The sequence below is a fragment of the Oncorhynchus nerka genome, linkage group LG11 (genome assembly GCF_034236695.1).
Source record: "Oncorhynchus nerka isolate Pitt River linkage group LG11, Oner_Uvic_2.0, whole genome shotgun sequence".
Classification (NCBI taxonomy): Eukaryota; Metazoa; Chordata; class Actinopteri; order Salmoniformes; family Salmonidae; genus Oncorhynchus; species Oncorhynchus nerka.
In genome coordinates this window covers 60,982,123-61,042,854 of record NC_088406.1, presented here as the reverse complement: position 1 = coordinate 61,042,854, position 60,732 = coordinate 60,982,123, and the positions used below count along the sequence as shown (strand labels likewise).

The 60,732-nt window shown below is 43.0% G+C and overlaps 2 protein-coding genes across 2 annotated transcripts; both read left to right on the top strand.

Moving 5' to 3' along the window:
* The first annotated feature begins 2,812 nt into the window (after window positions 1–2,812).
* On the top strand, window positions 2,813–39,330 carry si:dkey-37g12.1 (atrial natriuretic peptide receptor 1). The gene is made up of 27 exons (XM_029673473.2): window positions 2,813–3,102; window positions 3,545–3,735; window positions 3,909–4,030; window positions 4,144–4,233; window positions 4,357–4,502; window positions 4,639–4,769; window positions 4,897–5,043; window positions 5,165–5,319; window positions 5,829–5,964; window positions 6,471–6,568; window positions 7,984–8,122; window positions 11,506–11,584; window positions 12,973–13,069; window positions 14,324–14,422; window positions 16,348–16,425; window positions 16,582–16,686; window positions 16,855–16,926; window positions 17,100–17,268; window positions 17,554–17,706; window positions 17,796–17,985; window positions 22,344–22,487; window positions 22,849–22,972; window positions 34,924–34,992; window positions 35,550–35,724; window positions 35,971–36,069; window positions 36,583–36,674; window positions 37,357–39,330. Exons 2-27 carry the CDS (start codon window positions 3,549–3,551, stop codon window positions 37,402–37,404), a joined length of 3,144 nt encoding a protein of 1,047 aa, XP_029529333.2. The 5' UTR covers window positions 2,813–3,102; window positions 3,545–3,548; the 3' UTR covers window positions 37,405–39,330.
* Window positions 39,331–52,022: 12,692 nt separating this feature from the next.
* Window positions 52,023–53,215, top strand: LOC115137527 (5-hydroxytryptamine receptor 4-like). The gene has a single exon (XM_065024138.1). It carries the CDS (start codon window positions 52,056–52,058, stop codon window positions 53,148–53,150), a length of 1,095 nt encoding a protein of 364 aa, XP_064880210.1. The 5' UTR covers window positions 52,023–52,055; the 3' UTR covers window positions 53,151–53,215.
* The last annotated feature ends 7,517 nt before the right edge of the window (window positions 53,216–60,732 follow it).

Below are 60,732 nucleotides of genomic sequence, written 5' to 3'. Positions count from 1 at the left end.
ACGTAGAGCTGGCACAATGCGTCCTGGCTGGATGCCCATTCGCCAAATGCGAGGAGCTGGAATGTAGCGCACCGGGCTATACTAGCGCTTTGGAGACACCAGTGTGCTCCACCGCATAACACGGTACCTGACCAGTAACCCGCTCCCCACGGTAAGCACGAGGAGTTGGCTCAGGTCTCCAACCTGATTCAGCCAATCTCCACGTGTGCCCCCCGAAAAAAAATATTGGGGCTGCCTCTCAATGCTAGCCGTGTCCATGTTGCAAACTCCATTCTCCGGTATCCCTCCTCGCACTGTTCAATTGAATCCCAGGCGGCCTCTGGCACTCTCCCTGGGTCGACCGACCACCTCTCTACCTCCTCCCAGGTTGTCTCCCACTCATCTTTCTCTCGGGTCCAGGATGTCCACTCCTTTTTAGCATGCTGCTTGGTCCTTTTACGGTGGGTTCTTCTCTCACGGGTGTTGTATGGAGGAGACCAAGGCGCAGCGTGTTAAGCGTACATTCTTCTTTAATAAAGAAAGAACGCTGAACAAACTAACAAAAACAACAAAACGAACCGTGACACAAAATATGAGTAGTGCAGACAGGCAACTAAACATAGAATAAGAACCCACAAATACCCTAGACAAAATGGCTACCTAAATATGGTCCCCAATCAGAGACAACGATAAACAGCTGCCTCTGATTGGGAACCAATTCAGGCCACCATAAACATACAAATACCTAGACTTACAAAAACCACTAAATATTCAAAAAACCCTAGACAATACAAAAACTATCATACCCACCCTAGTCACACCCTGACCTAACCAAAATAATAAAGAAAACAAAGATAACTAAGGTCAGGGCGTGACAGGGAGATGTTCAGACCCAGAGTCCTAAGCTTGGTGACGAGGATAGGGCTGCTGATTTAGGATCAGTTTTGCCTTTAAGATCACAAACAATATTACACAGACAGACCGACCTGATCCTTGATCAGCACTCCTACTGAGACACTTTATGAATACAGGCCCAGTGTTTGATTATATTTGTCTAGAGTTTACAAAGGATATGACTGCCATCTACAGGATAATAGGATGTACTATATATGGGACTCAAGTGTATGGTGGTCCCAGTAGTTTTTCCATCTGTTGTCTCTAGTTACTTGATATACTCCATGTAACAGTTCATCACCAGCCTAGACTATGACCAATGGTAGAAATGGGAAAGGGAACCCCCAAATGTAAAATCCTTGAATTCACATTTTCCATGTCAAAACGATTACAATCCAGGAACCAGGTCCCCCCTGGAATGCCGAATATGAACCGAACATGTTAGGACATGTTATGTCATGCTATGCTATGACATTGGTAAAAAAAAAATCAATCCATCTCCACCATTTAGCTCAGCAGCAACCAGCACTAATGCGTGTCATCGTCTTGTTGACAATAAATCACTGCAGCAAAGCAACAGTTCATGACCTGATAGTAATGGAAGGTCACCTAGAACCACATCAACATCTCTCTATGGCAGGCCTGCTGACACATGACTCTCGCTCTATCTCGGTTAAACTGACCCAGATTGTGTGCTCAGTGCTTTTTGGATCCAGGAGTAGGTTTAATCCGGGACAGGGACTCTGACCCTTATACTTTAATCTTACCTGCTCAATGTGACAGTTCAATATTTTGACGTTTATTAATCCCCCGTTTCTCACTGGAACATCGCCACCATGAATTACGTGCACAAAGTCAGAAAGTGCTATCCCGTGTTTCAACATTGACTTCTGAATAATTGCTACGACACTGACTTGGGTCCAGTCCTCAATATAAACATAACTGTTTTTCCTAAGAGGAAGCTACTCTTTTCTTAAACCATCCATCTTCGGGCTGAGCAGATATCATTTGTCTTTATTTGTCATACAGACTGGTGGTGTTGAGTCTATTTGCAGTAGTGATTGGCCTCCTTTGGCTTTCAGCCTGGTTGGAGCTTCAAGCCATTTCCCACGATCCTGTTTTCTCATAGTTCATAGATAAGGGGACTTTTGTCAATTTGAATCCAATTAAAAAATGACGTTGTTGTTTTATATAAACCTTCTGGCTATTTTACTTCCCCAATCCCCTGTAAAATAAGACAAATGAAAACAACCATTCCTAAAAAGGGAATTGTTTGGAACTGCACTTGGAGAAATCTATTACATTCAATTTAAAATCCCAGTTGGGACTGCTACACAGTAGCCCCAAGGAGGAAGTGAACCTGAACAACATCATTTATTAAACATTTAACAATCTCAGGGTTGGGTAGGTAACTTTCTAAATGTAATCCATTACAGTTACTAGTTACCTGGCCAAAATTGTAATCAATTACGTAACCTTTGGATTACCTGAAATTCTGTTACATAATTAGATTACATTCTGTTACTTTTGGATTGCATTCCACTTAAAAGGAATTAGAAGAAAACAAAGATGATCTATTGAACACATTTGGTGTGTCATCATAGTGGTCTCTTGATTTATAGTCAGACTCACTCAGGTGGAACAAACTTAAACTTGCACCTTTTTTTCAATTCTGAATTGAATGTCATTGAGAAAACAGAAAAGTGTCAAATGTATCATGTAGTTTTTGTAATCAGATTACATGTAACTAATTACTCCCCAATCCTAATTATCATTGACAATGGATATCTACTGAATTCCCATGTATTCGTTCCATGACAACAGGAAGTATTACTACCAGTATAAACAGGCCAGCACTCAAGTGCTTCCATAATTGTCCATGTCAACTGTTTACTTGTGCAGTCGTTAAGTTAAACAAATTCGGGGTGGGTTGTATCTTCCCAGGGTTTAGCGAACATGTTGTAAGATTAATTTGAGAACCACAAGATGTATCATAGGCAATTAGGGAGCATGCTTGTATTCTCTGTCCAGTAGTTGATGCAGTTGCGAGGGATATCTATTTGACTATGTTTCACGGTTGGCATGCTCATCACAACGGAGGCTTTGATATACTAACTAGGCTAACTGATGGACAACAGGTGTTGCTAAATTGTAATTTGCTGTAGTGGGGCCTCGGAGAACATCATTTCGAAATATGCCACGTCTTTATAATATTTGACTGAATGCCTGGTAAGTGAATTTCATATTGAAATGTATATTGAACCGTTACAAACCACGTTTGTACTCTCTATGTTTGCATTTTTTGTGTGAATAGGCCTATATTACTTTATGTTGTGTAAGGTGTCATGTCGAGATTTTTCTAAACAATGTTGAATGTTACACATTCAACCCCGGGCCATTCACATCGCTACACTCAAACAGTCTACATTCAACAGCATTTCTTTTAACGTTTTCCCAAATCTTACACATTTTGGATTCTGAGTAAAACAAAGTGAGTTTGGGAAACATATTACTGTATAATGAGCCTATCATATGCCTTAGCTAACGCATTATCAGAGCACATCCCAGACACAAACCGTATAGGCTTCACTGAAGGCTTTGTCCTTTTATGGAGCCTCCTCCACAGTGAGTTATTAACCAGGGTCCATACTTCCATTCCTTTATCTCCCAGAGTGATGGCGTTCCTGCTTAGGGCTCTAGTGCTACCTGTCTTCCTGTCCTCGGTGCCCTGGGTGGCAGGGTCAACGTTCACCCTGCTGCTGTCCTTGCCCAACACCTCCATGCCCTTCAGTGTTGGCAGGATCGGGGCGGGCGCCCTCATCGCCATCGACGCCGTGAACCGGAGTCCCGATCTGTTGGCAGGTCAGTACACAGAGACATTGTATAGTACATATGTGATACATAATATACATAACGCAGATCCGTTGTTTGCTATAACAAATGGACAAGGAAGTTGTATTGTATTGCATGCAACCGCTGTGAGGGGCTGAAGCACACTGAGAAACACTGTAAGCTACTGTGTTGTATGTCCTCAGGTCATTGGCTGGAGCATGAATACGTGGATGATGAGTGCAGCGACGTGAACGGCCCGGGGAAGATAGTGGAGCTACTGTACAGACGGAACTACAGCGCTTTCATCGGCCCCGCCTGCTCCGACGTAAGGCCCCCCCCCCACCTTCACCGGCACGAATAAACAAATCACACATCACATTGCACTAACTACATTATCTGCATTTTTACAATCCAATGACGATAGAACACCCTCTTTAGGTGTGTGCGATCACTGCCAAGCTGGCAGCTTTCTGGAACATTCCCGTGGTCAGTCCCACCTGCGCAGACCAGCAGTTTCTCATCAAAAAGGTCCAATATCACTTTTTAATATAACTCATATGCCAGTAACTATCTGTAGCTAACTTACATCCCGCAGAATCTGGAGTACACAGTTGCAACATTATCACATGCCATGTTCTGTGGCGGTGACAGGCTTACCCCACTCTTACCAGAGTGTTTGGCCCCTTCACCAAGATGGGCTCGTTCTTTGTGAAGATCTGTGAGAAGTTTGGCTGGAGACGTATAAGCATTATCTACGACCACAGACCTGCCTGGATCATCCCTGCTGAGGGAATCAGGTACGATACGACGCAGCACGATACAATACATTAGGATATAATACAATAAATACACTTCAAATAGACACTGGAATGTGATGTACTTCTACATAGGGAGGAACCCGATGAAATGAGCTAGCATTTCTATTTCTATAAGGTACCAAGCTGAAGTCAGTAACATCACTGTGGCTAAATACCTGGCATTTCAAACACCTCTCGGGCAAGACAACACTCACACAGCCCTCACACAAGCACGCATGCTACAGGAGGTTGCCGAGGTGTCTCGCAGTAAGTTTTCCGTGTTCCAATGTCCACACCAGCTTACTATTTACATTGAAGTAATTGGCCATGCGTGCTAACTGGTATGCTAATAGGGTTATTTTAATGTAGCCTATGTTTGTGTCTTGCCCTGTAGTCATAGTGATCTCAGCGCGTGGGGAGGTGGTCAGGGACTTCCTGGTCGAGGCCCACAGGAGAGGCCTCACCACAGGGGACTACGTCTTCTTCTGCTTCGAGCCCTACAGGCTGGAGGAGATGTTTGGCAACTTTGACTGGAAAAGAGGTAGGGCGTGTCCCAATTGGCACCCTACGACACAATACAATACTATATGGGGACTTTTGGGAATGCTACTGGGATTTTATAACATCAGGACGAATCAATGAATGGTGTTGATGTGCTGCAGGAGATGTGGATGACTCCGTGGCTAAGCAGGCCTACCAGGCTCTGTTTCTACTGTCTCTGTACAAACCCAACGACCAGAGGTACTGGAACTTCTCCAATGACGTCATCCGCAGATCCAGAGAGGACTTTGGCTATGCCTACGCACCCAATGAAAAGGTGTGCTATGAAACACACACATACCTGTCGATTGACCCTGTCTGGAGTGCCAGATGGGGTGGGCTTTGTGCTTTTGGGACTATTTCATTGGTTCCGTTGCGCCAGGCAAGCTCAATTGAGCGCAGCTAAAATATTTGACCGATTTCCAAATATTATTTTGAACCCGGGTCTGGTACTTAGCTACTATGTTTAACTGTATATATACTGTACACTCTTAGAAAAAAAGGGGCAATCTAGAACTTAAGAGTTTGAATAACCTAGAACCTTTCCCTTTGAATAACCTTTTTTTGGTTCCAGGTAGAACCCTTTTGGTTCCAGTTAGAATTATTTTGGGTTCCATGTAGAACCCTTTCTACAGAGCGGTCTACCTGGAACCTGAAAGGTTTCTACCTGGAACCAACATGGGTTTCTCCTATTGGGACAGCAGAAGAATCTTTGGAACCCTTTTTTCTAAGAGTGTATATACAGGATATGTAACTCTCTATTTCTGACTGTTTGTCCAATGGCAGGTGTCGGTGCTGGCAGCCATAGCCCATGACTCTGTATGGCTGTATGCTCAGGCTCTGAATGAAACCCTGGCGGAACGCGGGGACCCATACGACGGCTTCACCATAACCCACAAGATGTGGAACCGAACCATCACAGGTCAGCCCTTTTGGATGATTCATTTCACCTGTATGTTATCAGTTGAAGGTCATTAATACTATTTACAGATGTTATTTACAAGAGTGATTATATTTCATTTATATAATACAATTATTTAATTTGATGTTTTATGTTTTGCACAGCAGGCCCATTGAGGTCAAAATTCCTATTTTTCAAGGGAGACCTGGCCAAGAAGGCAGCTTCATTGCCTCACAGAGAGATGTACAGGTAACTGCAAAAACAAAGAGTAAATGAGGAATACAAAGTATATTGAAAGCAGGTTCTTCAACACAGGAGTTAATTAAGCAGTTTTACATCCTATCATGCTTTGGGCCTTGTATAAAAATAAACAGCAGCCCATTAATTTGGCCCAATGCCTTACTAAGACACTATGTTGGTGTTTCCTTTATTTTGGCAGTTACCTGTATATGACGGTGTTTCAAACATGACGACACGTGAGGTGTGGATAGCCCATATGTTTGTTTTCTGGACTCTGTCCGTTAAAGGTATCCAGGGTGACGTTACCATGGACGCCAATGGAGACAGGGAGTCTGCCTATATGATGAAGCACATCCAGGGCGCAGAGAACGACGGGGAGTTCAAAGTCAGACGCTAATACCCTAATCACACTTTCTCTTTATCTCTGTCACTCGCTCTGTTTTCTTTCTATCACTCGAACACTTCCTTTCTGTCTATTTCTATCACTTTGTCACTCTCTATCTTTCAGTCCTTCTATCTCCTACATCGCACTCTCTGTCTCTCGGTCTCTCTGTCACTCTCTATTTCTCCATCTTTATCTTGCCATACCACTGTCTCACTGTCTGCCTATTTCCGTATTGAAAAAATAATATAAAACCTCTCTCTCTTGCGCTCTCTCTCTTGCACTCTCTCTCTCTCTCTTTTTGTTGTTGTTGCTCTCTCTCCCTCCCTCCCTCCTTTCCAACCCTCTGTTTTCCCCTTATTTTCTGCTAACGTCTACAGTGTTCACATCTGAAGCCACTGTTATCGCAGCCTGTCAAAAAGTTTAACACCCATGTTGACACTCTTCTGAACAATTACAGTGCTGATTTAATTCTTTGCCACTGAATTTATTGTCGTTTTGCTTTTCAACCTGAATCTTATCTCTTCGGCCCACATTTCAGTTGTCTGACTTCAGTGTATTTCTGATCCTGAACACCCAACCAGTGGAATACAGAGTGCAACACACACACACACACACACACACACACACACACACACACACACACACACACACACACACACACACACACACTTCTCTACTCTTCTATCAAGTACCTACCTAGGACCAGCTTGGTCATCAGGGCTACTACTAAAAGCTCTGGAGAGTGCAGTCTCTTAATTATCACCTTGAAATGGCTTTTAATATTGGACCTTAAAGTTATTTCAAATGACAGTTATTTATTATAAATGTATTTTGTTGCAACATTCTGTTGGCCCCTCTCTTGTTGGCCCCTCTCTGTTGGCCCCTCGCTGCTGGTTTCAAAACAAAACCAAATGTTATTTTGGTTTCTGTCAACGTGGCTTCATCCGACCATGCATCTCATCACCTTTCAAGTCTCATGTCTTCTCAGCAAATGAGTGATGTGGCAACAAAATGAGTACATTTAAAAAAGATCTAAGGGAAATGTAAACCGATCAGCCAGGAGGTTTTGAGCTTCACAATAGTGAGAGAATGCCTACCGGGAAAACAATAATGATAATTTGCATGCAAAGCCTATTGACATACTGACATTCAGTATTACAGTAGATCTGACTTGTATTTTGGATAGCATGTGGATGCTATATTGATTACTATGGCAAGTTAAGATCATGCCAGCATCTACTGGTATGTGACATCCATAGATCATTTCTAAAAGGAAAATGACTCGTGAACTTGAACTTCCTGTCCCTCCTTCCTGTGATTGACATCCTTGAAATGGGCTGCATTCAACACACAGCCTTTTAATATGCCAAAAAATGTTAAGTAATCATAGGTCATGCTATCTTCTCCCCTGGTAGGTAATCGCCAATTACTTTGGTACGAATAAGGCTTATGAGCCAGTGGAGGGGGTCCAAGTCTACTGGCCAGGAGGGAGGAAGACTCCACCGAAGGACACACCCCACTTTGGCTTCAAAGATGAGCTCTTCATCAATATCGGTACTGTGTGTTTGTTACACCAATGGACCTTCCCTAGTCTTCTCTAGTCTCTGCAGTACTCACATGATCATTTTGTGTTGAGTTGATAGCTGACCCGTATCAGACCTGCTTGGGTTAGGTATATACAGTGGGGCAAAAAAGTATTTAGTCAGCCACCAATTGTGCAAGTTCTCCCACTTAAAAAGATGAGAGAGGCCTGTAATTTTCCTCATAGGTATACTTAAACTATGACAGACAAAATGAGAAAAAGAAATCTCATTGTAGGATTTTTAATGAATTTATTTGCAAATTATGGTGGAAAATAAGTTTTGGTCAATAACAAAAGTTTATCTCAATACTTTGTTATATACCCTTTGTTGGCAATGACAGACGTCAAACGTTTTCTGTAAGTCTTAACAAGGTTTTCACACACTGTTGCTGGTATTTTGGCCCACTCCTCCATGCAGATCTCATCTAGAACAGTGATGTTGCTGGGCAACACGGACTTTCAACTCCCTCCAAAGATTTTCTATGGGGTTGAGATCTGGAGACTGGCTAGGCCACTCCAGGAACTTGAAATGCTTCTTACGAAGCCACTCCTTCGTTGCCCGGGCGGTGTGTTTGGGATCATTGTCATGCTGAAAGACCCAGCCACGTTTCATCTTCAATGCCCTTGCTGATGGTAGGCTTTGTTACTTTGGTCCCAGCTCTCTGCAGGTCATTCACTAGGTCCCCCCGTGTGGTTCTGGGATTTTTGCTCACCGTTCTTGTGATCATTTTGACCCCACGGGGTGAGATCTTGCGTAGAGCCCCAGATCGAGGGAGATTATCAGTTGTCTTGTATGTCTTCCATTTCCTAATAATTGCTACCACAGTTGATTTCTTCAAACCAAGCTGCTTACCTATTGCAGATTCAGTCTTCCCAGCCTGGTGCAGGTCTACAATTTTGTTTCTGGTGTCCTTTGACAGCTCTTTGGTCTTGGCCATAGTGGAGTTTGGAGTGTGACTGTTTGAGGTTGTGGACAGGTGTCTTTTATACTGATAGCAAGTTCAAACAGGTGCCATTAATACAGGTAACAAGTGGAGGACAGAGTAGCCTCTTAAAGAAGCAGTTACAGGTCTGTGAGAGCCAGAAATCTTGCTTGTTTGTAGGTGACCAAATACTTATTTTCCACCATAATTTGCAAATAAATTCATTAAAAATTCTACAATGTGATTTTCTGGATTTTTTTTCTCATTATGTCTGTCATAGTTGAAGTGTACCTATGATGAAAATTACAGGCCTCTCTCATCTTTTTAATTGGGAGAACTTGCACAATTGGTGGCTGACTAAATACTTTTTTTGCCCCACTGTATGACCAAAAATGCAGCTGCTGGTTAAATGTTGTCCCATGCTTTCTGGTAATACTCATTATCAGTCTAATGCAATGATGTAGATATACCCGGAATTGCTGATGATTTGCGAGGCTTTGAAGCCATCGGTCGGCCATATTGGCACGCCCCAGTAGGTACAGTCATCCATAGGAATGAATGGATTTCTACAGTATTTTAATTAAATGTTTCAAGGACAAAATGTATATTAGTATTTTGATGTTGAAGTGGGGAAAGTACCATTAGTAATCAAAAAAGAAAACTTGAAATAAGGAAAATGTTGTATATATGTTTCTATTTTTATGTTTAGCTCACATAATATAATTTAAAAGTATTCATTAAGTTGTCTGTAATATAATACATTTGGCAAAAACGAATGCAGACATAAATGCATTTCTATAGCTTCCAGAAATATTTGGTGCCAAAATGTGCCAAAATGGAGGCAAAGTGACTTTGGTCTCATGATATAAATGTATAATTTATTTAGTCATAATTTATTCCCGATCTTAATTAATTTATCAAAGTACATTCGTTTGATTAGTTCATTTGTTTACTTGATGAAAAACAGCAGGCAGCTGGCATGGTGGTCTGTCCTCTCCAGGCTTGTATGTCCTTATATGTCATGTAAGTATTGTCACTTGACAGCACTTGCAGTGTGTTACCACACCAAATGGGGGGGCCAGAGTCCCATATATCCTCTAAAGAACCAGAGAGAATGAGAATTGACTCCCAAAAATAATGACACATTGAATTATTCACTTATGCCTGCTGGACGAAAGGAAATCTTTATTTTATTTTCCACTGAAATATGGACTTCTTTTAATACCGTTTTATGAAAGTCCCCTCAGCTACCTAGGTAGACCTCAGTCTACCTCATAATGGTCTAGCCAGGGTTATGTAACGGGTTGCGTTACAAATGACACCCTATTCCCTACACAGTCCTGGTCCAAAGTAGAACACTGTGAATGGGAATAGGATGCTATTTGAGAAGTAACCCGGGTTTTATTCTTCGTTATCAATTGTGTTCTATCTGGAATTCTCTATCTGGATTTGATATGGTCCGAAAATGTTTTCTTTGCCGTTGCTTCCAGCTTGCTTTGGCAGACAGGGACTTGTACATATGGCTCCTAGAAGAATGTGTGGAACTTATTGATGTTTGGGCTTTATATATATATATATATATATATATATATATATATATAATTAGTGTTAAGAAGGGATTAATGTGGGAGAGACGCAAGAATGCAAATGAGAAAGTTTTATTTGACCACTTTTGCGCATTTATTGATAAATTAATCCCCTTAAAACGATGATAAAGATTCAAATTTTAATCTAATACATTAGATACACTACACATTGATTTATTTCCCTACACATTATTGATTTATTTCCCCTTTATTTATTCAGGCGTTTATATTGAGAAAATCTATTTTCCACATGAGTCATGATGTAACGGTTCTCTTCTTCCTCCTCCTCTGAAGAGGAGGTGTAGCAAGGATCGGACCAAAATGCGGCGTAGTTGGTGTTCATGTTCTTTAATAAAGAAAAAACTCAAACATTAACATAATACAAAACAATAAACGTGAAAAACCGAAACAGTCCTCTCTGGTGCAACAAACACAAAGACAGGAACAGGAACAATCACCCACAAGAGACCTAAAGAATATGGCTGCCTAAATATGGTTCCCAATCAGAGACAACGATAAACACCTGCCTCTGATTGAGAACCAATCTAGGCAACCATAGACTTACCTAGAGTACTACTCTAAACACAATCCCATTACTACAAACAACCCCAGACAAAAAAAGCCACATAAATCCCCATGTCACACCCTGGCCTAACCAAAATAATAACGAAAACACAGAATACTAGGGCCAGGGCGTGACACATGAAAAGCAATAAAAATCCTTGTTTAATAAAAGGTTTGTTTGAGAACAGTCTATGCTACCACGTATTTCGGGCGTGACCGTTTGGCATTGTTGACCTGTCATCAAAGCTTATGCTACAGTGTACATGTGTATTTGTGTTGCAGAGAAGAGGTTTGCGATAGCTGTGGGGACCATTGCTGTTTTCCTGGCCACCGGGACACTTATCATATGTCTTCTCTACAGGTACACACACACACACACACACACACAGTATTGTCCTTTTTCCATCTAGCGGTAGTCCAGCCGTTGCAAATGTACAACGTGCAACGCTGTTCCGGTAAGTCATGTGTATAGTCCATAGTGTGGAGCTCTCTCTCGCTTTATCGCTCTCTGTCTCCCATGTAATTAGAGGAGTTTGGCAGCCAACGTAGGGATTCATTTTTGAATATCCCAGCATTATTCAAGAAAGTGGGGAGAGGGCATCATAAGTCTCTCACACAAAAGATGGATTAATGCAGAATGAATCTGTACCCACTTGCTTATCTTTTTCTCGTCATGAACTCACCCAAAGCCCCATGTGTGTGCGTGCATGTAATTTTTTGTGTGTGTGTGTGTGTGTGTGTGTGTGTGTGTGTGTTTGATCCCACTCCAACCTGTGTGTGAGTGAGCATGCAGGAAACTATCATCCTTAGGAATAAGACATTCGCTCCAATGTCTCGGTGGCTCAGCCTCTAGTTTAGCCCACATGACCCTTTCATGTGATACATTTTCCTTTCCAAACGATTACTTTTAAATTAGCGGCGGCAGGGTAGCCTGGTGGTTAGAGCGTTGGACTAGTAACCAAAAGTGTTGCTAGATCGAATCCCCGAGCTGACAAGGTACAAATCTGTCGATCTGCCCATGAAAAAGGCAGTTAACCCACTGTTCCTAGGCCATCATTGTAAATAACAATTTGTTCTTAACTGACTTGCCTAAATGGGAACATTTATGCAATAATATGAACGGCGTGGTGATTGCTAGTCCTGGGAGGAGACCTTGATGCCCACGAGCATTAAGAACGATGGTTCAATAACAGTTAATAATGGAGAGAGGAAGTAGAGAGAGAGAGAATGGTACACTGTACTACTGTGAAGGCCCTATCTGCAGCCGACGTGTAGGCAATGTGTTCACGAAACATGTTATGCCATTGTTTATTATGTAGAGCAAGTTAGTAGATTTTAAATTGTGTGCAAGTCCCATATAATAGGTCTGCAGTATTCTTGCAGACACTAAAATGATCTAAATGCATGAAACAAGAATTGACAATTGTGTTCCCCTACCTGTAAATGAAGGAGATTAAATATATTTGACATTGTGTATAAAAATCCTGTTGAACAGGTGCCAGTGTTGTGACCCAGGCACAAACACATGCATGTGTGACAGAGTGGAAATTCCAACAGTTGCATATGCACTGCACCCCCATGGAACAGGCTTTGACGTTGCTTGGCACTGTTATATGGGGTTTGCATACAATAGAAAACCTGCACAGTTTCTCAGGAGAAACACAATTCGATGTCGTTGCCCATATAGTGTTAAGTGCAGTAGGTCATCATGATGTTTTTGACCCAGGAAGTACTTCTCCTGTGACACAGGGAACACATCATCCGGAAGAAGGTGTCTGTGGTCCTATGGAGGGTTAGCCCCGGTGATGTCACCATGATGGGGAACAGCTCGTCCTCGGCAGGAAAGGTGAGGCATCGGAGGAGGGGTTTGAGTCACTGGCAACGTTCCAGGCTGACTACACAGCAGACACTTGCCAGATCTCTCACGTCTGGATAGGTGTTTAACGTATCAGCTAGCATCTGACTACACAGCAGACACTTGCCAGATCTCTCACGTCTGGATAGGTGTTTAACGTATCAGCTAGCATCTGACTACACAGCAGATACTTGCCAGATCTCTCACGTCTGGATAGGTGTTTAACGTATCAGCTAGCATCTGACTACACAGCAGACACTTGCCAGATCTCTCACGTCTGGATAGGTGTTTAACGTATCAGCTAACAGCTGATGCCTGACTGCACAGCAGACACTTGCCAGATCTCTCACGTCTGGATAGGTGTTTAACGTATCAGCTAGCATCTGACTACACAGCAGACACTTGCCAGATCTCTCACGTCTGGATAGGTGTTTAACGTATCAGCTAACAGCTGATGCCTGACTGCACAGCAGACACTTGCCAGATCTCTCACGTCTGGATAGGTGTTTAACGTATCAGCTAGCATCTGACTACACAGCAGACACTTGCCAGATCTCTCACGTCTGGATAGGTGTTTAACGTATCAGCTAACATCTGATGCCTGACTGCACAGTTGATGACGTTGCATATTATCTTTGGTTGATGCCAAACCCCCCAAAGCCTATATTCCCTACAGTACCACCTTACTCTCCTTTCCCATAAACTGCAGTGTTACTGAAGCAAGCACTTTTTCTATTCCTCTGCTAAATTTTATCGCATCATTTCATCATTATACATTTTTCAATGACCATACTACAGTACCTTTACTATTATGAATTGGTACTCAACTTTGTGCACCCACTCCTCTCAGTTACTGTGCCCTGTTTTGTTGTTTAATGAAAACCACAACTAAGGAGAAATAACAAATGATTCAGTGTAATGACTTTGAGGATCAACTAATTAATGCAGGTTTTCCACTAACATATGTCATTTAGCAGATACTTTTATCCAAAGGAACTTACAGCCTTGGATGCATACATTTTAAGTATGGGTGGTCCCAGGAGTTAAACCAGCTGTCCTGGAATTGCAAGCACCATGCTCTACCAACTAACTAAGCTACAGTGGACCACAGAGAAACTCTCTCACACACACACACACACACACACACACACACACACACACACACACACACACACACACACACACACACACACACACACGCTCATAATAAAGTGCATGATAATGTGGATTGTTGTGTGTTTACAGGTACCGTACCTCAACTCCAAGTCCATCGATGCTTCTCTGGAGTCCATCCTGGGAAATATGAAGGACAAACCATCCTCCCACAGAACGGCCGTCTATAAAGTGAGAATTGCTTGTCCTCATTGCTCACTTTTACAATGTTGCATTTAGGGCCTTGAGTTTTTCCTATAAGTGCGAATCAATTGCTTGTCCATATTGGCAACACTTTACTTATACAATGTTGAAATTAGGGCCTTGAATTTTTCTAAAAACTTACTTGACTGGAGGAGGAGTGAGAGGTGAGAGGGGGAATATCATTTGGGCCCAGAGTTTTTCAGGGCTAGACGTTATTTATATTCCATCCCCACCATGCCTCAGAAGTGGAATAACTACACTACCGGTCAAAAGTTTTAGAACACTTACTCATTCAAGGGTTTTTCTTTATTTTTTACTATTTTCTGCATTGTAGAATAACAGTGAAGACACAAACTATGAAATAACAGATATGGAATCATGTAGTAACCAGAAAAGTGTTAAACAAATCAAAATATATTTTACATTTGAGATTCTTCAAATAGCCTCCCTTTGCCTTGATGACAGCTTTGCACACGCTAGGCATTCTCTCAACCAGCTTCATGAGGTAGTCACCTGGAATGCATTTAAATTCACAGGTGTGCCTTCTTAAAAGTAAATTTTTAGAATTTATTTTCTTCTTAATGCGTTTGAGCCAATCAGTTTTGTTGTGACAAAGTAGGGAGGTATACAGAATATAGCCCTATTTGGTAAAATACCAAGTCTATATTATGGCAAGAACAGCTCAAATAAGCAAAGAGAAATGATGGTCCATCATTAGTTTAAGACATGAAGGTTAGTCAATATGGAAAATGTCAAGAACTTTGAAGGTTTCTTTGAGTGCAGTCACAAAAACCATCAAGTGCTATGATGAAACTGGCTCTCATGAGGACCACCACAGGAATGGAAGACCCAGAGTTACCTCTGCTGCAGAGGATAAGTTCATTAGAGTTACCAGCCTCAGAATTTGCAGCCCAAATAAACGCTTCACAGAGTTCAAGTAACAGACACATCTAAACATCAACTGTTCAGGCCTTCGTGGTCGAATTACTGCCAAGAAACCACTTGGTTTGGCATCCAAAACTGAGATTTTTGGCTCCAACCGCCATGTCTTTGTGAGATGCGGTGTGGGTGAATTGATGATAGCTGAATGTGTATTTCCCACCGTAAAGAATGGAGGAGGATGTGTTATGGTGTGGGGGTGTTTTGCTGGTGACACTGTCTGTGATTTATTTTGAATTTGAGGCACACTTAACCAACATGGCTAACACAGCAATCTGCAGTGATAGTCCCAAACCATATGGGATGGCGTATCATTTGTTTTTCAAAAGGACAATGACCCAACACACCTCCAGTCTGTGTAAGGGCTATTTTACCAAGAAGGAGAGTGATGGGGTGCTTCATCAGATGACCTGGCCTCCACTATCTCCCAACCTCAACCAAACTGAGATGGTTTGGAATGAGTTGGGCCGCAGAGTGAAGAAAAGCAGCATATGTGTGAACTCCTTCAAGACTGTTGGAAAAGCATTCCAGGTGAAGCTGGTTGAGAGAATGCCAAGAGTGTGCAAAGCTGTCATCAAGGCAAAGGGTGGTTACTTTGAAGAATTTCAAATATAAAATATGTGTTGCTTTGTTTAACACTTTTTTGGTTACAACATGATTCCATCCATATGTGTTATTTCATCGTTTTGATGTCTTCACTATTATTCTACACTGTAGAAAATAGTAAAAATAAAGAAAAACCATTGAATGGGTAAGTGTTCTAAAATCTTTGACCGGTAGTGTATACTTTGAGACTTTCTATGCAGGTGTCCCAAACTCTGACACCTGGTCCTGTGAACTGACATCTAATGAAATGATCATGCCGATTAGAAGCCAGGCTGTGCCATTATGTATTTTTCATCATCATCAACATGGGGATTTGGGTTATTTTTAGTCTGCCATTTTGGCTCTGTCGTTCCCCCTGGTGCTTTCAGGAGAACATCTGTTCAGTGCGACTGCTGAATGTGAAGAGTGTGTGTCTGAACAGAGAGCTGCTCACTGAACTGAAGCAGGTGAGGCCCTCCTCGTTGTGGTGTTTGTGTCTGTTATCGAGTGTTAGTAGAGAGTGGAGTGCTTAATGTACATGTTATAAATTCTGTAAGTTTATTATTTTGTCATATCTGTTTTATATGGACTCCTCTCTCTCTCTCACACACACACGTGTGCAGTGTAGAGATTTGAGCCACCCAAACATCTGCAGCGTCATTGGTGCTTGTCTGGAACCTCCACAGTTCTTTCTGCTGACTGAGTACTGTCCTAAAGGGAGCCTGCAGGTAACACACGCATACACACACACACACACACACACACACACACACACACACACACACACACACACACACACACACACACACCACTGCTTTAAATGCACATAACCCTCCCTTCACTGCATCTTCAATACATCACGAGCATAAAGTCCAATTGCATCCCCCAAACTCCAGGACATTTTGAAGAATGCTTCCATTAAGCTTCACTGGAGCTTCAAGTTCTCCCTGATGCTGGACATTGTCAAGGTACATTTTCTCAAAACTCTCGATTTTTCATGCCGTATGAGTTACATAATGTCTATGGCTGTCTCTATGGGCGTGATACAAGGCAAACAAAACTGAAGTGGAAGTTGATATCAGTGTAATTCCAGTCTGTGGGGGAATTGGTCCTAATAAACTGAAAGGTGTGTCTGCTTCAGGGGATGGACTACCTGCACCGCAGCCCCCTGCGCTCCCATGGTCACCTGTCGTCATCTAACTGTGTGGTGGATAGTCGCTTCGTCCTAAAGGTGACCGACCATGGCCTCAGTCTCCTCAGAAGACCCCCCGGCCAGGACGAGGAGGGCTGGTCTAAAAAACACTGGACATGTGAGTGTAGGGTCGCAACATTCTGGGTAACATTCCCCAAATTCTCAGGTTTCCCAGAAATCCCAGTTTCTCTGAATCAGGAGAGAATAAGCAGCATATCCAGAATATTCCAACCAGGATTTCTGGAAAACCTTGGAATTTTGTAAAGTTACAATAAAGTGAAAGGGGCGAGAAAGAAGAAAGGAGAAGAGGGAGAAAGAGAGACAGAGATTACAGATACACAGTTGTAAACAGTATAACTAACAACATGAGCTTCTCATACATTAAGCCCCTCTCTCTTCCCAGCCTTGCTGTGGAGGGCCCCGGAACTGCTGAGGGACAGCATGCCCTCCTCTGGCACCCAGAAGGGGGATGTCTACAGTTTTGGCATTATTGTTCAGGAGGTGGTGTACCGCAGGGGCCCTTTCCATATCCCCAACAACAACCTCGAGGCAAGAGGTATGTAGAGAGAGACCCCCATACCTCGCTGCTCTGGGGTGTGTTCTCTCCTCCTCACTGTCTTATTCAACAGTCTCTCTCCCCCCCAGACATAGTGGAGAGGGTCAAGGCCGGGGTGTGTGTGGGGGGCGGAGGTAGCCCCCTCAGGCCCCACACGGACAGGGCAGAGTGTCCAGAGGGTGTGGAGGCTCTGATGGGGGCGTGCTGGAGTGAGAGGCCCAGTGACCGACCAGACTTCTCCTCCCTCAGAGTGACCGTAAAGAGACTCTGCCCCAGCTGGTGAGACACTGCAGTGCACAATCACATATACACTGAGTGTACAGAACATAACGAACATCTTCCTAATATTGAGTTGCACCCCCCTTTGCCCTCAGAAAAGCCTCAATTTGTTGAGGCATGGACTCTACAAAGTGTGGAAAGCGTTCCACAGGGATGCAGGCCAATGTTGACTCCAATGCTTCAAATCAAATCAAATGTTATTTGTCACATGTGCCGAATACAACAGGTGTAGACCTTACAGTGAAATGCTAACTTACCAGCCCTTAAGCAACGATGCGGTTTTAAGAAAATACCTAAAAAATTGAAAGTAGAAAAAGTAAGAGATACAAAAAAATCAATAATTAACCTTTCTAGCGCAGCGGAACTCCTCGACAACATTCCGCTGAAAAGGCAGCGCGTGAAATTCCAAAATATTTTTTAGAAGTATGTAACTTTCACACATTAACAAGTCCAATATAGCAAATGAAAGATAAACATCTTGGTAATCTACCCATCATGTCAGATTTCAAAAATGCTTTACAGCTAAAGCACAACATATGATTATGTTAGTTCAGAGCCAAGTCGAAAAAACACAGCCATTTTCCACCCAAAGATAGGAGTCACAAAAAGCAGAAATATAGATAAAATGAATCACTAACCTTTGATGATCTTCATCAGATGACACTCATAGGACATCATGTTACACAATACATGTATGTTTTGTTCGATAATGTGCATATTTATATCCAAAAATCTCAGTTTACATTGGCGCGTTACGTGCAGTAATGTTTTGATTCCAAAACATCTGGTGATTTTGCAGAAATATTCATAATAAACATTGATAAAAGACACAAGTGGTATTCACAGAATTAAAGATAGACTTCTCCTTAATGCAACTGCTGTGTCAGATTTTTTAAAAACTTTACGGAAAAAGCATTATCTGAGAACAGAACCCAAAACAACTATTTCTGCATAGTGCATCTTTAAATCTTTTGTCTTGCCCATTCACCCTCTTAATGGCACACATACACAATCCATGTATCAATTGTCTCAAGGCTTAAAAATCCTGTCTCCTCCCTTTCATCTGCACTGCTTGAAGTGAATTTAACAAGTGGATTCACCTGGTGAGTCTAAGTCATGGAATGAGCAGGTGTTCCTAATGTTTTGTACACTGTGTATATCACAGATGTCAGAACAAGAACACAGTGATACAGTATTGTAACAAGATGTTTGAAGATCTTGTCGGTTCAACCCCATCACTCCTAAGATGGGAAGTTTTTTTATTTATTGTTGCAGTTCAGTTTGACAACCTGTGTGTTTAGTACCCTGTGCTCTAAATGTTGTAGTGTCAAGGGCAATAAAAGCCCTGTTGGGACTAAAGATCTCTGAGAGGGCAGTTGGCCACGTTACACACAGACTGGGTTCAAATCATATTTGTTTTCTTTCAGACACTTTATCCGTGCATGCCTGGCACAATAGAACCAATAAAATTGTCCCAAAATGTTCAACCATGCCCAACTGGCACTGCAGGCAGGCTGAAGCAAACGCTCAACGTATTTGAATAGCAAACCAATACTACTTGAACCCAGGTGATGTACTAGGAAAGAACAATAGAGAGTTGCAGAGTGGCGGAGGCTCCATTATACAGGTTAGGGATAAAACAGGGCAGACTCCTGGGAAAGAGAGAGAGAGAGGGAGATGGACATGCAGTGCAGCACACACACAACACACACACACACACACACACACACACACACACACACACACACACACACACACACACACACACACACACACACACGTCTCTAGGGACAGGCACTGTCAACATGCATCATGACATTAATCCTGCTCAGAGATAGAGAGGGAGGGAGAGAAAAGGAAAGGAGGAGAAGGTAGCATGGGGAGCAACAGATAAGGAAAGGCGAGGTACAGAGGAAATACACACGCATATCCATGTGACAACCAACCAAACTTCCTTTGAGCATCCAACTAATACCCTTTCCTGTAGTGTGTGTGTGTGTGTGCCTGTGCCTATGAGCGCACCTTTATGTGTGCATGTGCCATTGTCTGTGTTTGTTTGTGTGTGTGTTTCTGAGTTCATACTGTATGTGTGTATGTTTTTGTGTGTGCATGCATGTACAGTGCATTATCCTCTCTAGGGTATGTGGGACGCTAGCGTCCGCATCTGGCCAACATCCAGTGAGGTTGCAGAACGCCAAATTCAATTATAGAAATGCTCATTATAAAAATTCAGAAAACAAAACATATTTTACATAGGTTTAAAGATTAACTTCTTGTTAAACTAACCACAGTGTCATGTTTATAAAATGCTTTTCGGCGAAAGCATACCTAGCCCAGAACATACCTAGCCCAGAACATAGCCCAGTTGACAAATTATTACAAACAGTAACCAGCCAAGCAGAAGCGTTACAAAACTCAGAAATAGAGATGAAATGAATCCCTTACCTTTGATCTTCATATGGTGGCAATCTGAAGACATTCATTTACTCAATAAATGTTCCTTTTGTTCGATGAAGTCTCTTTATATCCAAAAACCTCAGTTTTGTTAGCGAGTTTTCTTCAGTAATCCATAGGCTCAAACTCAAATCCAAATTGTATCTGTAAAGTTCATAGAAACATGTCAACCGATGTTTATATTCAATCCTCGGGTTGTTTTTTTAGCTTAAATTATCTATAATATTTCAACCGGACAATAACGTTGTCAATACAAAAGGTAAACAAGAAATGCACATACGCCTGAAAAAACTCTGCGTCACGTTAGGGTCCACTCGTTCAGACTGGTCTTACTCTCTCATTTATAAGAATACAAGCCTGAAACGATTTCTAAAGACTGTTGACATCTAGTGCAAGGCATAGGAACTGCAAATGGAGTCCTAAGTCAATGGATACTGTAATGGCATTGAATAGAAAACTACAAAAACAAAAACAAAACTACTTCCTGAATGGATTTTTTCTCAGGTTTTCACCTGCTAAATCAGTTATGTTATACTCACAGACACTATTTTAGCAGTTTTGGAAACTTTAGAGTTTTCTATCCAACTCTACCAGTTATATGCATATAATATCTTCTGGGCCCGAGTAGCAGGCCGTTTAATTTGGGCATGCTTTTCATCCAAAATTCCGAATGCTGCCCCCTACCCTAGAGAGGTTAAGAAAGTATTCAGACCCGTTCCCTTTTCCTACATTTTGTTACGTTACAGCCTTATTCTAAAATTGATAAAATAAATACAAAATCTTATCAATCTACAAACAATAACCCATAATGACAAAGTGAACACAGATTTTTAGATTTTTGTTGCAAATGTATTAAACATGGAAATAAGGTATCTGTTTTTTACAAGTATTAAAACCCTTTGCTATGAGATTCGAAATTGAACTCAGGTGCATCCTGTTTCCATTGATCATCGTTGAGATGTTTCTAAAACTTGATTTGGAGTCCACCTGTGGTAAATTCAATTGATTGTACATGATTTGGAAAGGCACACACCTGTCTATAAGGTCCCACAGTTGACTGCATGTCAGAGCAAAAACCAAGCCATGAAGTCAATGGAATTGTCCATAAAGCTCCGAGACAGGATTGTGTCGAGGCACAGATCTGGAGAAGGGTACCACAAAAATTATACAGCATTGAAGGTCCCCAAGAACACAGCGGCCTCCATCATTCTTAAATGAAAGAAGTTTTAACCACCAAGACTCTTCCTAGAGCTGGTCACCCGGCCAAACTGAGCAATCGGTGGAAACAAGACTCTATTGTCTGATGGAACCAAGATTGAACTCTTTGGCCTGAATGCCAAGCGTCACGTTTGGAGGAAACCTTGGTGGTGACAGAATCATGCTGTGGGGATGGTTTTCAAAGGCAGGGACTGGGAGACTAGTCAGGACCGGGGGAAAGATTAACGGAGCAAAGTACAGAGAGATCCTTGATGAAAACCTGCTCCAGAGCACTCACACCTCAGACTGGGGTGAAAGACACCTTCCAACAGGACAATGGCCCTATGTACACAGCCAAGACAACACAGGAGTGGCTTCATGATGAGTCTCTGAATGCCCCTGAGTTGCCTAGCCAGAACCCGGACTTGAAACCGATCTAACATCTTTGGAGAGACCTGAAAATAGCTGTTCAGAGACGTTCCCCATCCAACCTATTCTTTATAAATTAGCAAAAATGTCTACAAACCTGTTTTTGCTTTGTCATTATGAGATATTGTGTGTAGATTGGGGGGGGGGGGATAGGGCTGTAATGTAACAAAATGTGGCAAAAGTCAAGGGGTCTGAATACTTTCCGAATGCACTGTATACGTTTGTGCTGTACAAGTGTGTGTTATTTTCTCATGTAATTGTGTGTCACCACCCACCAGCGTGGGCGAGAACATTCTGGATGACCTGCTGTCCCGCATGGAGCAGTATGCCACCAACCTGGAGGAGGTGGTCAGCGAGCGCACCGCCCAGCTCCTGGAGGAGAAGAGGAGGGCCGAGGGCCTCCTCACCCAGATGTTGCCACGGTAACACACTCCCACACACACTTGTCTCCTTTCGGTTTCGATGCAGATGAGGAAAGAAGGTTTGCTGATTGTAAACGAGCAACCTTTTAAAAAAAAAAAATATTCTGTCTTTATTTCTCTCTTTGTGTCTGTCTTTCTTTTTTGCTGTGTTCATGTCTGCCTCTCCTTTGGCTAGCGGCCTGTCTTGTGGACACCTGGGTGGGGGTGGATGACAACATAATCTGGTGTATATGAAACACCAGAGTATCATTGTCCACTTTTAGAAGCGGTGCGAAGTTCATGCGATTCCCTCCATGTTTGTGTGCGAGTGCTTCTGTCTGTCTGTGTGTGTCTGTTTTAGATTTGGTTTCTGTATTTATAGATCGGTGGCTGTCCAGCTGATTGCTGGGAAGACGGTGCGGGCGGAAACCTACGACTCTGTCACCATCTATTTCAGTGACATCGAAGGATTCACCGCCATGTCGGCCAGTCTCACGCCAATGCAGGTAGTCAGATGACCTTGAACTTCCTGTCTCCGCATACTGAAAGGGGAACTAGATCTCGAGGGTGCATGTGTCTAAAATGGGGTTATAGGGCTCTGGTCAATGTACTGCACTTTATAGGGCAGTGGTATTCAAACTATTTGAACAGCGGAGACCTGGGGACTCAGATCTCATTACACAACCTTAAAATTGATACATTTAGATTTTTACATCAACAAATAACCTTCAAATCAATGCATTCTTAAACATTTTTGTATATTGCCTCATACAATAATATGTACTCTTGTTTTTTTTCTCCCTAAATTATATATGTTTTTATTTGGCGACTGCAGGTCGACCCCATGAGGGGACCCCGACTTTGAATATATAGGGAATAAGGTGCCATTTGGGACACAGACTTTAATTCATTAATATAGAAAGATGAGAAGAGCTACAATGCCTTCAGAAAGTATTCACACCCCTTGACTTTTTCCATACTTAGTTGTTTTACAACCTGAATTTAAAATGGATTCAATTGAGATTTTGATTGAGATTTTGTGTCACACAGTACCCCATCGTTACTAAGTAGAATTATGTTTTTAGAAATGTTTACAAATAAATTCAAAATTAAAAGCTGAAATGTCTTAAGTGTCAGTAAGTGTTCAACCCAAAGTCCAAGTACTCAAAAGTGGAGCTGCAGTTTTTGTGGTAGGCGTGTGTCTTTCGCATTGGAGAGAGGTCTGGGAGGGAGCACTTGTACTGAAACGGACATCAGAACACAACTTAAGACATTATACATTAAATGCAGTAAATACTACATTAAAAACACATGCATAATGCATTTATAGCACATCGTAAGCCATTCATAACATTAAAATGCATTCGTAACACATTTACAAGACATCAAAAGACATTCGTAACACATTTACAAGACATCAAAAGACATTCGTAACACATTTATAAGACATCAAAAGACATTCGTAACACATTTACAAGACATCAAAAGACATTCGTAACACATTTACAAGACATCAAAAGACATTCGTAACACATTTACAAGACATCAAAAGACATTCGTAACACATTTACAAGACATCAAAAGACATTCGTAACACATTTACAAGACATCAAAAGACATTCGTAACACATTTACAAGACATCAAAAGACATTCGTAACACATTTATAAGACATCAAAAGACATTCGTAACACATTTATAAGACATTCGTAACACATCGAAGACATTGCAGAAACGCTGTTCTCTTTTATTTGAACAGCAGCTGAAACAGGATACATCCTTCCTCACATTAAGCTGGTTTTTCTGTAGCTTTCTGCATGAAAGATTTAGTACCCTTTTCACACTATTGACGGACCCGAATGGTACTGTGCTGGCTGGGACATTTTCTTTTCACAATGTCCTTTTCCCACACAGTTCCGAATCCAGTATCTATGCTTTGCTCTTCTCAGTAGTGTCTGTATAGATGCACATACTGTGCATCTCAAACATCCCATCTATTGCCATACTTTTGACCAGAACCCTATGGACACTAAATAGAGAATCCGGTGCCATTTGGAACGCAGGCATTGGCTGTAGTTAAACGATACTGTAGCATACTATGGTAAAAGGGATACAGACAGACAGTGTATTGATATTTCCCCTGGGGGCTGGTGCTATTACTGGGTCAGTCACTTGTAACCTAAGGTGTCAGACTCAAACAAAGAGTGGAACTGACGCATAGACGCCTGATATTTCTGGATGTAAACACACACAGCTGCATCTCAGCGGAAAATGTTTGTCACCTCCATGTATATTTCTGTGTGTATGTGCATTAGCGGTGCTTAGGTCAAATCTATGGGGATGCCAAGCCAGTAAAAAAAGCCATATTACAACCTATGTTGTGGTGTTTGTGCCGTTTGCTCTATAACCCATTAGTTCATATGCCACCGTGATATACAATGAGGCCGTGGCAACAAAAAGAGAACAGTCACACAGTGGAGGAACAAATTCAACTTCAGATACGTCACAAAACTGGAGAGCAACATCTGTCCGGTGAAGTCCACCAAGCAAATATTGCATTTAACGAACAGTTATATGACCTGTAACATGGTCAAGCAAGTTCATGTTTTCGACAGTTTACTTCAAAGTATTCAGACCCCGTGACTTTTTCCACGTTTTGTTATGTTACAGACGTAATTCTAAAATGTATTAAAAAATATATATACACTGCTCAGAAAAATAAAGGGAACACTTAAACAACATAATGTAACTCCAAGTCAATCACACTTCTGTGAAATCAAACTGTCCACTTAGGAAGCAGCACTGATTGACAATAAATTTCACATGCTGTTGTGCAAATGGAATAGACAACAGGTGGAAATTACAGGCAATTAGCAAGACACCCCCATTAAAGGAGTGGTTCTGCAGGTGGTGACCACAGACCACTTCTCAGCTCCTATGCTTCCTGGCTGATGTTTTGGTCACTTTTGAATGCTGGCGGTGCTTTCACTCTAGTGATAGCATGAGACGGAGTCTACAACCCACACAAGCTCATCCAAGATAGCACATCAATGCGAGCTGTGGCAAGAAGGTTTGCTGTGTCTGTCAGCGTAGTGTCCAGAGCATGGAGGCGCTACCAGGAGACATGCCAGTACATCAGGAGACGTGGAGGAGGCCGTAGGAGGGCAACAACCCAGCAGCAGAACTGCTACCTCCGCCTTTGTGCAAGGAGGAGCAGGAGGAGCACTGCAAGAGCCCTGCAAAATAACCTCTAGCAGGCCACAAATGTGCATGTGTCTGCTCAAACGGTCAGAAACAGACTCCATGAGGGTGGTATGAGGGCCTGACGACCACAGGTGGGGGTTGTGCTTACAGCCCAACACCGTGCAGGACGTTTTTGCATTTGCCAGAGAACACCAAGATTGGCAAATTCGCCACTGGCGCCCTGTGCTCTTCACAGATGAAAGCAGGTTCAGACTGAGCACATGTGACAGACGTGACAGAGTTTGGAGACGCCGTGGAGAACGTTCTGCTGCCTGCAACATCCTCCAGCATGACTGGTTTGGCGGTGGGTCAGTCATGGTGTGGGGTGGCATTTTTTTGGGGGGGCCACACAGTCCTCCATGTGCTCGCCAGTGGTAGCCCGACTGCCATTAGGTACCGAGATGAGATCCTCAGACCCCTTGTGAGACCATATGCTGGTACGGTTGGCCCTGGGTTCCTCCTAATGCAAGACAATGCTAGACCTCATGTGGCTGCAGTGTGTCAGCAGTTCCTGCAAGAGGAAGGCATTGATGCTATGGACTGGCCCGCCCGTTCCCCAGACCTGAATCCAATTGAGCACATCTGGGACATCATGTCTCGCTCCATCCACCAACGCCACGTTGCACCACAGACTGTCCAGGAGTTGGCAGATGCTTTAGTCCAGGTCTGGGAGGAGATCCCTCAGGAGACCATCTGCTACCTCATCAGGAGCATGCCCAGGCGTTGTAGGGGGGTCATACAGGCACGTGGAGGCCACACACACTACTGAGCCTCATTTTGACTTGTTTTAAGGACATTACATCAAAGTTGGATCAGCCTGTAGTGTGGCTTTCCACTTTAATTTTGAGTGTGACTCCAAATCCAGACCTCCATGGGTTGATACATTTGATTTCCATTGATCATTTTTGTGTGATTTTGTTGTCAGCACATTCAACTATGTAAAGAAAAAAGTATTTAATAAGAATATTTCATTCATTCAGATCTAGGATGTGTTATTTTAGTGTTCCCTTTATTTTTTTGAGCAGTGTATATGTCAGCAATCTACACACCATACCCCATAATGACAAATCAAAAACGTTTAACATTTTTTTTTGCAAATTTATGATTAAAAAAAAACCCAGAAATACATTATTTACATAAATATTAAGACCCTTTGCTATGCGGCTAGAGATTGAGCTCAGGTGCAACCTGTTTCCATCGATCATCCTTGAGATGTTCCTACAAGTTGATTGGAGTCCACCTGTGTTAAATTCAAGTGATTAGACATGATTTGGAAAGGAGCACAACTGTCTACAAAAGGTACCACAGTTGACAGTGCATATCACAGCAAAAACCAAGCCATGAAGTCGAAGGAATTGTCCGTAGAGCTCCGAGACAGGAGTGGCGAGACAGGAGCTTTCCTATGAACAATCGGGGAAGAGGGTTTGGTCAGGGAGGTGACCAAGAACCCAAATGGTCACTCTGACAGAGCTCCAGAGTTCCTCTGTGGAGATGGGAAAACCTTCCAGAAGGGCAACCATTTCTGCACCACTTCACCAATCAGGCCTTTATGGTAGAGTGACCAGACGGAAGCCACTCCTCAGTAAAAGGCACCTAAAAACATGATTCTCTGGTCTGATGAAACCAAGATTGAACTCTTTGGCCTGAATGACAAGCATCACTTCTGGAGGAAACCTGGCACCATTACTACAGTGAAGCATGGTGGTGGCAGCATCATGCTATGTAGATATTTTGCAGCGACAGGGACTGGGAGACTGGTCAGTATCGAGGGAAAGATGTATGGAGCAAAGTACAGAGAGATCATTGATAAAAAACTGCTCCAGAGTGCTCAGGACCTCATACTGGGTCGAAGGTTCACCTTCCAACAGGAAAACGACCCTAAGCACACAGCCAAGACAACGCAGGAGTGGCTTCGGGACAAGACTCTGAATGTCCTTGAGTGGCCCAGCCAGAGCCCAGACTTGAGAGCCCATAACATCTCTGGAGAGACCTGGAAATAGCTGTGCAGCAACTCTCCCAATCCAACGTGACAGAGCTTGAGAGGATCCACAGAGAAGAATGGGAGAAACTCCACAAATACAGATGTGCCAAGCTTGTAGCATCATACCCAAGAAGACTCGAGGCTGTAGTCGCTGCCAAAGGTTCTTCAAAGTACTGGGGAAAGAGTTTGAATGATAAATGAGCAAACATTTCTAAAAACCTGTTTTTGCTTTGTCATAATGGGGTGTTCTGTGTAGATTGATGGGGGAAAAAACTATTCAATCTATTTTAGAATAAGGCTGTAACGTAACAAAATGTAGAAGTCTAGGGGCCTGAATACTTTCTGAAAGGCACTGTATTAACTACTGGAGTTACTGTAAGTCATCGCAAAGACAACAGGAGCACTGCCTCTGCTATTCCAGCACTATTTACACTTAAACATTTAAACATCATCAAATCTACAAGGCTGTATATGCTCAGTTAAATACATAGAAAGCAAACTTTAATGATTCCAAAAACAATTTAGTCCAATCAGTGTTGCTAAATATCACTTGGCTGTCCATGGTACTGATTTCTCTCTCTGTGTGTGTGTGTGTGTGTGTGTGTGTGCGCGCGCGCGCAAGAAAAAAAAAATTCTTTGACTCACCTACTTGTAGACTAGTTGAACGCCAATGCCATCCTCCATGTTGGCAAGACGGTCTATGGTTCTGTCATACAGTATGATTTTACTTTTAGTTTTCATAGGCTACCTAGCTAAAATGCCTGCTAGCCTAACTTACTCGCGTGGGCAACAATCAACCGGCTAAGTTAAGTAGTCGGTTAACTAGCCGAGTGCAGAGCGAGCGGTCGCATCTGCACTCGGTCCGCAGGTAGTATTACATTTCATTATAGTACAACGGTTTGATTTGTCTAATCTTAGCAATTTCTACTTAGCTAGCTACATAGCCGTCTTTGTATCATAGATAATTGCGTAATTATCGTATTTCGTCGTCCTAACGCAGTCTACACTGCCCTGCAGCTAGCCAGCTAGCTAACGTCCACCGTTAGCTAGTCCACCGTCTACCGATTAGCAACGGTTTGATTTGTCTAATCTTAGCAATTTCTTCTTAGCTAGCTACATAGCCGTCTTTGTATCATAGATAATTGCGTAATTATCGTATTTCGTCGTCCTAACGCAGTCTACACACTGCCCTGCACTAGCCAGCTAGCTAACGTCCACCGTTAGCTAGTCCACCGTCTACCGATTAGCAGCACAACTATTACACTCAACTGAACGACTTGATTAGTGTAGTGTTAGCTAGCAACATAGTTGTCTTTGCTGTCTTCGTATCCAAGATAATTGTGTAGTTTAGAGTGTGTAGTTTTAGAGTGATTATCTTAATTTACCGAGGTTAGCTAGCCAGCTATTTGTCGTCCTTAACGTAGGAGACACTGCTAGCTAGCCAACAGCTAGCCAACGTCTTCCGAACAGAACTTCCGCACTCAACAATCCGGTCGCATTTCGCTTCGCTCCACAGGTAGTATCACATTTTTCATTTCATTTCATTACAGTACAACGGCTTGATTTGTTTGATCGTAGCTAGCTACATAGCTAGCTACATAGCCGTCTTTGTATCAAAGTTAATTGTGTAGTCTTGAGCGATTTCCTAGGTTAGCTAGCCAGCTATTGTCGTTCTTTTAACGCAACGTAACGTAATCAACACTGCTAGCTAGCCAGCTAGCCCCGAATAGCAGCACAGTAGCACAGTAGAAACTATTACACTCAACGGAACGACTTGATTAGTGTAGTGTCAACAACGCAGACACTGCCAGCTAGCCTACATAGTCAACAACGCAGCCTCTGCCAGCTAGCCTACTTCAGCAGTACTGTATCATTTTAATCATTTTAGTCAATAAGATTCTTGCTACGTAAGCTTAACCTTCTGAACACTCGAGACGTGTAGTCCACTTGTCATTCCAATCTCCTTTGCATTAGCGTAGCCTCTTGTGTAGCCTGTCAACTATGTGTCTGTCTATCCCTGTTCTCTCCTCTCTGCACAGACCATACAAACGTTCCACACCGCGTGGCCGCGCCACCCTAATCTGGTGGTCCCAGCGCACGACCCACGTGGAGTTCCAGGTCTCCGGTAGCCTCTGGAACTGCCGATCTGCGGCCAACAAGGCAGAGTTCATCTCAGCCTATGCCGCCCTCCAGTCCCTCGACTTCTTGGCACTGACGGAAACATGGATCACCACAGACAACACTGCTACTCCTACTGCTCTCTCTTCGTCTGCCCACGTGTTCTCGCACACCCCGAGAGCTTTGGTCAGCGGGGTGGTGGCACCGGGATCCTCATCTCTCCCAAGTGGTCATTCTCTCTTTCTCCCCTTACCCATCTGTCTATCGCCTCCTTTGAATTCCATGCTGTCACAGTTACCAGCCCTTTGCTTAACATCCTTATCATTTATCGCCTCCAGGTTCCCTCGGAGAGTTCATCAATGAGCTTGATGCCTTGATAAGCTCCTTTCCTGAGGACGGCTCACCTCTCACAGTTCTGGGCGACTTTAACCTCCCCACGTCTACCTTTGACTCATTCCTCTCTGCCTCCTTCTTTCCACTCCTCTCCTCTTTTGACCTCACCCTCTCACCTTCCCCCTACTCACAAGGCAGGAAATACGCTCGACCTCATCTTTACTAGATGCTGTTCTTCCAGTAACCTCATTGCAACTCCCCTCCAAGTCTCCGACCACTACTTTGTATCCTTTTCCCTCTCGCTCTCATCCAACACTCGGATGGTATCGCGCCGTCCCAACCTTCGCTCTCTCTCCCCCGCTACTCTCTCCTCTTCCATCCTATCATCTCTTCCCTCTGCTCAAACCTTCTCCAACCTATCTCCTGATTCTGCCTCCTCAACCTCCTCTCCTCCCTTTCTGCATCCTTTGACTCTATGTCCCCTATCCTCCAGGCCGGCTCGGTCCTCCCTCCTGCTCCGTGGCTCGACGACTCTACATTTTCCTCTCTCTCTCTGCTGCTAAAGCCACTTTCTACCACTCTAAATTCCAAGCATCTGCCTCTAACCCTAGGAAGCTCTTTGCAACCTTCTCCTCCCTCCTGAATCCTCCTCCCCCTCCTCCCTCTCTGCAGATGACTTCGTCAACCATTTTGAAAAGAAGGTCGACGACATCCGATCCTCGTTTGCTAAGTCAAACGACACCGCTGGTTCTGCTCACACTGCCCTACCCTGTGCTCTGACCTCTTTCTCCCCTCTCTCTCCAGATGAAATCTCGCGTCTTGTGACGGCCGGCCGCCCAACAACCTGCCCGCTTGACCCTATCCCCTCTCTTCTCCAGACCATTTCCGGAGACCTTCTCCTTACCTCACCTCGCTCATCAACTCATCCCTGACCGCTGGCTACGTCCCTTCCGTCTTCAAGAGAGCGAGAGTTGCACCCTTCTGAAAAAACCTACACTCGATCCCTCCGATGTCAACAACTACAGACCAGTATCCCTTCTTTCTTTTCTCTCCAAAACTCTTGAACGTGCCGTCCTTGGCCAGCTCTCCCGCTATCTCTCTCAGAATGACCTTCTTGATCCTAATCAGTCAGGTTTCAAGACTAGTCATTCAACTGAGACTGCTCTTCTCTGTATCACGGAGGCGCTCCGCACTGCTAAAGCTAACTCTCTCCTCTGCTCTCATCCTTCTAGACCTATCGGCTGCCTTCGATACTGTGAACCATCAGATCCTCCTTCCACCCTCTCTGAGTTGGGCATCTCCGGCGTGCCCACGCTTGGATTGCGTCCTACCTGACAGGTCGCTCCTACCAGGTGGCGTGGCGAGAATCCGTCTCCACACCACGTGCTCACCACTGGTGTCCCCAGGGCTCTGTTCTAGGCCCTCTCCTATTCTCGCTATACACCAAGTCACTTGGCTCTGTCATAACCTCACATGGTCTCTCCTATCATTGCTATGCAGACGACACACAATGAATCTTCTCCTTTTCCCCTTCTGATGACCAGGTGGCGAATCGCATCTCTGCATGTCTGGCAGACATATCAGTGTGGATGACGGATCACCACCTCAAGCTGAACCTCGGCAAGACGGAGCTGCTCTTCCTCCCGGGAGGGACTGTGTTCCATGATCTCGCCATCACGGTTGACAACTCCATTGTGTCCTCCTCCCAGAGCGCTAAGCACCTTGGCGTGATCCTGGACAACACCCTGTCGTTCTCAACTAACATCAAGGCGGTGGCCCGTTCCTGTAGGTTCATGCTCTACAACATCCGCAGAGTACGACCCTGCCTCACACAGGAAGCGGCGCAGGTCCTATTCCAGGCACTCGTCATCTCCCGTCTGGATTACTGCAACTCGCTGTTGGCTGGGCTCCCTGCCTGTGCCATTAAACCCCTACAACTCATCCAGAACGCCGCAGCCCGTCTGGTGTTCAACCTTCCCAAGTTCTCTCACGTCACCCCGCTCCTCCGCTCTCTCCACTGGCTTCCAGTTGAAGCTCGCATCCGCTACAAGACCATGGTGCTTGCCTACGGAGCTGTGAGGGGAACGGCACCTCAGTACCTCCAGGCTCTGATCAGGCCCTACACCCAAACAAGGGCACTGCGTGTTCATCCACCTCTGGCCTGCTCGCCTCCCTACCACTGAGGAAGTACAGTTCCCGCTCAGCCCAGTCAAAACTGTATGCTGCTCTGGCCCCCCAATGGTGGAACAAACTCCCTCACGACGCCAGGACAGCGGAGTCAATCACCACCTTCCGGAGACACCTGAAACCCCACCTCTTTAAGGAATACCTAGGATAGGATAAAGTAATCCCTCTCATCCCCCCCTTAAAAGATTTAGATGCACTACTGTTCCACTGGATGTCATAAGGTGAATGCACCAATTTGTAAGTCGCTCTGGATAAGAGCGTCTGCTAAATGACTTAAATGTAAATGTAAATGTAGCTAGTTAACGTTAGCCAACTAGGCAGTCTGCTTGAACTAATAACACACTAACAATTATGCTTTTTTTTTACTTTCTTGAACACACCGTGTAAACATTCACAGTGCAGTGTGGAAAAAAATATGTGAACCCTTGGATTTAATAACTGGTTAACCTCAACCAAACATTTTCTATAGTTGCGGATCAGACCTGCACAACGGTCAGGAGGAATTTTGGACCATTCCTCTTTACAAAACTGTTTCAGTTCAGCAATATTCTTGGGATGTCTGGTGTGAACCGCTCTCTTGAGGTCATGCCACAGCATCTCAATTGGGTTGAGATCAGGACTCTGACTGGGCCACTCCAGAAGGAGTATTTTCTTCTGTTGAAGCCATTTTGTTGTTGATTTACTTCTGTGTTTTGGGACGTTGTTCTGTTGCATCACACAACTTCTGTTGAGCTTCAGTTGGCGGACAGATAGACTACATTCTCCTGCAAAATGTCTTGATAAACTTGGGAATTCATTTTTCCATCGATGATAGCAAGCTGTCCAGGCCCTGAGGTAGCAAAGCAGCCACAAACCATGATGCTCCCTCCACCATACTTTACAGTTGGGAGGATGTTTTGATGTTGGTGTGCTGTGCCTTTTTTTCTTCACAGAGTGTTGTGTGTTCCTTCTAAACAACTCAACTGTAGTTGTATCTGTCCACAGAATATTTTGCCAGTAGCACTGTGGAACATCCAGGTGCACTTTTGCAAACTTCAGACATGCAGCAATATTTTTTATGGACAGCAGTGGCTTCTTCCGTCGTGTCCTCCCATGAACACCATTATTTTTTAGTGTTTTACGTATCGTGGACTCATCAACAGAGATGTTGGCATGTTCCAGAGATTTCTGTAAGTCTTTAGCTGAGACTGGGATTCTTCTTAACCTCATTGAGCATTCTGCACTGTGCTCTTGCAGTCATCTTTGCAGGATGGCCACTCCTAGGGAGAGTAGCAACAGTGCTGAACTTTCTCCATTTATAGACAATTCGTCTTACCCTGACTGATGAACATCAAGGTTTTTAATGATACTTTTGTAACCCTTTCCAGCTTTATGCAAGTCAACAATTCTTAATCTTAGGTCTTCTAAGATCTCTTTTGTTCGAGGCATGGTTCACATCAGGCAATGATTCTTGTGAATAGCAAACTCAAATTTTGTGAGTTTTTTTATAGAGCAAGGCAGCTCTAACCAACATCTCCAATCTTGTCTCATTGATTGGACTCCAGGTTAGCTGACTCCTGACTCCAATTAGCTTTTGGAGAAGTACTTAGGTTTTCATATACTTTTTCCAACCTAAACTGTGAATGTTTAAATTATCTATTCAATATAGGCAAGAAAAATACAATAATTTGTGTGTTATTAGTTTAAGCACACTATGTTTGTCTTTTGTTGTGACTTAGATGAAGATCAGATCAAATTTGATGACCAATGTATGCAGAAATCCAGGTAATTCCTAAGGGTTCACATACTTTTTCTTGCCACTGTACATATGTAACTTCAAATTCTCAGGCCAGTGGCACAATATATGAATTTATGGTTAGATCGGAATCTCTGTCATAATCATTGGCCTGGACAGAGAATGAAGTCAAAACCACAAGGCCAAATCCACATCTCCATCCATGGCTTAGGAATAGGCCAATTTAGCAAGCTAGCTAATGCAGGACATCAACACAAGCAGACCAGAAACAGACACGTTTTTTTGACCATTATGATGTTTTGCTTAGGATGTGATTTGATTGGTGTGAAGCCAAATCCAAACTGACCTCTCTTGGGGGCGATTTGCTGCGCCAGGACAACCCACAGTTGAGCTCAGCTCAATGCTGATTGGCTAATTATTTTATAGATTTTTTTTCTCAAGGGAGGCCAAATGAAAATGATGAACACACAGAGTGATGAAAGTGAAATTATTATCAATACATTTTTATTGATCAAATATTTGAGGAAGCTTGGCTTCCCTTGGCAACCATGAATACACACCGCTGTGTGTGTGTGTGTGTGTGTGTGTGCATATATAGGATCTTAATTTGATCACCATGTTGCAGAAGAACTACCCTAACTTGTAGTGTATTTGAGGTTTAAAAAGGCTACTGAAGTTTGTAATCAACCCCCACAAAAATGTATATTAATTATAATCTGCATAATAATTCATATTTTTGGGTGCTGCGGGATTATTTTCCTGCTGTAGTGAACTGGCTCAAATTAAGATCTTACATCTGTGTTCATGCATGTGGGATGAGACCGAAAAATTCCTCAATGCTGAAAGTTTCTTTCCCTTTAGGTGGTGAACGTGCTGAATGACCTGTACACGTACTTTGACAATATCATCGACCACCACGATGTTTACAAGGTAGACCAACAATCCACAGATGTAGGATCTTAATTTGATCACTATTTTGTTGCTGAGAATGTTCCAGCAAAGCAGGAAATGCAAACTTGTAGTGTATTTGAGTTTTAAAAGGGCTTCTAAAGTTTGTATTTCCACTTTGAAATTTCAGACTTGATTTCCCCTAATGAAAAATGTATCAACCCCTACAAAAATGTCCATTAATTATAATCCGCATATTAATTCACATTTGCTGAAATTAAGATCCTACATCTATATTGCTTGTTATATGGTTTCCATGTGTTTGATGCCATTCCATAGCTCCGTTCCGGCCATTATTGGGAGCCGTTCTCCCCTCAGCAGCCTCCTGTGCTGTATAGATTGTAAATGTACTGTTCAATGTGTGTAATGTTGTATGCATGTAATATGTCTGTTTTGACCTTTTTACCCTGTAGGCCAGAGCGCTGAAGTCTAATTGTCATTTTGTGACAATAAAATTATCTTATCTCCTTGATCTGAGTGGGATCGACATGGACTACTGTCCCGTCAAAATGGATGACCTTTACCATCCTCTTTTTCAGGTGGAGACCATTGGCGACGCGTACATGGTGGTATCTGGCCTGCCCATTAGAAACGGGGACGACCATGCGAAGGAGATCGCCCGCATGTCTCTGGCAGTGGTGCGGGGCATGAGACAGTACAACAGTCCACACGTGCCCCAGCAGCAGCTCAAAGTCCGCATTGGACTCCATTCAGGTACAAAGCACATCCTAAACTAAGATAAGCTGTAGTCTTAAGGATAAGAAACACCCTAACGGATGTCGGCCAATCCGCAGTAGATCATCTGCTGAGTTTTTGATGAAGTGTGGCGATTTCATCATGTAGAATCGTTGGGAAATGAACAGGAAATGTTGTTTTGTGGTCAGAGGCGATAGGACAGCCAACCGCTTCGAACTGTTCGCCAGCACACCCTGTTTTGGCCTTTAAAAATCTGTCTCTCAGGTCCATGTGTGGCTGGTGTAGTGGGACTGAAGATGCCCCGGTTCTGTTTGTTCGGAGACACAGTTAACACTGCCTCGCGGATGGAGTCGCACGGCTCACGTAAGCTCACAGCACGACTTTCTATACTATCAAAAAATGTCTCCCTTCATTCGAAAGTCTACAAGGAAAATATGCAAATCACATACAAAATAAAGGCTTTTAGGAGTTAAAGCTGGAGGGCCTTCACTGCCTCGAATGAAATATATATATTTTATTGCCAAAAAAGGAATATCATTTTTATTTTATTGCCTTTCATCCAAAGTGCACCCTTCCTAATACTCTGATAATGAACCCTGTATGCTACAGTAAGAAGCACTCCTACTCCCACCAACCATTCTCTTCAGTATTCATTATGTCTCTGCTGTTCTCAAAGGTTCTTGAAACCGCGGCATTCCGAATTGGTGCTTTTGCCAAAATCAAAACCTAACATTCCGTGTAGAGGGTCGGCACTCCAAAAAGAGAGTGGTTATTTGATGATATTAATTCATTTCAAAGGCGACAAGAGTAAAACAAACATTTTGGCTGTAAGGTCATCGTCAGTGTTTGTGAAAGTGTTTTTATTGTCCTCTTCAGCATTGAAGATCCATGTGAGCAGCTCCACTAAAGCTCTTCTGGACACATTTAGGACGTTCCGCTGTGAGCTGAGAGGAGACATCCACATGAAGGTACAGGAGCTCTTTACACACATAAATATCATAGAGGGACACCCTTCACTTTACACACCCACAACATCCTGCCTCTAAACCACCATCTCTGACATCAGCTAAATGAAATCATGGTTTCAAAAAGAATGGGTTGTCTTTTTAGGTTGTGACTTGTGAGCATAAAGACACATTTCCTGTGAGTTAATGGACATTAAAGTACATCTTATCGTACCTTATCTTATATCATTAGTGATATAACCAGGGGTCGTGTCCAAGTGAGGGGAGACGATTCTAAAAGCTCTGATGTAATAACCTGATACAAATATGTTTCCCCTATAGCTTGGTGAGATGGCTTTAGGTATATGCACTGGTTCAGGCTAACAAAGCATATACAAGTAGACCAATTTCGCTAGGACTTTGCAGATCATTCTGTAGATGGAGAAGAAGATAAATCCAAATGAAACAAATGGGTTACTGCTTTTTGTATGACCCCTATCTCCTCTCATTTGTATCTACTTAAGGAGGATACACAAAAGCATACAAAGCATGCAACATGTTTGTGAAGTAGCGGCCATTTTAGTTGATTGGCCACAGCTGGGGCATGGGATAAAAATAAGTTTGGCTGCTTTTGACAGCTTTTTATATTGAAGGCAATTTGGAAGTTTGTCCACTAAAAATGTTCCCTCTCTTTGTTTTATTGCAGGGGAAGGGGCTTGTGAGGACATTCTGGCTTTTGGGAGAAGACCAATGAAAATGTTATGTTTTCAGTAATTTGATTTGGTCCGTCTCTCAGGAGTAAAGATCAAATCTTTAAAAAAAAAAAAAAATCTGATATACAGTTGATGTCGGAAGTTTACGTACACTTAGGTTGGAGTCATTAAAACTCGTTATTCAACCACTCCACAAATGTCTTGTTAACAAACTGTAGTTTTGGCAAGTCGGTTAGGACATCTACTTTGTGCATGACACAAGTCATTTTTCCAACAAATGTTCACAAACAGATTATTTCACTTATAATTCACTGTATCACAATTCCAGTGGGCCAGAAGTTTACATACACTAAGTTGACTGTGCCTTTAAACAGCTTGTAAAATTCCAGAAAATTATGTCATGGCTTTAGAAGCTTCTGATTGGCCAATTTGAGTCAATTGGAGATGTACCTGTGGATGTATTTCAAGGCCTACCTTCAAACTCAGTGCCTCTGCTTGACATCATGGGAAAATCAAAGAAATCAGCCAAGACCTCAGAAAAAAATTGTAGACCTCCACAAGTCTGGTTCATCCTTGGGAGCAATTTCCAAACGCCTGAAGGTACCACATTCATCTGTACAAACAATAGTACGCAAGTATAAACACCATGGGACCAAGCAGCCGTCATACCGTTCTGCCTCCTAGATATGAACGTACTTTGGTGCGAAAAGTGCAAGTCAATCCCAGAACAACAGAAAAGGACCTTGTGAAGATGCTGGAGGTAACAGGTACAAAAGTATCTATTTCCTCAGTAATACAAGTCCTATATCAACATAACCTGAAAGGCCGCTCAGCAACGAAGAAGCCACTGCTCCAAAACCTCCATAAAAAAGCCAGACTACGGTTTGCAACTGCACATGGGGACAAAGATTGCACTTTTTGGAGAAATGTCCTCTGGTCTGATGAAACAAAATTAGAACTGTTTGGCCATAATGAGCATCATCATGTTTGGAGAAAAAAGAGGGAGGCTTGCAAGCCGAAGAACACCATCCCAACCGTGAATCACGGGGGTGGCAGCATCATGTTTTGGGGGTGCTTTGCTGCAGGAGGGACTGGTGCACTTCACAAAATAAATGGCACAATGACGAAGGAAAATTATGTGGATATATTGAAGCAACATCTCCAGACATCAGTCAGGAAGTTAATGCTTGGTCGCAAATGGGTCTTCCAAATGGACAATGACCCCAAGCATACTTCCAAAGTTGTAGCAAAATGGCTTAAGGACAACAAAGTCAAGGTATTGGATTGGCCATCACAAAGCCCTGACCTCAATCCTATAGAAAATATGTGGGTAGAACTGAAAAAGCGTGTGTGAGCAAGGAGGCCTACAAACCTGACTCAGTTACACCAGCTCTGTCAGGAGGAATGGGCCAAAATTCACCCAACTTATTGTAGGAATCTTGTGGAAGGCTACCTGAAACGTTTTTGACCCAAGTTAAACAATTTAAAGGGAATGCTACCAAATACCAATTGAGTGTATGCAAACTTCTGACCCACTGGGAATGTGATGAAAGAAATAAAAGCTGAAATAAATCATTCTCTCTACTATTATTCTGACATTTCACATTCTTAAAATACAATGGTGAACCTAAACAGGGAATTTTTAACTAAATGTCAGGAATTGTGAAAAACTGAGTTTAAATGTATTTGGCTAAGGTGTATGTAAACTTCCGACTTCAACTGTGTTTGTATGTACTGCAGCTTATTTCCATACATTTTTTTTGTGGTTGCAATCTGTAGTTTGAGTGCAATGTCAAGGATCACTGAGCAAATGCTTATTCTTTGAAAAACAGACGTAATATCAACGCTATCACCATTCCGACTCTTGGATGTTGTGTAATGTACAGCATTTTCTCTACCTTTTATGTTTTTTTGTATGGCTTCTTATTTATTGCTTTACCTTTAAAGAGCCAGCTCTATTCACTAGACTTGTTATATATTTCAACATTATTTTATATACAGTATATCTTTTTCAAATCTTATGTAATCACCCCCAAAAAAATCACAATATATATATATATATATTGTTTCACAAATGATTGATGTGTGAGACTCTAGTAGAGTGGAACATATCTGCCATGTTATGTGAGCCACTACATTTCTCACAACATTTCTTTGTTAAGAACCAATTTGAATAGATTACGCAACTAATGAAGCTCTTTTATTGAGCAGTGATAATGGTAATTTCACTCTGTACCAGAGAGATAAGCTAGTTCAGCTTAGTTCACTTCCTAAACGGGTGCAGCCTGTGTCAGCACATTTTAATGGGAAACATTGTTTATCATTGTTTTGACTCAGTGACAGATCGTTTAAGGAGAGATTAATCGTTAGGGCTAAATTAGACTTGACAATAACAGGCCATTCAGGCCATTGACCGAAAGCACAGACACACACACGCACACTCACTCCCCTACTCTTCTATCAAGTACCTACCTAGGACCAGCTTGATTATTAGGGCCACCGCTAAAAGCTCTGGAGAGTGCAGTCCCTTAATTATCGCCTTGAAATGGCTTTGAAGATTGGATCTTAATGTTGCTTCAAATTACAGTTGTTGAAATGAACTTCGTTTGATGCAACATTCTTCTCTCTTGGCCTTCGCTGCTGGTTTCTATGCGGCAAAACAAAATAAAGGACTTTGGTCCTGTCCCATGTTATTTTGGTTTCTGTCAACGGGTTTCATCTGACCATGCATCACCTTTCAAGACTCGTGATTTCCCAGGAAACGAGTAACCGACAACTAAATGAATCAATTTATTAAAGAAGATCAAGGAGAAATTTAAACTGATCAGCCAGGAGGTTTTGAGCTTGCCAATAGTTAGAGAGTGCATACAGGGAAAACAACAATTAGAAATGGCATTCACTGTTCAGTTGTACACTAGATTTGGCTTGCGTTTTGGATAGCAGCCGGATGCTACATTGAATACTATGGCAAGTTAAGATCATGAAAGCTACTATGTGACGTCCATAGACCATTTCTAAAGGGAAAATGACTCGTAAACTTTTACTTCCTGGTCCTCCTTCCTGTGATTGCCTTCCCTGAAATGGGCCGCTTTCCAAATGGCACCCTATTACCTCAGCCTATAAATTGTAAGCACTATGTAAGGAATCAAAAGTAGTGCACTATATAGGGAATATAGTGCTGTTTGGAACACAGACATAGTCCTACTGATGCAACTAAACTCCTAAGTCAGCGTTTCCAAAACTAGGTCCTGGGTACCCCAAGGGGTGCACCTTTTAGTGAGGGAGGAGGGACAAAAGAGAGACAGATAAAGGTTAAAACCCTTACAAAAATGACTCATAACAGATGGCTTTAAAGGTTGCTCTGCATGCTTGAAGATTGTCCATTGAAAAGGTGATCCTAGTGTGTCATAGTTTAAGGTTCTTTTATTGATCTAAAATGCCAGGCTTTGTATTTCTTAAAGCACTACGTTCACCCTCAGTGTGACTATTTAAAGGTGGCCCACTTGGACAGTTTTCTTTCTTGTCTACTGTTACGGTCTAGTCTGGTCAGGTCTCAAACCTTTATTAAGCAGTTCCCAAAAATATTTTTGATAAATGTTTTATTTAACATGAACCTTTAGTAAACTTTTACCCCCCTTTAATGTGTGTTTTTTGATGTGTGTTCTTCAGAATATATACAGTATGTTAATAGGGAACATTATTGCACCAGCTATTGTTGTTTAGAGATGAGGACCAGTCTTCTGCTATCCTTGATTCAATACAGGTTTTTAGTCTGTGGAGTTGACATTTCATACGCATTAGGTGTCGGGTGGTACAGTACATCTAGTGCTTCCGAAATGGCACATTATTCCCTACATATCCATAGGGCTCTGGTCAAAAGTAGTGCACCATGTAGTGAATAGGGTGCCATTTGGGACACAGCCCCAATAAAACTATTAATAATAAGTACATGGGAGACCTTTAGCAGTTAGGAAATGTGTCACATTTTGTATGATGGGATATTATGGAAGTGTATCAAAGGAACGACTGCGGCTTAGTCTGCATGCAGCACTGTATTAAAAGATTGCGTTTTAATACACACATGTCTTATTTGAAAGCATCCCGACTTCGTTTAAAGGAACGCAGATGAGGATGAATTGAGCCCTAATATACAAACTCATGAATATTGAATTGGTCTCCATAGCAATAGCAGTGAAATAGGATATGAAGTATAATTATGCACAGGGCTGAGATAGGTTTGACAAGCCTCACAAGACTCGTGTGAAGTCTTGCCTCTTCTGCCAACTTTTGTCTGCAGCGTCCGAGCGGTTTGGGCTACACGCTAATATGACCCCTCTGTCGGAGCCAGTCTGAGACGCTCACGAACATGATGGTGTTCTCCACAACCCTCACAAGACTCGTCTGAAGGTCCCAATACCAGTAAAAAAAAATATGAAAGCATGTATGGAGATAGTTTAGTGCCTAAAATAATGAGATAAATAATCTTTATATTTGTCATATCTCTCAGATATAGGACAGACACTCCAGAACAAACTTCATTTCGATTTTTGATGGGAATTATCTGTTGTTCCATGTAGTTGTCGTGATGTGATTAATGTGACAATGGCTATTTTATCAAATCAATGAACTATGTTTAATTATTACATGATTCAATTAATAATGTAACAATTAACTCATTAGTAACTTGGGGCACCACCGAAAAAGTTTGTTTAATGTGTTACCGTTTCTCGAATTAACTAAAGAATATATCGATGCCATCCATACTTATTTCCCTCATTAAAATGCAAATCAACTTCTAAATTTTTTTACATGCATTTTTCAGGATTTTTTTTGAGTTATTCTGTCTCTCACTGTTCAAATAAACCTACCATTAAAATTATAGACTGATAATTTCTTTGTCAGTGGGCAAACATACAAAATCAAATACTTTTTCCCCCTCACTGTACATGTGGAAGCTATGCTCATGAAAAATGAACATGAAATACCATTCATTCGAAAGGAAATGCAACACACATTTACTCTTGTATTCCTTTGTCATCTCTCTGTTGAAACCACTCGTCCGTCTGTGGTGAGTAGTTCGATGTAAGTCTCTGGTTGTCCACCAGAGGTCACAATATTCTCAGTTGTAGTAGTTCATTACACTACTACACTAGATCCTTAAAGGTACACACGCGGTTAAACAGCTGCAGACTGAAGGTTCCGATGTAGTCTTTATCTTCTTCACTCGAGAGTTTGAGTCTTACCATTTTCTGGTCTGGTAGTTTTAAACGCATTTCAACGTATTCAGCTCACACTGCACATATACTGGTCTTGATGTTTTAAACAATTTTAACGTGTAGCCACCACTCCACGCTTTCTGGTCTAGTAGTTTTAAACCATTTCAACGTGTAGCCACCGCTCCATGCTTTCTGTTCTAATGAACATTTTGTTAGCAGTCATTTTATGCACTCACCTTGAAAGACTGTTCCATCACGTTGTCACAATGCCTCACGTGGGCGTGGTCACTGACTGGGCAAAAGCTTACATGAAAAACAATTATGCTCTAGAAGGCTAAAATCACATTTAATGTTCACACAAATTTAATATTTAATCACAAGTTTTACAACATTTAGATGTAAATCAGATATCTGGGATGTATACAGTTGTAGAGTTACAGTTATTTAGTTATACCGTCGTAATGATATCACAAAACAAACTTTTGACAGGATTTATTTTTTGGAATGGTTGGTGGGGATACAGATGTTTGGATTTGAAAACTTTTGAGGTTTGAGATTTTGGCAATAGTCTCTCTCTACATACAAAGGATTTTTGACTTATCCATACTGCAGTGCAAGAGAGAGAAAGTTTACTACCGGTCGTTGAAGTCAAAGAACCGGCCCCACTCCCCCTCTTCCTCTCTGGTGGGAGAGTGAGGGGGCTATCTTTGATCCTCACCTAGGAGCGAGAGTCATGGCATAGTGAATCTGTTATTCAATGTGTTTCTATTGGCGAATAACAGAAATGCCAAATTACATTTTTCATCCAATAATTTTTTTATATATATATATTTTTGATACCTGAATTCAAATTCAAATATCTAAATGATTTTAACATTTAACATTTAAGTCATTTAGCAGACGCTCTTATCCAGAGCGACTTACAAATTGGTGCATTCACCTTATGACCTCCAGTGGAACAGTAGTGCATCTAAATCTTTTCAGGGGGAGGGGGGGGTGAGAGGGATTACTTTATCCTATCCTAGGTATTCCTTAAAGAGGTGGGGTTTCAGGTGTCTCCGGAAGGTGGTGATTGACTCCGCTGTCCTGGCGTCGTGAGGGAGTTTGTTCCACCATTGGGGGGCCAGAGCAGCGAACAGTTTTGACTGGGCTGAGCGGGAACTGTACTTCCTCAGTGGTAGGGAGGCGAGCAGGCCAGAGGTGGATGAACGCAGTGCCCTTGATTGGGTGTAGGGCCTGATCAGAGCCTGAGGTACTGAGGTGCCGTCCCCTCACAGCCCGTAGGCAAGCACCATGGTCTTGTCTCAACTGGAAGCCAGTGGAGGGAGCGGAGGAGCGGGGTGACGGAGAGAACTTGGGAAGGTTGAACACCAGACGGGCTGCGTTCTGGATGAGTTGTAGGGTTTAATGGCACAGGCAGGGAGCCCAGCCAACAGCGAGTTGCAGTAATCCAGACGGGAGATGACAAGTGCCTGGATTAGGACCTGCGCCGCTTCCTGTGTGAGGCAGGGTCGTTTTCTGCGGATGTTGTAGAGCATGAACCTACAGGAACGGGCCACCGCCTTGATGTTAGTTGAGAACGACAGGGTGTTGTCCAGGATCACGCCAAGGTTCTTAGCGCTCTGGGAGGAGGACACAATGGAGTTGTCAACCGTGATGGCGAGATCATGGAACGGGCAGTCCTTCCCCGGGAGGAAGAGCAGCTCCGTCTTGCCGAGGTTCAGCTTGAGGTGGTGATCCGTCATCCACACGGATATGTCTGCCAGACATGCAGAGATGCGATTCGCCACCTGGTCATCAGAAGGGGGAAAGGAGAAGATTAATTGTGTGTCGTCTGCATAGCAATGATAGGAGAGACCATGTGAGGTTATGACAGAGCCAAGTGACTTGGTGTATAGCGAGAATAGGAGAGGGCCTAGAACAGAGCCCTGGGGGACACCAGTGGTGAGAGCACGTGGTGGGAGACGGATTCTCGCCACGCCACCTGGTAGGAGCGACCTGTCAGGTAGGACGCAACAAGCGTGGGCCGCGCCGGGAGATGCCCAACTCGGAGAGGGTGGAGAGGAGGATCTGATGGTTCACAGTATCGAAGGCAGCCGATAGGTCTAGAAGGATGAGAGCAGAGGAGAGAGAGTTAGCTTTAGCAGTGCGGAGCGCTCCGTGATACAGAGAAGAGCAGTCTCAGTTGAATGACTAGTCTTGAAACCTGACTGATTTGGATCAAGAAGGTCATTCTGAGAGAGATAGCGGGAGAGCTGGCCAAGGACGGCATGTTCAAGAGTTTTGGAGAGAAAAGAAAGAAGGGATACTGGTCTGTAGTTGTTGACATCGGAGGGATCGAGTGTAGGTTTTTTCAGAAGGGGTGCAACTCTCGCTCTCTTGAAGACGGAAGGGACGTAGCCAGCGGTCAGGGATGAGTTGATGAGCGAGGTGAGGTAAGGGAGGAGGTCTCCGGAAATGGTCTGGAGAAGAGAGGAGGGGATAGGGTCAAGCCTATGGTATGACCGTCTTAAAACAATTCCATGTGTTAGTCTGGGTCACAGTGCCCTGGCCCTGCCCAGAGTAACAGTCAGAGACAATTAGACCTGGATTCAAATTGTACTTGTTTTCTTTCATGAGAGTTTGATTGAAAGTCCCTTCCCATCCTGCACTCTAGGCAGTTTCAATCAAATATTCAAAGTGTTTAGAAGAAAACAGATACTATTTGATCGCAGGTCTGGAGCGAGCCATCCAACTCCACTGTAAGCCATCAATCTCTTGTGGCAGACAACTGATAGCCCTTTAACATTAAGAGGTACTTTTGGGGCAGTTTTTTGGGGATAAGGGTTGAGAGGATTTTGTCATTTGCCGTGAGTGTTTTTTCTGGGACTCACAGAAACAATTAGGTGCCATTGTTGTGAGAAAGGGACACAAATAAACAATAGAGCATATAAGTATTGAGGGACACAAATAAACAATAGAGCATATAAGTCTTTTAGCCAAAGCAAGATAAGGTTACTTGAGCATGGTTTACTCCACCGACTCGCCTCTGTTACATCAGTTGCACATTGACAACATTAAAACATATTCTGCCCCACCATAACCCTCATGCTGCCTCTTCCTATAATAGTATGCGTGATCATGTTCTCGATTAAACAGCCAGGCCAATTAAAGCCCCTTGAGTGAGCATAACAAATCGCCCAAGAATCCAACCACGTCCTTCCTATTCAAAAGCAACAGATGTGCCCGCCGACCGTCGCTCCTCTCTTCCTCACCTTTCCTCTCCTCTCCGCTGCAGAGGGAAACACTCACATTACACATATGAATGACTGGTCTGAAAAAACACTAGTTGGGCAAGCGAACAAGGCCTTTTTATCCCTGCTTAATTAAAAAAACTCCCAGCATGGTTAATTAATTAAAATACATCCGCCATGCTACACTTGAGACAGAAAGTGGTCCCCATCCCTGGCTGAGCTAGAGAACCCAGGTATGTAGAATAGGGGTGGGGAAATTGGCTCCACTTTAATGCATTACTGGGGAGATGAAAGAAGAGCGTGAGAGCCAGGGTGCGTACCAAAGGCACCCTATTCCCTAAATAGTGCACTGCTTTTGACCCGGGCCGTAGTCAAAGGTAGTGCACTATATAGATATTAGGGTGCTATTTGGAACACAGTCCTTGTCTAGTGGTTGGAGGACAGTAGGGATGGTAGGTACCTATCAGATGCTCAGGTAGTCACCCACTATGCACTTATGCTCATGTAACAGGGTGGTTTGGAACCACACTCAAGTGAAGAGTAACCTTGCCTGAGACCTGAAGACTTGCATTGGCTCCCAGAGTTAATGCCTTGGCTTTATCTCTGCGGGCTAATATAGTCTTGTGGGTAGTAGTCTTGCACAGTATGTGAGTCGTTCCTATCCTCTGGTAGAATCAAGCTGATAGAGTCATGGATGTAGCAAAGGTGTCTTTAACAGAGGGATGAAAGTGAGAGACAAGTGTCAGTATTAGCATCACAATGCCCAACCCTGCCTTTCCCCGAGACCACCTCCCTTTTTGTTACCCATCCACCCTTTTGTGTATGATGACAGGGGACTGTCTTAGTTTACCTTGATTAGTGCCTTTCATTAGAGCGATACACACCTCCGCATCTCCTCATCCCTTCATCATGATGAGAGATGAGCGATAAGAAAGGAACCAGACTCGTTGTCCTGTGATGTGAAATGAGGACGGACGACCAACTGTCTCAATCACAGGTGAGTACTATCGTTCCTTAATGTGCTTTCACGCTTTTCCTGTTTTCTTAAAAAAGGTGTTTTTGCCAGGCATTCTTTTGTAGATAAAACATTTTCACATCAAGAGTTGGATGAATTGGAATTCGTCTCTATTGACTACAGATGGTATCTTGAATAATTTGACTCAATTTTGAGTGCAGATGAAAATTAGCCGGCTGGTTAAATCCGGCAAATTCAAATACATTTGGATGAATGTGCAAAGTTACAGTTTACAGCTTTATTATACGTTTGATAACAATATCAGTAGCTCTTTAGTAAACAATTTTTCACATTGGTTAGACATGTTGTGTTATGTGTGCTTTGCCATTGTCTTGCTTAGGTTCACTGTCTTTTTCTCACTGTGGCATAACATGCCGTTTTTGAGCAGTGACAATATTATTTTCTACATTGCAAATTTAGTCCAGTCCCAGTTTATATCAGTATCAGTTTCCAAATTTCCACAATTAAATCCACAATCCACAGCCATACATGTGAATTGACCCCTGGTGAACATCTAGCATTTTTAATCTGTGATAAATCTGTCAGCACTGAAAGTAATAAAACTCATATAAACCGGCCAGGAGTCAAATTAGGATTCATTTGAATGAATAATTAGCAATTATTACTAAACTCACATGCTACCCTTCTGACAAAGATATCAAGTGATACTCTCAAAATGATAAATGATGGATTTACAGTAATGATAAATGTACTGCTAGACAATTTGGACCAACCCCTCACTTCCAATAGAAAGTGTTGTGAATCTGCTTACTTTAGATAATGCCATAGGAGGGCTCGTACAGAAATAACATGACTCAAAAGTGCAATAGGCTAACTCCACTCCGAGGTCTTTTTCACAAGGCACAAAACAGAAGAAACTCGGCTGAAATGGGAAGATACGTCTTCCGTTGCACAATCATTTGAAATGCTGCACCCTAATGAACAATCCCAACATACAATCCCTCTGCTTTTGAATGTGTGGATAGATTAAAAGGGATGAGAAGGAAACGATAAGTGTCAGTCATTAGTAATGATTAGATAAGAGGTAGAAGCTAAACAAATAGAGGACATCCAAAATCGATTAGAGTGGGGAGCTATGTGCTGTCCACTCCAATGGATTTTATTGAGCTTCATGCTATTATGGGTTTTATATAGACTAACTGTGTTGCACTCCTCTGGTCATGGAAAGTAAAATGTTTAATGTCGGTGGTTGTTAGCAACGTTGCATCAAATCCTCTCTGCAGTGATTCTCAAATGATGCAGATATATGGACACAACACTCTATAGACGGGAAGACCAGCCTGATCGCCACAGATAGACAGCGAGTTTGGAGTCTGGAAAGGTCTTGAGAACATCGATATAGGCCTTCTTCGGCACTCAACTCGTGGTGTTCGGAGCCGAAGAAGGATGCTTAGAACACTATACCGCCGCAGTTCACAAGCCGCGAGAATACTTGAATACTTAAATACTTGAAAGTAATAGTCCTAACCTTTTAACCACTCAGAATTTAATACCTACTGTAAACTTAACTCTTTGAGTTGTTTAGAATCAAGACGAATCTAAGTGCAGAATATATATATATATATATATATAGATTTGTTTGTGTATATGTATATAATGGTGTGTTTAGACAGTATGGACAGTATTTGAATAGAAAAGGTGTACAGCAGTAGTTATATAGGATGAGCCATGACTAGAATACAGTATACACATGATTAAGGTGACCAGTGTTCAATGACTCAGTTTCTGTTCTTATCCTGTAACCACACAAAATGAACGAGTCAAAAATAGATGTTCAATCCATATTACATCGAAAGTATGAGATCCTGTTGAGGAAGACAGGCTCTCTCTCTCTCTCTCTCCCTCACACACACGTTCTTCCAACCTCACAGAAAGACACGCACAAACACCCACACACATTCCCTGCTCCTGTGTTCTGATGTGTTCTGCCCTCCTCTCTTGACCACTCAGTAGTGGGCGCCGTGTTCTGTCTGTCTGTGTCTGTTCACACGCCCCCTTCTTAGAAGACCTTGTACTCATACTTAGCTTGTACTCATACTGTGTGTTGAAGGTGTTTGTGTGTGGGTTGGTGTGTGTGTGCGCACTGTGTGGAGTCTGTCTGTCTGTGAAGTTGGGAGAACATAACATATTTCTGTAATCACATCGACCGAGATCCATCGTGGCCCTTGATCCATTGAACCAATGTCCAAAACTCCCAAAACCCATCATGCACTGGAAAGAGCCAACACATCGAGTTTAATGGAGATTATTTTCAGAGAAGTCTAGTTGATTTCACCCACTGACTTACTGATTGAGATAAAACTTTCTGTAAATGTGGAGTCTGGGACAATCCAAATCGAACTGCTTGTCCCATTAATTGTCCCACAGACATTCTCTGTCTGCATAGTAAATGGCACCCTACACTCTTTATAGTGGTGTGGGGCCCTAGTCAAATGTGTGCACTATATAGGAAATATGTTGACATTTGAGACGAGACATTCTGTGTCAAGCCGAGAACTTTGATTAGATTCTGTTTCATTGCAGAGCCGATATAAGTAGGTTATGTGGAGTTGCTTGTTTTTAAGGATAAATAAGGAAAGGTGAGAACTATCTGATAGAATCACGTCAACTGTCATAAGATGAGAGGAATGGTGTTCCTTCCTGCTATTTGCTCTCTCGTAAAAGCGTGAATTCTGCCCATGAGAATTGATGACAACGATGACGACTAAGATGACCAGAATATGAATGACAGTGTTGTTGATGATAATGATGGTAGTAGTGGCAAGAATATTAACAAGTATCGTGACCGTGATAAAGATGATGACGATGACGAAGGCCTTTGTTTTGACATGTCAGTGTGACTGACAGGAGCAGGGGATATTGCTTCACTCGGCCCCCTTCCCTTTCCCCTCATTACAGCACTACAGTCCCTTTGGTGTTAATTAAAAAGCTATTCTTACTGAACCAGAACCGTTTCTCTATGCTTCCTCTGCTTTAGTCTCCCAAACAATGAACACCTCCAGCTGCTGCTTTCCTACCGCAGTCACTCGATGAGTTGCGTACCAAACGCCCATCTGAGTAATATTACGTTCACTGTGCATGATAATGCCTAGCAGATTAGACATTATCACTGCAACAGCAAAGCAGTGCTCACCCTGCTTTCAATCAGACCCTTTCAGGAGTATAGTGGACACATTAGAACAGTTTGTGGACAGATGCTATTCTAATATGGACACCATACTTGACCACTAACAAGCTAGTCTGCCAACCTGCCAGATAGGAAATCCCCAGAACACCCTGCAAGCATCAGTTATGTTCAGGAGAGAAAGGAGTATACTGCTTTGTGCCATGGTTAAAAGGGTCACCCAAAGGGTTCAGTTGAAAGGTGTAAAATGTTATGCCTGTCTATCTGTCACAGTGTGTGATTATGTTTCCTGCTGGACAGTTCCATTCCAACAGAACTGATGACAGCTGTATCCACAGGGGAATATTCTTGCAGGTTCCACTGGGGAAAAGGGAGCCCAGGGAAGGTCAAACAAAGTGCTTTCTTTTGCATTGTGCTTGACAGTTTTCCAAAATGGCCGCCTCCGAGTCTCACATAGGCATCATCCCAGCAAACATGACCCCATTGGCCCCATGTGGGTAGATGAGCAAGGTGAGCATGGGCTAGCACACACCAAGTCCACATCAGCCCAGCTCGAGCTAGCCCCCTGCAATCCAACACCAGCCCAACAGGGGCTAGCCCACACCAGCCCAACAGGGGCTAGCCCACACCAGCCCAACAGGGGCTAGCCCACACCAGCCCAATAGGGGCTAGCCCACACCAGCCCAACAGGGGCTAGCCCACACCAGCCCAACAGGGGCTAGCCCACACCAGCCCAACAGGGGATAGCCCACACCAGCCCAACAGGGGCTAGCCCACACCTACCCAACAGGGGCTAGCCCACACCAGCCCAACAGGGGCTAGCCCACACCAGCCCAACAGGGGATAGCCCACACCAGCCCAACAGGGGCTAGCCCACACCAGCCCAACAGGGGCTAGCCCACACCAGCCCAACAGGGGCTAGCCCACACCAAGCCCAGCTAAAGGCGGGAACTCTTTAGAATAATTGGTGGGGGTGGGTTGAACACAGTTCTTTTTGAGAGTGTCGTTCCAGTTTAAGTGTTCTGTTGTGTGACGGATACATTTTTAAAATTCTTGTACACTGCCCATGATGAAGTCATCTTACTTAAAAAAACTTAAGTGCATATGGTTAGAGTGGAGGACTAGCAACCGAGAGGTTGCAAGTTCAAATCCCTGAGCTGACAAGGTACAAATCTGTCGTTCTGTCCTGAACAGGCAGTTAACCCACTGTTCCTAGGCCGTCATTGAACATAAGAATTTGTTCTTAATTGACTTGCCTAGTTAAATAAAGGTAAAAAAAAAATATATATATATATATATATATATATGAGAAACTTAAAGGTAGACTCAGCAAAATGACTTTGCCACAAGCAGCACTGCAGATATTGAGATGAGTGAGATTCAAGACTTCGCTCTCTGTGCGTGTATCTGTCCATGTGCATGGGCTCGCTTCATGCTGTTCATACCGTGGTAGCCATGGCACCAAAACAGAAGAGAAGTTGTGCCTCGCGCTTTGACGCTCTTAGTTGTTGCGGAAAATGACCCACTGAATTGATGTATTTAATTAAGTTGTATAAAACAAAAAAGAATGAATAATTCCTATTAAATAGCAAAGGCGCATTACATCATGCCAGTGTGAGCATGTTTACTGGGATGTGTCTCGCTGTTTGATTGTTTCGAATAAGATTTGCCAACATCGTTCATTTGTCATTTCCTTTGTGCTGGGGAGGCTTATAGATGAGAGAGAGAGAGAGAGAGAGAGAGAGAGAGAGAGAGAGAGAGAGAGAGAGAGAGAGAGAGAGAGAGAGAGAGAGAGAGAGAGAGAGAGAGAGAGAGAGAGAGAGAGAGAAGAACTATTAGCTTCTTCTGCCAGGCTAAAAACACACAATTTAAGGTTTAACTATCGATGAAGTGCCTCGGAGAGGGATGGATTAAGCAGAACCAACATAATTCTGGGTGGTTTGTTTGTGTTGATAAGATTGTTTGAGCATACGGAATGCTCACAGGGGCAGTATTTTCTGTTTTGTCTGACCATACTGCTAAATCATGCCAAAACGTTCACATCATAGATGTTGTGTGTATTTTGACAGAACAAGACCAAGCCATGGATAATACCAGTTTGGGATGGCCCGAGGATCTGGATGGTGATGCCAACCTTTCTTCTCTCCATGGCAACCTGAAGAACTTCTGCGCTACGTCGTCGAGGCACCAGGCATCCCGGGTAATCCTGTATGCCTTCTTTACGGCAGGCATCTTGTGCACGGTGGTGGGCAACTTCCTGGTGGTCTTGGCCATCGCTTACTACAAGCAGCTGCAGTCGCCCACCAACTCGTTCGTCATGTCCTTGGCGGTGGCCGACTGCCTGGTGGGGTTGGTGGTCATGCCCTACAGCATGGTGCGTACCGTGGAGGGCTGCTGGCTCTTCGGCGCCCTCTTCTGCCGGGTCCACTCCAGCCTGGACGTCATGCTGTGCACCGCATCCATCTTCCACCTCAGCTGCATTGCCTTCGACCGCTACTATGCCGTGTGTAACCCCTTGGTCTACCACCTGAAAATGTCCCAGGGCCGGGTAGCCTTCCTGATCGTGGTCTGTTGGGCCGTCCCGTTATTCATCTCCTTCGGTCCCATCATGCTGGGCCTCCACAAGGCCGGGGTGAATATGGTGCCCATGCCGCCCGAGGACGCCTGCGTCTTCCTGGTCAACCGCGTCTACGCTGTCATGGCCTCCCTGGTGGCCTTCTACCTGCCCATGGGTGTCATGCTGGCGGCCTACTGGAAGATCTACAAGGCGGCCAAGCGGCAGGCCATGCAGATCAGCGCCATGGAGAGCCAGTTTTCGGCCGGGGTGGGCAAGGACTCCAGCAAGAAGCAGAGGCACCGCAACGCCATGAGGAGGGAGAGGAAGGCAGCTAAGACCCTGGGGATCATCATGGGGGTCTTTCTACTCTTCTGGCTTCCCTTCTTCACCGTCAATATCGTGGATCCCTTCATCGACTACAGCACAGCGGTGGAGGTGTGGGAGTTTTTCCTGTGGCTGGGGTACGTTAACTCGTCGCTTAACCCGTTCTTGTATGGGTTCTTCAATAGATCCTTCCGTAGGGCGTTCATGATGATTATGGGATGTCGGATATGTCTGTCGAGCTCCTCACCGGGTATGGACTTATCAAAAGAGAGCAACGAACGCAAGGTCAACCAATAGGAGACTAGAATTGTAACACTCCACACCTGGACGTGGCATCGACCTATCACACGCCAAGAAAGAGGGCAACGGGACACACAGACAACCAATAGGAGATTGGAGACTTTTAAAAATGCTTCAATACCGGCTAATTGTGTATAGGTAGAGGACAATTTAAGGGATGAAGTTGTTATTGTTATATTAGAGAGAATTAAGCCCCTGACTGATGAAGGAATTGACATTTAAAACAATCTGTGCATTTCTGAGGGACAAAACTGAAATAAACACAAGATTGAACTGCAAAACACTCAAATGACAGGGTGCAAATAAACATTGTATTTTGGTAGCAGTTATAGATAAAAAAAGAGAGAAAGAAAATACATTTAAGAAAGAAAGAAGTGAATTACTCTTCAGCAAATGTTGTTCTAGTTTGTAAATAAATACAATGTCTGGCTCTTCTTTTGTATTTCTGAAAACCTCAGCAATCCAAAATATATTGTCATGTCTGCTTGTCTGAATTGGTTACTCGATTAAGTGTTTGGGTTTTCTATGATGATTGACGTCATTATAATATATAATGATGAACATAACCAAGGTTATTGTAGTTTTGATATTTTCCTTGTATTTCTATTAGTTTTTTTATTTTTATTTTGAATTCAGTTTAGTTTCAGTTAGCTGAGGTGATTTGGTCAAGTGTGAAATGATCTATCTAGAAACAATTGATCCTTGACTGAACGCTCAACTTGATTATCATCCAAAAATAACTTTACAAATTAAAAAGATACACTTACAGTTTTACCACAGATTTCCACAGTAGTTTCTTTTGTGTAACACAGCTTTGGGCCGACCAGTTTTTTTTGGTTCCCTCCCAAGTTTCCATTAGCTCAAAAAACCTCAGTGGGAATCTGTGTTAAAATGTAAAATACTTTTGGGCTGATATGAAAGTAGAATTTCTGAAGTTTCCATATTGAACGCAGTGATTATCAACTTGTAGGCACAGCGTCTGTACAGTTGTACATGTAGGCCCCTCTGTGTTCAATTGTTCAAATTAGAACCCTATGGCTGTATATCCCTGGGTTCTTGAGAGCTAAGGTTAGGCGAAGTTTAAATTATAAAGTCAATCTTAATGTAACCTTGTCCCCAGGCTATTGCTCACAGCGCATATAAGCCTGGTACAATAACGATTCAAAGTTACCCTTAGTGGGGCTGACCAAAGAATTCTATGGGATTGACCTTGAGTAAAGTATTTGTCATCATCAAATCACACAACTGCGAGGCATGGCTTTGTGCTTGTGCTAGTGTACCGGGGAGGGCTAGGGGGAAAGTGTTGTGGGAGATGATTGGTTGCTAACGAAGGCCAAATTTGACATGTTGGTTCACCAGTCTCTTCGCACATTTGGGATTTATCTTAATGTGACTTGGATTTGAAAGGAATAGCGCCGAGACTGGTGCAAAAAATATGGTGATTTTCATATAAGAATAATTCAAGTTAGCCACCTAGAGGTTTTTTGATCCTTTAGTAGGTGATCGCTAGTGACAGTGATGCACAAGCTAGGCATTTTTGAAACATCGCCATCTCCTGGCCACAATAACCCGCCAGATTCAGTTGCTTGAAAATGATCAAAAAAGCTTGAAAACCCCATTTAGAGTTTTGGCCAAATTTGAACTAAAACTAAAAATAAACATAATTCATGCTGGGTTTTATTTTATTTTAAATCAAATGGGCTAGACAATCTGGACCCTCTTTTTCTAAAATTATCCGCAGCCATTGTTACAAACCCTATTACCAGTCTGTTCAACCTCTCTTTTGTATCGTCCGACATCCCTAAAGATTGGAAATCTGCCGCGGTCATCCCCCTCTTCAAAGGGGGTGACACTCGAGACACAAACTGTTACAGACCTATATCCATCCTGCCCTGCCTTTCTAAAGTCTTCGAAAGCCAAGTTAATAAACAGATCACTGATAATTTCGAATCCCACCGTACCTTCTTCGATGTGCAATCCGGTTTCCGAGCTGGTCACGGGTGCACCTCAGCCACGCTCAAGGTATTAAACGATAGCATAACCGCCATCGATAAAAGACAGTACTGTGCAGCCATCTTCATCGACCTGGCCAAGGCTTTCGACTCTGTCAATCACCGTATTCTTATCGGCAGACTCAACAGCCTTGGTTTCTCAAATTACTGCTTCGCCTGGTTCACCAACTACTTCTCAAATAGAGTTCAGTCTCTATGGCAGTCTCTATGGGGTACCACAGGGTTCAAACCTCGGGCCAACCCTTTTCTCTGAATATATAAACAATGCCGCTCTTGCTGCGGGTGATTCACTGATCCACCTCTACGCAGACTGCACCATTCGGTATACATCTGGCCCTTCTTTGGTCACTGTGTTAACAAACCTCCAACGAGTTTCAATGCCATACAACCCTCCTTCCATGGCCTCCAACTGCTCTTAAACGCTAGTAAAACTAAATGCATGCTTTTCAACCAATCGCTGCCCGCACCCGTCCGCCCTTCTAGCATCACTATTCTGGACGGTTCTGAGTTAGAATATGTGGAGATCTACAAATACCTAGGTGTCTGGCTAGACTGTAAACTCTCCTTCCAGACTCATATTAAACATCTCCAATCCAAAATGAAATCTAGAATCGGCTTCCTATTTCACAAAAAATCCTCCTTCACTCACGTCGCCAAACATATCCTCGTAAAACTGACTATCCTACCGATCCTCGACTTTGGCGATGTCATTTACAAAATAGCCTCCAACACTCTACTCAGTAAACTGGATGTAGTCTATCACAGTGCCATCCATTTTGTCAACATTGCCCCATATACCACCCACCACTGCGACCTGTATGCTCTCGTCGGCTGGCCCTCGCTACATATTCATCACCAGACCCACTGGCTCCTGGTCATCTTTCAGTCTTTGCTAGGTAAAGCTCTGCCTTATCTTAATTAGCTCACTGGTCACCATAACAACACCCACCCGTAGCACGCGCTCCAGCAGGTATATCTCACTGGTCATCCCCAAAGCCAATACCCACTTTGGCCACCTTTCCTTCCAGTTCTCTGCTGCCAATGACTGGAACGAATTGCAAAAATTGCTTATGTTGACTTATATCTCCCTCACTAACTTTAAACATCAGCTATCTGAGCAGCTAACCGATCGCTGCAGCCCATCTGTAAATAGCCATTCCAATCTACATACCTCATCCCCATATTGTTTTTATGAACTTTTTTGCTCTTTTGCACACCAGTATTTCTACTTGCACATCATCATCTGCACATCTATCACTCCAGTGTTAATTATCTGAATTGTAATTACTTCGCTACTATGGCCTATTTATTGCCTTACCTCCTCACGCCATTTGCACACACTGTATATAGACTTTTTTTCTATTGTGTTATTGACTGTACATTTGTTTATTCCATGTGTAACTCTGTGTTGTTTTTTTTGTCTCGCACTGCTTTGCTTTATCTTGGACAGGTTGCAGTTGTAAATGAGAACTTGTTCTCAACTGGCCTACCTGGTTAAATGAAGGTGAAATAAAAAATATATTTAAAAAATGTTTGTTTTGGAGTCAAAGATAATAGTATAGTATAGTTTTAGTTTTTCAAAGAGGTTTGTTAATTATTTTATTTCAGTTTACTAAGTATTTTTTTCATGATTGGTTTTCGTTTCAGTTTTTGTTTACTATAATAACCTTGTACACAACTCTGATGAAAGTTTTAATAATCTTATATAGTCACCTTATAATGAGGATACTGTCCACACTCTGTTTGCATAGAGTTCTTCTCACTACCGACTATCGTGTTGATTAGAGAAGAGAGAAGTACACAGAAGTAATTTGGCGCAACTAGTTTATAATAAGAGGATTGTCTCTCTATGACTTGGCCATGAATGTGCGATGTGTCCCCTGCCAAGTGTGGACCCATTACTAACTAGTTTCAAATTGATTGCTGTAATAAAGCAGTATGCACAGACACACACACACACATGCACACACACACGGTATAAACACTTGGGTTTAGATTGCCTCTCAGGACATATTTGTTCGAGGAAATAGCCGGGGCGAAAATAGAATCTGAAATATGGTTATGTTTTGATTAAATGGTGCTTATGAAATGATTACTCCCTTTGACTGGATAGACAGGGTCAAGCACTGGCACCAGCCAGTCTGGCCGTGCCAAATAAGAATAATAAGGGAGAGGATGGACTTCAGGTCCATGCCAAGGAGAGAGAAGGAGAGTGGGGGAAGATGAGAGAGAGAGAGGGGACAGGGGAAAAGGAGAGAACAAGTAAGAGAAGGAGAGGGTGTAAGTGAATAACAATGTGAAGAATGAAAAGAGGGAATAGAACGAGATGAGAAAGGAAATTCCACCTGTGTACTTCTATGTACTTTGTCCAAAAACACATCTCCCAAACGTTCTCTCTATTCTAACAAAGTGAGTCTCCACTTTCTTTTAGAGACCAGATGAACCACAACTAAATCAGATCCTGACCAACATTGGAAACAGCCAAGAAAAAAATATATCCTTCAAGCAGAATACTGAGTGATATCATTTTGGGAACATTTAGTTGAATTTTACAAGATATATATTTATGGCAGAACCAGGGGGAGTGGAGAGACAGATTGTGACTTGAAGCATAGCTTTGTCATGCTGAGTGCTTTCTGTTTACACCTAGAGAGATTCACATCTCACACACACCTCAGGTGGATTAGTCATCTGGAGGTGCAACAGGAAGAACCCATGCACACACATGCACACACACACATGCACACAGGCACATCACACACACATATTTCAGATTTGCTTCTCAATCCTTCATCTGTGGCAAAGAGTCTTGAGATCTGGCTTGTGTGAGGGAGACGAGAAGAATATGAATACACATTTCCCATGTTAACCAATACAGAACCTGACGTGTAACTGCATATGGTTTACCTTCTCACTAGAAAATGATCAAACCGTTCCATTATTCTAATGTTTCTTCCTATAACTTGCCCTAAAAAGGACCCTACCCTATTTCATCACAGCGGGAAGCCTTTGAGAGGCGTTAAAACACGTGTCCTCCTGGACTTCCCAAGCTGCCCTTGCTTGGATAATTATTGTGATAACAACAGTTCTCCCTGCATGGGATTGGTGATTTGGAAGAGGAAAAGGAAAATGAAACTTCTCTCCCTGTGAAAGGTTATATAGGCTGTTTGATGAGTATGGCTGATATGTTCTGACAGCTCATAGAGGATCATTTGTTATGGCTGTTTTAGTCTGCAAGCAACATCAAAACAAGCTCTGATGGGGGATGAACCTCATAGACTGGGTAATAGTTTATGTTAAAACACAGTAGGTTACCACCCTACAGCTGTGTTGCACCAGTTAAGTTAGTCAGTAAAGTCACATGTAAATCGTACTAAATCCTTAGGGATTACTAGTGAGATTATAATGAGTGGTTTACTGCATTTGGTTACACCATGGACATGTACAGTGCATTTGGAAAGTATTCAGACCCCTTGACTTTTTCCACATGTTTGTTACGTTACAACCTTAATCTAAAATGTATTGAATTGTCCCCCCCCTCATCAATCTACACACAATGCCCCATAACTTTTTAGAAATGTTTGCTAATTTACAAAAAATAAAAACAGAAATATATATATATATATATATAATTTAATTATATATTAAATTTAATTTCACTAGGCAAGTCAGTTAAGAACAAATTCTTATTTACAATGACAGCCTATCCCTAGCCGACTCCAAATCACGGCTGGATGTGATTCTGGATATATCACATTTACATAAGTATTCAGACCCTTTACTTACTCAGTACTTTGTTGAATCACCTTTGGCAGCGATTACAGTCTTGGGTCTTCTTGGGTATGACGCTACAAGCTTGGCACACCTGTATTTGGAGAGTTTCTCCCATTCTTCTCTGCAGATCCTCTCAATCTCTGTCAGGTTGGATGGGGAGTGTTGCTGCACAGCTATTTTCAGGTCTCTCCAGAGATGTTCGATCAGGTTCAAGTCTGAGCTCTGGGCCACTCAAGCTTGGCCACTCAAGGACATTCAGAGACTTGTCCAAAGCCACTCATGCGTTGTCTTGGCTGTGCACATAGGGTCATTGACCTGTTGGAAGGTGAACCATCACCCCCACGCTCAGTACCTGAGCGCTCCGGAGCAGGTTTTCATCAATGATTTCTCTGTACTTTATTCTGTGTATCTTTCCCTCAATTCTAACTAGTCTCCCAGACCCTGCCACTGAAAAACATCCCCACAGCATGATGCTGCCACCACCATGCTTCACCGTAGGGATGGTGCCAGGTTTCCTCCAGACGCTGTTCAGTCCAAAGGGTTCAATCTTGATTGCATCAGACCAATGATTAGTGTTTCTCATGGTCTGAGAGTCCTTTAGGTGCATTTTGGCAAACTCCATGTGCCTTTTACTGAGGAGTGGCTTCCGTCTGGCCACTCTCCATAAAGACCTGATTGGTGGAGTGCTGCAGAGATGGTTGTCTTTCTGGAAGGTTCTCCCATTTCCACAGAAACTCTGGAACTCTATCAGAGTGACCATCAGGTTCTTGGTCACCTCCCTGACCAAAGCCCTTCTCCCTCGATTGCTCAGTTTGGCCGGGCGACCAACTCAAGGAAGATACTTGATGGTTCCAAACTTCATCCATTTAAGAATGATGGAGGGCGCTGTGTTCTTGGGGACCTTAAATGCTGCAGAAATGTTTTGGTACCCTTCCCCAGATCCGTGCCTCGACATAATCCTGTCTCTGCGCTCTGAGGAAAATTCCTTCGACCTCATGGCTTGGTTTTTGCTCTGACATGCAATGTCAACTGTGTGACCTTATATAGACAGGTGTGTGCCTTTCCAAATTATGTCCAATCAATTGAATTTACCACAGGTGGACTCCAATCAAGTTGTAGAAACATCTCAAGGATGATCAATGTAAACAGGATGCACCTGAGCTCAATTTCGAGTCTCATAGTGATGGGTTCGGATTTCTAAACTTTGAATATTATTAATCATTGGTTATGCTAGAGACATGAGGGGTGCCATAGTCTTGGGTCTCCACCAGAAGTGAATGGTTATCTGTTGGAGGAAGGTATATGGTGGGTGCAATTAAGCTTGGAATGTACTGAGTGTAGGGAAAACGATCAAAGGTGGCAGTCATTGATAACGGGAGAGATCCATGGATTAGTGGTGAAGGGGTCGAGGTCAGGTCAGGTCACGTTAAGGGAGAAGGAACAGTTTATTGCCCGTATCACTTAGTTGCCTGCCTAGCAAAAAAAGATGAAACGTTTAGTGAGAAGGAGGAGACTCCACACAAAGTGGGGTATTTATACCACCACTGGTGGAACTATGTCTTTGTCGGTACAGCTGTTCGATCCTCTGGGATGAATTACCTTGGTTTAAGCTTTCACAGTGTCCGTCGAGTTCTTACTCTGATCATTAGAACCTAACAATAGCAAAGGGTATGGAATACTTATGTAAATACAGTACTTCTGTTTTTATTTGTAATACATTTGCACAAATGTCTAACACCTCTCTTTCGCTTTTCCAATATGGGGTATTGTGTGTAGATTGATGACGATTATTC

Bases quoted from the DNA above. Each gene is read 5' to 3' on its own strand.
- si:dkey-37g12.1 (XM_029673473.2), top strand. From the start codon at position 3,549: ATGGCGTTCCTGCTTAGGGCTCTAGTGCTACCTGTCTTCCTGTCCTCG. The intron at 5,320-5,828 runs GTGTGCTATGAA...GTCCAATGGCAG, and splicing joins CCTACGCACCCAATGAAAAG to GTGTCGGTGCTGGCAGCCAT. The intron at 34,993-35,549 runs GTAGACCAACAA...CCTCTTTTTCAG, and splicing joins ACCACCACGATGTTTACAAG to GTGGAGACCATTGGCGACGC.
- LOC115137527 (XM_065024138.1), top strand. From the start codon at position 52,056: ATGGATAATACCAGTTTGGGATGGCCCGAGGATCTGGATGGTGATGCC.